We start from the raw sequence: 62,861 nt of genomic DNA on the forward strand, positions 1-62,861 counted from the left end.
CACGGCACGCCACACTTACATTTTTACATGTAACTGGGACTGTTGAGAGTTGGATGGTAACTAGTTATGTGTACTGCAGTAACAATTTGGGGACAAAAAATACTTTTATTAGTATTTTTGCTAGTTTGTTTTATTATGAAGGATCACTACTGTTGAGTAAAAAGTGAATAACTTCACTAAATGAAGAGCCAAAAATTCACCGGACAAACCTGCACTTTTATTAGTTCAATAAGTTTTAAATTGAAAGAAATCAATTTGGAAAAATTTACAAATATATCAATTTTCCAAATTGATATTTTAACATATAAACAACAAAAATTCCACATAACTTTATATTTGTTCTGTCTGATTATGTATTTTTAAAGTTATGTTTTCACCGACGCTTTTTTAATCTTAATTTATTGTTAATTTCTTCAACAGCTACAGCTGGGGTAAAGTTTTTGGCTCTCTACTCACCTCTGCTGTCGGTTCAGGCCGGGAAACAAACGTTTGCTTACAGAGCAGGAAGGATGAGGGAGGATTTTCCGGAAAGCATCAAGATGCTGGGAACCAGCAGCAACTATTATATGCCATCGATTTGGATTTACCAAAGGAAGAAGCTTTTTCTGTCCCATCATCGCAAATGTAGATATTTGGAGTTTGCTCAACTCTATTCCAGTTTGGTAAAATGAGCAAAACAGAGGTTATGAAAATTTACCTTAAAATACTAGATTCAGTAGCAGATTATTTCACTTATAAAATGGGAAAATGTTGTGCTATCAGTGAGATTAGCTACTGTGAAACTTCTACTTTTAAAAAAAATCAATGTTGAGGAATTATTGACTTAAAACTCGTATATTTTGCTGAAAAGTGACTTGTGAGTTTTGTTTTATTTAAAGTGTAATAAAATATTTGACCAAAACTACTTGGTGAGATTTTGAGTTTTTGCAGCGTTTCAGTACAACTTCTGGAGTTAAAGCTTCGCACCTGAAGCTTCATCTTCAACTCCATATACCAACAAAAGCACACAAACATTTTGAGTCGCTTTAAAAAATTGAGCAGATCCTTTAATTTACAAACATAACGCAGAACTGTACACGTATCTGTGGGCAGAGCCGTAAACAAACCGTGAGAGCCGTCATTAAAGCTCCCCAGGGACTGCAGCGCTTCGCCACACCCGTCTGCTTACCGTCACAGCCTTCATTACGCCGCAGACGTTCACGTCTCTGTTCAGCCCGAAAGGACGCAACGCGGCTTCATGCTGGAGGTACGGAAAGACGATCAGCAGCTTTCGCTGTTTGAAATGTTTCTAGTCGGTACAAATGGAGAAATCCAGATTTTTATGACGGCGGAGGTAAATAAAAAACATGGAAGAGGGTTTCCCCTCTTTAAGTTCATCGTACGTCCACTCCTGTGCGTGAGTCACTTCCTGTGACGGCGGGGAACGCCTTCTGCAGGACCTCGGCTCAGAACCGCAGAGTCCAAACCGAAATAAAAGAACCGCCTGCAGACGACAGAGAAACATTCAGCTGATAATGAGCATCGAGTGAAAACTCTGGGCAAAGGTGGCTGAGAAAGCGTCAAATTCATCACAGACTTTATTATTTATCAAAAAAAGAGAACGCATGTATAATGTCTTTCAAAATATTTTTTTATAGATGCTCCAAATGAAAATTATGAACTTATTACAAGTTTGTAACTTTTGAAATAGTCATTTCTGTCTTGGAAAATCCCAAATTTAAAGAAATAAAACAAAACTAGACAAAATCATCTTCAGTTGACTTTTTAGGAACACTGCATTTTTATTAAATGGCATTTTTTTTAAAAATCACAATTATTTCTGATAATAAGCCTAAAGGTGCTTTGAATAAATTAAAATCTCATTGAAAAGATCATTTGCTTCAGTAATTCGACACAAAATAGGAAAGAAATGGATTAATTTCACACAGAATTATATATTCCAAACATTTTTATGCTATTTACAAAACACAACAAATATAACATCAGAATAATTCTGGCTTGGTCTTTAATTTAATTTTGTAAAGAGCACTTAATACTGAAACTGGAAGATATTTTAAATAACCGTCAGCCCCCCAAAAGAAAAAATGACAAAAACCAAACAACTAAGTACAAACAAATAAAATAGACATAAAAACCACATTCAACTGAAAATGTAAATAAATTATAGCCTGTAAACAAACTTTCCTTTCAAAATATGATTATCAAAGTAGAAATTGGCTGAATTGTAATTTATCATCCTATCAATTGATTTAATTAATTTTTTGTGTGTGCTACTTTATCTGAGAATATTAATAGAAAATTGAGTGGAAGAAAAAAGTTTGGTAAAAAGCTGAGAATCAGCGACATTGATTACCGGGGCCTTTAGGAAGTTTAGGAAAATTCACTTCTGCAAAATTAGACGTTGCATTGATGCAGCAATTCACTAAAAAGGAGCACTGGCCATTTTTATAATGTGCTGTATTTATTTTGAGAAAATAAATGTTTGATTTTGGTTTAAGAGAAATAAATCTCGATACATTTCACCGCGCAGAATAAATATACAGAATAAGTTTTTTGTTACTGAACCAAATCAACTCGCTGGTTATATTAAAACGCACTCAGATGACCCCTGACCTCAAATTAAGTTCCCTCCTGAAGTGCCAACTTTTCACCACTAGAGGGCGGTCACAAACAAACAAACACACGCCGGCAGTTTCTCTGGATCCAGACTGGACGTCGCTGCATGTGAACGCGGCCGAACCGGAGAGGCTCGAGGCTGCTGTCGCTCCTGCCCAACAATAGACGAACCGAGCTGCAGATAAGATCTCTTCACACCCTCCACGGGCGAGGCTATTGTTGGAGAGAGGACGGCTTTTGTTTTGCCCTCTTCTTTCGGGAAAATAAAAATAGAGGACGTACTGGAAGTGAAGTCGATCACACGCCAGAAGGAAACAAAGAAAACAAAAGGAAAGCAAAATAAAGGAACTCAGAGCAAGACAACAAAAAAAACAACAAAAAAAAACAACGAGTTCTTCAGGAGAGGAGAGGGAGGGAGAAACACGCAGCAGAAACACGACAATAAAAATCAGCAACTGGATCATATTTATTGTGCTTAACTCTTAACCTGTTTGAATTCAAAGTCAGAAATTAAGATTTCTTTTTTTTTTCCTTTCGTGTGAAGGAGTTGGAAACATGACTGTGGTTTCCGGTAAGAGTCGACAGAGCCGCACTTCTCTAAATTACCTGCAGATATTAAATGAAGCTGCAGACAGGAGCCCATAATGCAATTCAGAAACACTCCGATTCGCACACAAATCACGTTAACTTACAAAAAACTATTTATCAGCGGCTGGACGAGTCCCACAACTCCCAAACTTTTAGGTCTTCACATGAAACAGCCTCAGTAAATAAAAGCTGGTCGCTCTGGAGAGACGTAATGACTCTCGATTGGTTTGGTTTAATTATATCAGCGAAATTTATGACTTGATTCGGTTTTATGACGTTTATTTAAAAACTATTTTTGGTTTGTCCTCCGCAGCAACACATTTAAGACCGGGCTGCACCCAAACGGACCGACTGTTTCGGAAAGTTGTAAAGATTAGTGAGGTCGTTTTAATTTTCTTCAATCTTTTTCCACATTTGCAGTGGATATAAAATTATTTACACCCGTTTTTGTTTTTCCATGCGAAAACAGACATGACTAAATGATTTCAGAACTTTTATTTTAGGGGGAAAAAACTTAAAAGTAAAAAACTTCTGTTGCTTAAAACACATTTAAACTAAAACTGACAGAAACTTTTCATAATTCGCTCCATTTTCAGCTATAGAAAACCGACCTCAAAGCATGATGCTGCCACCGCCATGCTTCAGTGTGGGTACCTTAGCTCACACTTTGTTTCCTCAGATTATATTTACCGACATGGATTAGGGAGATTTTTAATGTTTTCTTTGTACAATTGAGCAAGATTAAGAAAGTTGCTCTTTGTGAAACGACACCAAAAACTAAAGGGGAAGTCCCAGTTATTGATTAATGTTGAGTGGCAATAAGCAGTTAATCACACGATCAATTAAAATGAGCTCGATAATTTCCATTCTGATGATCAATGTTTTTTTGAGAAGAAATTTGGATTACAGAGATTATATAATTAATTTTATTCATGGTTTCGGTTTTAACTGGTTTTTATTTACGTTTAATTTTATCGTTTTTGTGTTTAATTTTGGATTCTTTGAATATCTTGTTCAGACGACAAACTGTCATTATTATGTCAATATCAATGCATTACTAGAAAAAGGTCTCAAAACAACAATATTATCGTTTATCGCAATAATTTCTGGGACTGAGAATTGGTTACGGTGACGGGCCTATGATGCATAACTCCTGATACGTTTGGACACTGAATGGTTTTGAATCTTTCTGCAGACCATGAATCTGCTGCAAGATCCGCCTGAGGAACTGTCAGGAAAAACCCTCCCAGTCGTTAGGGAGTACGCTCTTATGCAACCTTACTTAACTCAGGTCAGAAACCTTCCATTTTACAGCTACTTTATAACACAGCTATTATTCAGTAAAAGCTGTATCTGAAAGATTTATTTCCTCTGATATGTTCTCATCTGTCAGGATTCGTATAACAAAGTTTTACACTGATCCTGTGACACGAATCAAAGCTTCTGCAGTTTTCCAGAACTAAATCCACTCCTTACAGGCATTCAGTGTGTGCGTATTTGTTACGCTTCAGGGCAGAAAGATGATCTATTTTAAACTGTTTCCTTCTGGCAGCTGATGACTCAGATTTTTCTCTCTCTCTCTGTCCAGGTAGTGATAAGACACCACCCATTTACCGGCAGTTTCCAGCCTGAGAGACACTTCCTGTTCTCAGAAACTGAGCGGCTTTCTCTCGCCTTGCAGCTGACGGCTCGTCCTTCAGCTGGAGCGGCGGCAGAAATGCGGCTCGACCTCTCCGTTTACTCCTAATGACCCCGGCCAGGTCGCCTCGCAGAAGTACGACCAAAGTGTCAAATCATCGCCGTAACGCCGCGCTGACTCACTTTGCCTCACGGCGGCGGTGAATGAGCCGACCCGCTGTCCCCGCTCTCCCTGCGGTGGTTCTGGGAAGAGGAGGACGGGAATCGCCACAATGACTGCAGGAATTTCAAAGAACCCGCAGCTTGTTTTACTGTATGTGTGAGCGGGCAGCGCTGCACAAAATGTTGACGGGTGCATCCTGTTTATGCTGCAGAAATGGGCAATTTGAGGGGAGAAAAAGTGGAGGAAAAAAACGCTAGAATAAAAAAAGGAAAGCAAAATATTGATGCAAAGTTTAGTACCTTCAGTTACTAAACTAACTAAACTAACTTTTAGTTTAGTTTAGTAAATGAACTTTAGTTGCTAAACTAACTAAACTAACTCTTAGTTTAGTAACTAAATGAACTTTAGTTGCTAAACTAACTAAACTAACTTTTAGTTTAGTTTAGTAAATGAACTTTAGTTGCTAAAGCTCATGTAACTACCACATTCTGCATTCAAAAAGTGAATGCAGAATGAAATATTCCAAGCAATTAGCTATGGAGATTACATTACCCAGTTGGAATATTGTATATTCAGAAAGGTTTTTTTGTAGTTCCCTAACTTTATGTGTTGAGTTACAAATCTGAATTTTAGAAAAGTTCAAAGGTCAGAACAATTAGCAAAGGGCAAATCCACTTTAATAAATCTGTTTATAGCTCACACACTGAAATAAAAACACTTTAGGCTGCAGTTTGTTTGTTTGTGACTCTAAGCTGCGACTTTCTGACAGTAGAGCGTTTTGAACGCTCTTATTTTGAAAGAAACAACAACTTGAGTAGAAGCAGACTAATTGAGATCCCTGCTTGTCTTTATTTATGACACTTTGATTTTAGGAAAAAGCTGAATTTGTTGTTTCTACTGAACTAATTACATAATTTTAACATTTTCCATGTTTCTGTAACTCCACGGTTCCCCCTGCACTGTGCGCTGAGTCCAGAATGACTCGTCGTTCAGGTTTAGCAACGACTAGAATCAAGACTGCTGACTCGACAGTTGTCCAGCAGACTGCCAGTGACAACCTCAGGAGGAAGAATAAACCCGAAAAGATCACTGGTTTGGACACTGGCTGTTGCCGTTTGTTTGAAAATCGATATAGAGAAAGTTTAGTGGAAGGAAAATCTGTTATACTGGAAGGACAATTACAGTCAGGAGAACTCCAGTTTTTGAAGACTGTTGTCCTGCAGCTTTTAGATGTTCATCTACCTTAGCAAACCTAATCGAATCACATGGTTTTGATGTCAAGCTAATAAAATAATGTAGTTTATATGTTTTCCAGGCACACAGTATCATTTTATTGCACATTCAAGTAACTGTAACCTTCAGTTGTTCTAAAATTACTGTATATATATATATATTTATAAATATTATGACTTCGTAATTTAACTGGGCCTCTGTCTCTTTAAAAACTCTTGCTCTTTCTGAAACTCCTCCTTCAGGAAGTCATCACAACATGGCTCCTCTATTGACCTTTTAACAACATTTTTACCAGAGTTTCACTGGGAAGTATCTCATTTAATGAGCTCAGCAGAGGCACAGCTCCACCAGCTGTTTGCTACCTGCTGCTGGCTAGTCTGAAGGAGCTGAGTGGGGGACAGCTGCTCTGTGACACGATTGGAAACTGAGGAGGAGCTGCGTCTCGAAGGCGGAGCTAAGGCCACCCAGGCGGTTTGCACAGCTGAATGGTTGCCAAGGAGATTAAAGGATTTCTCAAACATGCATGAAAGAATGAAAGCGACACTCCAGGCATGTTTATGATGAAGGAATAACATGATGTAACGCTCAAAAGAGTGAATTACATAATACTACATAATACTTTCAGGTTTCATCGTGTGTAAAAAGTGTTTGCGTGTTTTGGTTTGAACCTTTTGGATCTCAGAAGAAGTTCTTGATGAGGGGAGTGACCAGCTTGACCCACAGCTTGACGTAGCGATTGGGCTGCTGGAACGTGGAGTCGGAAACCTCCATGGAGCGCCGGTACAGCGTCTCCTGCTCCTGCCGGGTCAGAACACAGGTGAGCCAGGTGAGCGCTGCGCCACACAGCGGTTCATCATCATTATCATCATCGTCGTGACAAGCAGACCTCCTGCAGCTGGCTCTGGAGGGCTTCGTTCTCCGTCACTATGGCGATCTGGGCCTCCAGGTCGCGGTGAACCGAGCGGTAACCGAAATTAGGGGAGCCAATTAGAGTGAGGCAAGGCCTGTCCTGCCCCCTGAGGTAATACCACAGACCTGTGAAGAAGATGGCGGGGCGGGAGGGGATCAGTAAAGTTTCGGAGAGCCGGATTCAGCAGACTGAAACCACAACTGAAAGGAAGCACAAGAAGAAATCCCCAGCGTTGATCCAAAACCTCAAAATATGAGGCAGAGAGTGAGTGAGTGTGGATCCTTGTCCTGAGGCTACAACAGAGTGAGTCTACAAGATTCCTGCCTCAACCTACATACCATCACAACCACAAGAAAAACAGCAGAGCCCATCATTCTTAATGGGCCGCTTCATATAGAGAACGGCTCATTTACGGCCCTTGCACAACACCAGAAATGAAGAAATCCCATTGTTTCTGGACTTTTCTGGCACCAAGCGAACCTGGAATCGTGCAACGCTGTTCGAGTAAAACGCCATTTCGCACAATTACCCCGAAGCTGTGACAACGTATCATTTAACTGCGCCCACACACCCGCAGTAATCATAAACGGTTACCTACTTCGTTTTAAAAGGCCGTGCTGCCAAGGAAAAATAAAAAGCAAAGAGAAAGGTGGAGGGCCTGACTAATGGATTCATACCAAAAAGAGCCTCAGCTGCTCTGCTGGTTCTCCAGGGAACCATTACAATACAGGAGAAACGGCAGAAAGGAGGTCGACTGTCGCTCCTGCTAACAGGAGCAGCTGACAGAAAACGAATGATAAAATATCACAGACAGAAAAAAAAAGAAACACTAAAAGAGGAGAAAAATGTACAAAAAACCTCCACACTACATAGAAATTAGCTATTCAAAAACTAAAACTTGTACTCAAGTAAGAGTATCACTACTTCAATATATTCTTACTTCAGTAAAAAAAAATCTACTTATTAAAACATCAGTCGTTCAAGATTTAAAAATTGCATAATCAGACAGACCAAAATATAAAATAATGTGGAAATTTAAGAAACAAAATTCATATAAATAACATAATTACAAAAACAACAAAATCAGGCAAAAGAGAAATGTTTCCCCAAATCTACTTCTTTTTATATGAAGTTTATAAAACTTTAACAAAAGCTGTTGGTGTGTCTGGTGAAGTTTTGCTTAAAACAAGTTTATTAATCACTCAGTGAGTAGAGTTTCCAGATATTTTACTCAAGTAAGAGTTAGAGATACTTTGTTACAAATTTACTCAAGTAAAACTAAAAAGTACAACTAAGTAAAAATACTTCATACATACAAAAATACTCCTCTGGCTAAAATAATCCAGTACTGCAGCAGAATAATCTCACACCTTTACTTTGAGTATATTATTTCAGAAATAAAATCCAAAATGAACATTTGGAGAGCATTTATCTCAAGGTTTATTTTCACATCTCTAACAATAAATGTAGAGCAACAAGATTTATGTAATGGTAACTTTGAGACTCTTGTTGAGATCCTTCTAAAATTAGGACCTACATAATTTATGAAAAATAAACTAAACTGATGAGATAACTTCTACTTACTTGAGAAAGTTTAATGCAACCTTCTCAAAATGTCTTGGTTCTCCAGCTCTGATGTGTGAATAAATTGTTGGTGTCATGCTGACATTAAAGTTTGCACAACAGCCTGTAAATAAGCTACTTATTGAAGCCAAAACTGGAATTAAAACAGATGTTAGTTATTTTCCCTTTGGGATTAATGGTCTTTTTTTAATATTAAAAACATTATTCTGGTAGTGGAGACAGAAACAATAATGTTTTGAAAACAAAACAATAGTCCGCTTCTTGAGCAGATCTCTGTTGGTGGTTTGGAGATTCCAGGCAAACTTCCAAACGTTGCAATAAAAAAATAATTCCTCAGTCAGGACTCCAACGCAGAACCAAGAGAACCACCAGTTCTTAAAAAAAAAAAAAATACAAAGAAAATATAAGTAAATAAATTTTGCTTCATACATGTAAAGAAAGCAAAAAGTAAATGAAAAAGCAAAGGACTTCAATAAAATGTGCGACCAAAGACGGAAAATCTGGACATATTTAATGCATTTTAAGGAATAAAATTGTTTGATTTTACTCCATTATAATTTAAGACTCAATGTGTAAAGAAAACCAGTGGAACAGCTATAAAAAGCCGAAAAGATAAAAGATTTAAAAAACTTTTCTTGTTTTTATATCCCTCCCTAATGGAGCCCTTTACTGGCTAAATATCTATTTATCTTATTTTGTTATCCTTGTTTTATGACACTATATCAGTTAACTGGACCTCTAATTATCTTTGAGTTGTTAAGCTTACTTGAAAAATCTGCTTTAGTGAAATTAAAAGTACTAACTAATGATACTGAGAGCAATATCAGGAGCTCAGATTGTAATATTTACTGTCTGTGGGGAGGTGCTGATAACACAAATTTCCTGGAGTTCTTAGACATTTACAAGCTTCTCCAACACACAAAACCATCCTGATGTTTGCACACAGTTCACTCACAGCCATAAAGGCCGTTTTAACCGTGGAGGGGAAGCTGCAGACAACCAGAAAACGTTTCCCTGACCAGATGAGATACAAACTGAACTTAATGTTCGAAGGAAAACCGACTTGCTGAAACACTTCATCCCCGAGGTGAAACACGGCAGTGGCATTATCAGGATGTGGGGATGCTGGTTTTGAGTAGGAACAGGGAAGATGGTAAGATTTGGTGCAAAGATGGATGGAGATAAATGCAGAGTAAAACTGGAAGAAAAGATGTTAGAGGCTAGAAAAGAGTCTAAACATGCAATTAGTTACGAGAATATAGTCGTAATATTGGAAGAACAAAAACAGTATTTTACCAGAAGAATGTCTAAATTACGAGAAAAAAGACGTTTTGATGAAAAAAGCTGCAAAAGTTGTCGAGATGTGACTTTTGTCTCTGTATTGTTCTTTTTTCAAAATAGACTCAATTGTTTGGTCAATTGTTTCAAAATCCTGCTGCTGAAAATAATTTGATGTTTACATGTTTACGGTTGAAGTCTTATCTGGAAAACCGATACCAAAGTTTAACTTCACAAGATGCTCAACATTCCTCATTTAAGTTTTCGTTATTTTTTGTGTTGGAGTTCTGATAAAATAATGATTACTTCATCCTCTTATATTTTGACTTTATTCTGGTAATAATGCTTTGTTCTCGCATTATTTTGACTTTATTGCAGTATGACTATCACTGTATTACTATGACTGCAGTATAGTAATAGTATGATTTTTTTCTTATATTTAAACAATGTAAAATCTTAGCTAAAAAGGAAAAAATAATACTTCACAAGCTTGTCAAACAAGATGGCTGACTGGATCACCCTAAACTACAAAAGCCCCACAAAAACCAGATTTTCCTAAAACTAAATCTTCAAAAACTAAAAAGCTCAATTAAACAATAAAAATTGTTCGGACCAAAGACTCTGTGAACGTCCCATTATCATGGATGCTCTCCATCCAATCTGATGGAGCTAAATATATTTCGAGGCCTTAGATTGACCTTTGAACCTCACCAACCTTTAGCGTGGAACGTCCACTGCGGCCGGTGGTACTCGTGCAGATGGACCCTCTCCTGCTGGCCCAGCTGACGCACTCGGTTGTAAAACTGCCTGGCGATGTGGATGTAAGCTGCAGGAATCGCCCCGGCGATGCCTTTGGCCCCGAAGAACCCGTTGACCTCTGGGGAGGCGGTCAGGATGCGGTAGCTGGCTCCGGTCTCCAGCACCAGACGCATGTAGGCCCGGGTCAGGTTGAAGTAACCCGATGTTAGAAACACAGTGGAGTCCGGGCCGGCGTCTGTCAGCAGCCGCTGGAACGCCGGGGAGACGCAGAAGGAGAAGATGGAGGACTTACAAACACGGCCGCTTTCATCTTCTCCCCCCGACATGCGAGGAGACCCAGCTGTGTAAACATAAACCAGAACAGAAGAGGCTCACCTGTGTGACCTGCTCGTCCGTCCGGATGCCCAGAGGTTTCATCTGGACCAGGGGGAACACCCAGGTGTCCTCCTCTTCCTCGCTCCTGGCCTCTTCCTCCCTGGAGAGGCGCAGCTGCTGCTGCTGTCTCACGCGGGCCGAGCTCATGACCTCCATGATGCGCTTCCTCGCCGCTGCCGAGAAGTCCTCCCGGTTTCCTGGTCGCCATGGAGACACAGATTGATGTGAAGAGGGAGAAGGGGTCGGAACAACCTCAGGGTCGCGGCGTTCTGGTCAAGGGTTTGTTACTTTTATGGCAGTGGGGAGTTGTGAGTAAAATATGTAGAGGAAATCTCCTACGAAAATGAAAATACAACACCTCGCAAAAGTATCAACACCTCCTGAACTTTTTCACAGTTTGCGCCATAGAAAATATATTTTATTGGGGTTTTGTGTGACAGAATAACAAAAAGTGCATTTGTGTTCAGCTGTTTTATATCCGTACGTAAAACACACTCCGTCCAACTGTCTTTGAAGCTCACTTAATTGGTAAGTAGAGTTCACTTGTTTGCATTTAAACAATGAATAAAAAAGCAGCTGTTCTGTTTCTGGTCTCAGAGGCTTGTTAGCATCATGAAGACCAAGGAATGCAGGTTTCTGAAGAGGTTTATAGTACGGTTAGCTTATAAAAGAAACTTTCCTAGCTTTGAACGTCTCTCAGAGGACTCTTCAGCCCATCGTCTGAAAATAGAAAGAGTGCAGTTCAATTGAAAATGCTCCAAAACGTTGCCTTCTACCTACAATGAAAGAGGCAAGGTAGGGAACACAACTAAGGCTGAGCAATTTGGACTTAAAATCTCATCACGATATTCTGAGGTAATATTGTAACAACAAGAACTATTTATTACTTCTTTTTAAGGCAACTGTATGGCTCTGACTGTGTGTCACAGCAATTAGAGCCCCACAACCACAAATGCTGCTCTTGAGAAACATTACTATTTGTAATCCGCTTCTTTAGGACACCAATCACATGAAGAAGTGTGAGTTGTGTCACAAACGCACACAGTAAGTGCAACTAAGAATATTTTCAAAAGTTATTGATATTTATTGAGCCACTTTTAATGAATAAACACTGCAAAAAGCAGCATAAATAGCAATAAGGACAGTTTTAGGAGTTAACGTTAACTGGAATTAAGTGGAATTTATAGTGACACTATCGTGATAAGATATGCATCACGATAAATGATAAACGATACGATAACAGGCCCCACAATAAACATGATGCAAAATTCTACATTAACCTGCAAAACCACCTGCGTGTGATGGAAAACCATCATACGTCAGGCTAAACACGCCATCAGTGAAATATGGTGGTGGCAGCATCATGAGGTGAGAGTTTGTGCTGGAGGTTCAGCAGGACAACAAAACAGTTGGAGATACAACCGAACAGCTTAGATATATTTTGCAAAGTTGATTGAGACATTTATTGTAGCTCCTATTATTATGAAGGTCTATTGTGTTTTGACTCATGGGGGGCTGAATACAAATGCATGCCACACTTTTCAGATTTTTTTTTTTTTGGAAACTATTTAAAAAAAAAAGGTTTATTTCCTTACATGTGGCCATTAAAATGACTGGAAGCTATAGTGTGAAGTCTTTTAAGTAATTTTTATATATACATTTGCAGCTTCTTTTTTTTGCAAGAACGCAGAAACTCTGAGTACTTCTCCATTTCATCTTTTTTTCCCCCGGAAGTGTGTTTGTTTTTTTGTATTTTTTACCTCAGCAGCAACCACTTTTCACCAAAAATTACATCTTTTCTGCTTTACTTTTACTGTACTGGAGCTACGTAATCATATATGAGCTATAAAATAATCTTTAGGGTTAAATAAAAATTAGGAAAACTTTAGAGACAAATTCTTTAATCATTTAAAACTGATCATATTGTGTAATTCTTTAATTTCTGCTGGATTTAAAACACATTTTTGCTGTTTCATTGTGCTGTATGTAGTCCTTGGGGGAAAAAAAGAAATCAGTAAAAGTCAGACCTCAAAAGAATACTCTGTTTATGGGAAAGCATAGAAGTGAAGCAGTTAGATGTGAGTCAGCTTATCATGTGTGATACTCCTCCAAAAGGTGAGTGTGAAGGCGTGTTTGGTAATTTGGTTTGAATGAGTAATCTTCTGTCTCCAAGCTGTCTGCTGCCGCTGTGCATCAGGACCCGTCATTGTTTCTAATTTATTGCAAATCTTCCAAGTCATCCAGTACAAATGGCTCTGGTGTGTGCGTGTTTATATCAGTTCCCACTACTGTCCATATCTTCTTCCAGCAACACTGTGACATCACATCTCTATTCCTGGTGTCCGTTTCTGCAGCCTAATCCTGCAGACATGATGTCATTCATCCTTTAAACTAACATCCTGGCAGGCTGTGCTCCAGTTACAGACACAAGCTATATGAATGTGTGTGTGTGCGTGTGTGTGAATAGAAATCTGACATTTTCACATCCGGCTGCGTGGCTAACAAACCGCAAGAGCTCTCTCTGTCCTCCTCGCTGACCAGCATCTCCTCGCCTGTCTAAGCTTTCAAGCTCCATTAGCCAAACCCGTCAGCCGCCGCAGCCGAGCGCCGAGTGTCACGCGTTGTCAAAACAGCGTGCGTCTGTGCGTGTCCGGTTTCTACCTTTGTAGGGGTGCACCATGCCGTCCTGCACGGTGACCGAGTTGTCCGGCTGCAGCTGCAGGGAGACGTCCCCCACGGCCTCCACCAGGTCGGAGAAGAAGTCTGCCACCTCCCTGCAGTTCTCCAGGAGCACGTAGCGGTCCTGCCTGTTGGTGAAGTACGAGTCGCTCAGGTTGGCCCTGAAAAACAGCCGAGAGACGAGCAAGATTCGTAAAGTTCTGTTTTACAGGACGTTTTGATGTATTTTTCTCATTTCATGCACAATCACAGCAAATAAACCAGATATGGGTCGGTTACCAGTAACAAAACTACTGATACTACAAAACTTTTCCACTGTTTATGGTTTAATCGGGGTTTGTTTACTTTTTCGACAATAAAATTCAAGCACAAAGTTGTTAAACTTTTCCAGCACCACAATTTGAAGATAAAAACAGTTTCAATTCACGATTCTACAAATCAATTTATAAGAATATTAATATATCCAGCTAGTCACCTCATCATTTAACTCGTGTGTGTTGAAACAGAGTCGTATCTAGAAGCTGCAGGACACCGGACTTCGAGGACTGGATTTGAACAACAGGTTCTGCAGCTGAAAACCGAGACCCAAAACAAGAGTCTTCCTCCACCGTGCTTCAGCTTGCACGAGGCGTTTCTCCTGGTAGTGCTGACCATCGTGGTCAAAAGTTCAAATTGTATTGTGTTGTTGCAAAAGACAAAAGTAAGTTTGCATGTAAGGTATGCACACGTTTTGTTGTTGTTTTTTTTTACGTAGAGCTTTCCCGACAATCCTTCCAAACAAGCCTGACGAGTTCATTCCTTTGCCTAACTGTTCTTTCATTAACTTCAACATTAAGCCATTGCGTAGGTTTGCCTTTCTGCTGCTGGTGTGAGCAACAACCTGAAAGTCATTATCCACATTCCTGCACTTTATTTAGCCCTGGAGGACGCCAAGGGCTCGTCCTTCCCAGAACAACAGCATTGTTGACACAATAAGACACGGTTACTGCAGTTAGACCTTTAGGTATAGAAATAGTCATGTCATGTGACATTTTATTTATTGCTAAATAAAATAACAATGGAGATTTAAAAAAAAAACACATTTATTTGGCTTTATGTGAAATTGTTTGATTCTTCTGATTTTAATTTCAACTTGAAGTAAATGAATCAACTCGTAAATGTATATTTAATATCTAAGTCAGAGCGGAGAGGAAACAAACTCAATAAGACCTGGAGTGTAAACTGTGACAGATAACTTCTCAACAAATAATAATTATCAGTTACAGTCACGAGTTTCGGTTAACATTTTCTCCGATTTACTTTAAGTCACGCTGTTATGACTTTTTCCCCTCATTGTTTCGCAAAAAGAAGGAACTTACTATGAAAATAAATAAAAAGGTGTTCTCTTTTTAATTTCAACAATATAATATTTTGGTAATTTTACCACTAACATACTGTATTACCACATGTTAGTGGTAATATCAATAGCACAGGGGGAAAAATAGGTAGAAACCTGCATTTCTTATTATATCTATATTTGAAAACATTAGTTAGTTCTTTATCATTTTTAGCGAAAGTTATAAAAGAGCCAAAGAGTCACTAGTGGCTCCAGAGATGCAGATTGGAAATCCCTAGTGTAGCCATAATGTACGGAAGCAAATTAGGAGAAAATGCAAAACAATTTATTAAAGCTGCTAAGCACAGTGGTAGAAGGGTCATGATATGGGAGGATTTGTTGCTGCAGGATCTTCTCACCTAATCAATGCCCCTCATATTTAATGTATGTTGGATGTTAGGATGAGTGCTGAACTGACTTGAAAAGTAAGTGATCCTTACTTTTGCTTTGTCAACATTACCAATGTATCAACTTTCAGATGCTTTATTTAAAGTTCAAACCAAAGTTTTTACTCTAAATATTATAGATGCTAAAAACATTTTCTAACAGCCAAAAACTGGACAAAAAAGAAGGCAGAAAAAAAAGTTGATGTCTTCTAGTGAAAAAACTAAACAAGTTAAGGAAATGAAGTTAAGTGTTGCTTCAGGAGCATGAAGTCTCGTTGAACCAGCAGATGTCTTGAAACAAATCTTTTAATATCAGTAACTGAAAATGGTTTGTTGACTCAGTTTAACCTGCAGTTTCGTGAAACCTATTGTTATTCCAGGAAAGAAATGAACCAAAGCCAAGACAGATTGCGCCCGATGTCTTAAGTGCTTAAATGTTCACTTTGGAGCCCGCTCAGCGTTCTCAGTTTTCAGGCGAAACCGAAATGTAACAATAATATTTTCAAACAATGAGATGAATTGATCCCAGTGGGAAGCCTCGATGTGAATTTAAAACTGACAACTTCAGAGCAGAGAGGAGTTTACGAGATGGGAGGGTGTGAAGGATGTCTAGCGCTGCTAAGACAAACCGATTACAGATAAGTTGCTGCTGTACGACGCTAATGACAAACGTTCGAGGCGGACGCATCCTGCTCTTCAAAAGGCACTGCAGGGAAAACTTCCTTCTCTAGCATGATGCATGGGTTTGTCTGTTTTGATCTGAAATGGAGTGAAAACCACAACACCACCGCGGTCCCCAGCTTTAGAGCACACCCATGATTTACATTTTCTCTGCAGATGACAGAACTGAAAACATTTCCAAGCAGTGGAAACACCTGCTCTGTGCTTCGAGTAAATATACACAATGATCATTCTTCGGTTTGATTTAAAAAGACATATACAGTATGTAATAACTTAGCGGCAGGAAATCTAAAAATACTGAAAGTTTGAAACAAATACATTACAATCTGCTTTCCATTTGCTTTCAAAGCAGATATTTAATTAAGACTCTACCATATGTGGACAATGACATACCATTTGTAATCTATCATCTATTTATGGCTTTAAACAAAAATTAGATTATTTTTTTAAACATATTTTAATGTTCAATGAATGTCTGGCTGCTCAGTGGCAACACATCCAAAGGACAGTGTGAGGACACTTTTACCAAAGATCCTTTGCACAGGAAAAGTGGGTAAACTTTTGATTATTGAGGCAATGTTTCAGGAACAAAAAGTCTCTAAGGTTAGAAAATATGTGGTTCACATTAAAGAAATTGAGTAGCCAAACTCCAAAAGTTTCTTCAGCATAAAAATCAGCTGTGACTTGATGTTTTTTTCCTGTCTGAGCCAAGTGAAGATTGAAGTACCAGTCTTTTTTTTTTTTTACAGCCAAACAACATGGCACTGTCAGAAAAATAACCGTAGATGGATATAGGCAGCGTCAAACCTTCACAAACTGACTATATGTCAAAATGTGAGACTTTTAGCTTCTTCCATTCACTGCTGCAGTACTGTATGCTATGTATGCTCAATACTTTGAAGCATCCTGGTGTTTAGTCAATCAGATAAATGGGAGTCCAACAATTAGGTCTACCAGAAATCTGCCCAAAGTTTCGTTTAAGACATTTAAATCCTCACTTTCTGATCTCAAACTGAAGTTGGAGACATTTGCATTTTCGAGGCCCTTGTCCAGCTTTCCAATCCTCTTGAATTAAACTCTACGTACCCGCTGATGATGACGCTGTCGTCAAACAGGTAAACTTTGATGTGCTGGACTCCAATGGTCTCGTTGAAGCGCTGCGGCACCAGGAGTCGCAGCAGGCCTCTCAGGTCTGGAGTGTGGTATAAAGATACTCGCATCTGAGAGGTGAAGCGCTGCAGCAGAGGCAGCAGCATGGTCCTGGAGTTAATCTGACCTGCACATGAAACACGGTGAGCACAGAGATCTGGGCCAAACAACAGCATAGAGGTCTGATGGAGACCGACCTCTTGATCCGCGAGTGTAGTCCAGTAGTACGGAGACTTTGAAGTCAGGAGAGCGACGGTTTTCTTTTGCATATTGGAGCGCTTCCTCCATGCAGTCAACCTTAGTGGGAGATAGATATGGAACATGTTTTTTAATAACCGAGCTAAAATGATGTGTAATTTATATAAATACATAAAAACTCGCCGTGCATTGCCAGTCAAAACATTTGGTTGAGCAACAAAAAACCCTCAGCATGTTAGTTTGTTTCAAACATGCAAAATGACTTCAGATCGAATTGTTCACCAGTGTCCAAGTTTGACATTTTTTATTTAATACCTCAAATTTAACAAACAAGCTTTACGTAAGATAGCCATTTCAAATGTTTTATTATTCATTTAAAAGCAAAGGACACTAAAGTCATGAACGTGCCTCAGAATTAGCTTTTTGTTGTTTGTAAATTTGCATCCCATCCCTGGTACCAGAAGCAAAAATAGAGAAGCAGCATTCAGTTTCCACAGTATGCGCCATGAATCTGGAACAAATTTCAAGATACCTGCAAAGATGTCAAAACACTGAGTTCCTTTAAATTAAGGCTAAAAATCCACCTGTCTAGCGCAGCATTTGATTAGCAGTAAGAGTAATATTTATTAATGTATTTGGTATATATTTGTTTGATGATTTTTATGATGACATTTGACAAAATGCTTATTTCATAACTGGTTACTGTATTATGCTTTGTTGCTGAAATGTGCTTTACAAATAAACGACACTTAAACTTGATTACATCTTATTCCAAAAAGCATAAACTCAAAATTGTTGAGTCTAATGTAGTTAGAACAGTAAGAGATAATTATTGTTAATAGTAGTAATAAATTCTTGACTTCTTATACATCATCCAAACAGAGCAAAGACTAGAAAAATAAACTCTTTAATAATTATTATTTTGAAAACTTAAAATAGAAGCTTTTTTCTTCTCTAATTACTGGCTGGGTTAAAAGAACATCTTCCTGGTCACGAGAATTACTCTCCACGTCGTGTGTAAAGTGTCTTAAAGAAACTTTGTATTTTGTTTCTGTAAGATAAGCATGCCTTGCTTTCAATTATCGGATTACTGTCATTTCTGGCCCCACCACTAAAGTAAATACACAGTTCAGGTGTGACTGTCGGGATCTGTTGTGTCCACTAAAGTAAATACACAGTTCAGGTGTGACTGTCAGGATCTGTAGTGTTCCTGTGTCCAGGTTTTACACTAAAACAACACCTGCAGTTTGCATTCTTCAGTCCTAACCACAGACTGGGCCTGAACCCTCACACTGGATTGAATTAAGTTTGTTTCATCCATTTTTAAAGCAAAACCCCAGACTTTAAAAAGCAGGGGAAAAAATGATACAGCCTCACTGCACCTTTCTGACTCACATTTCTAGTAATCCATCATCCTGTGGAGCTACAGAATTTAGCAGCTGATCTCAGTGCTTTTAGCTGTGATTGAGCATTTTGGCCTCTGCCTACGTCTCCATTACTGGTCATTTAAAAAAAAAACTAAAAACACGAAAAAACAGCTGAATATGAGCACCGGTCCAGACTGTGGTTTGCTTTGGTTTCGTGTTGTTATGCTAGGCTTTCCAAGCATGAAAAACAGCAAGCACTCACACGCCAGCGCTGCTCTCCAATACCCATAAACCCTTGCATTTTGGGGTCATTCCTAGTAGTTCTGGCCTGAACTTCGTGTTTCAATCTGAAGAAAACACACTGCGGTATTCTTGGAGGAGAAGTCTGACTCATATTTTCTGGCATCTCTGACCAGCCGTTTGGCTCACTCTCCTGCTGTTACAGCTTTGTTCTCACCTGCCCCGAACGAAAGAAGCATATTTAAGAAACAAAACGCTCTTCCTCACCAGTTCCTGCTCCAGCTGTCCCGTTCCCAGATACAAGGACGCCATCACCACCCGCCTTCGTGCGCTACTGATGCGGGCCTTAACGGAAAGGAGACGGAAACTATTAAGTGAACGAGGATGTGTCGTAAGAGACTTTTAAGATTCTGGAAAATGACAAGAAAAAATCTATTCCAAGAGAAGTTGATAAATCATTTATTTAACAAACCTCTCCTTCAACATAAATACAAATTTTGGCAGTTATACATCTCCTTATATCTGGACTTAAAAAAATATTCCCATCTATGGCTTGTGCTGTTTTCACTACATATGTAGGTTCAATTCCTAGAAGACAAATCTTATGATACAATATATATATATTGTATAAATATATATGCTTCTTATTCTGACATAACATTTGTTTACATAACCACTGCTAAGACAGTAGAAACCTTTAAGTGTTGTTAATGACCCAATGAGTTTTTATTATTGTATTTTATTATTGTGTCTTTATGGAAGGATTTTACTACATTGTTGGTTCTGTTTACTCCAAATGATTGTATGCGTTGTGTTTGTATTGCTTAACGATGTATTATTTTATTGCTCTTTTTATTGCTTGGTTTTGCTGAATCATTGTACATCGTCACTGAACAAATACCATAGCAGAAACCCAATAAACTTGAAATACATAAAACAAGATGAAGCTTACTGTTTTTATTTATTTATTATTTTCCTGTTAATGTGCAAACAGAGTAACATTTTGACTCTTTTGACTTCATAGTTTGCCATACAGAAAGCAGTAAAAGCAGTGTTAAGGTTGGTTGTGCAGAGCAGTGTTTTAAACAAACTGCACTCTAACATGCATCCATTTAATTATTCCAAGTTTTTGGTTTGCAAAAAATATTAAAATCTATTGGCTGCAAAAACAAGGTGAGTAAACTGAGGAATTATCAAGACAAAGACGGTCTGGCTGTCATAAAATAGCACCAGAGGATCGAGATGATTCGAGTATTTTAATTCAACACCATGTTCTGGTCCAAAATATAAACTTTTCATAAATAAAAGTCTAAAAATACAAATATGCATAAGCCCTGTTCAGAACTGAAAATCAAGGGCCCTTTGCAGCTGCAAGGAAATGACCGGAATTAGCAGAAAAAACAGAGCTAAAAATAAAAACTGAATGTTGTACTGACATTTTAAGAGCGTCACTGAAAAAGAAAAAAAAACAAAACACACAGCTCCAAATGAATCATCATGATACTTTGGCAGGTTCTCAATATTGAACAAAGGCCTGGTGTCAAACGCAACTTCATGTCTGGTATGTAGCGCAGAAAGTTGTGCAAATCCTAGAATTACAATATCTGGAATATAATCTTTAGATAAATAATCTTTAAGATAAATAATTCAAATATCTAAATGACTTTATTCTATAAACTACATTGTTTTTATTGTGTGTACGTTGCTAGTATTGATGAATGTTGTTGCTTTTGTTTGTTTTAAAACCTGCTTTGACCACAGGAATTTTTCTGACTTAAAAAAACAAGCTAGTGACGCTTTGCAAAAGTCCAATTTGGGAATCGTGCCAAAAGGTGCCATAAATATGACCAACTACGAGTCAGTCACATGAAACCCACCTATTATTAAATTATTCTTGGGAGTGGCTGTACTGTAAACTACACTCACCCACATTACTGGTAGGAGTGTAATTTTGGTAAAAGGAAAGGCGTTTTGCAACCCTTACCATTTGAATTTTAGCACAGCTCATTTGTCAGTTGAAACATGTCAAGGTTCTGTGATCATAATACTCACCGAAAAAAAACAGTGCATCACACCCTTAAGATAAAAATTATCCAGATAAATAATGTCAATGTTTCTCATAAACTGGATGAGATAAAACTGAGATGTGAAGATCAACTATAAAAACACTTAAAGAGTTATTAAATCGGTGCTATTTTTTGCATGATTGCACATGCACCGTTCTTTTTTTTCTTGCTAGACTCTCCAAGCAAATTCTGATAAATATGCAAGTACAGCCATTGAGTCCAGCAATTGCAAGAAGTTTGCAACCATTTTCATGTCAGGTGCTCAGTTTTACTCCAAATTAGTGGTTCTCAGACTTTTCAAACCAAATCCTAATTTAGATTAAGAAAACAAAAAATTCCACACACAGCCCTCATAATGACTGGGAAAAAAATGTGTTTAATTTTAGTTTAGTCTTTATATAGTCAGAAACAGAAGTAGGAAAAATTATATCTACAAAATTAAGTTGTGCCTCAAAAAATCTATTTTCTAAAAGCTCAAGATTTTATATTTCTACTGATTACATAACAATAAAGTTTGTGGTCTTCCTGTAAGCGTGTATGTTGCTATCACTATTGAAAAGGACTTTAACAGGATGGGTTACAGCATTTAATTTCCCACTGGGACTAATAAAGTATTTAATTTTTTGCCTGGGTTCTTTCTGCATGGTTTCTATAAAAGCAGCATGCATGAGTGGGTTTTCCCAGCTCAAACACATGACTATTAGATCATTGCTTTCTCTAAACTGGTATGAGTGTATCCATGCGTGGTTGTTTGTTTTGTGTTGTCCTGTGATGAACTGGTTATCTCTCCAGTTGTACCTACGCTTCTCACCCAGTGACCCCAGCAGATCTTTCTTTACATTCTTATTGTGGATTTCAGAAACCATTTAGCACGTTTTAAACATCCTTGTATCAGGGCATCAGCCTTGAATGGATCTGCCACCGCATCAGAATGTTTACATTTTCTCGTTTTGTTTTGTTTTTTGGGACAGATAAAGGATTGCAAAGTGTTGACGTTAGACAGATAACTAACAGAACTGACCTCTAATTGGAGATTTCTGAAATAGTTTTGACTTCCAAAGCCGTCTTAAAATGTGTTGTTATTAATCAAAGGCGACAGCAGACGTGAACAAACGACACAAACCTTCACTGCCTGGTAAAATTGGTCCGGTGACGTCAGGATCTGGATGTGGGCTCCCGGCACCCGGAAGGCGGGTACTTGTTCCGCCATCCATCGGAAGTGGCTGCAGAGGCCGTCTGAGCCCTGAGCTCCGGCTGACCCGGTGGGCCTGGAAACGTGGCGTGGCGCTGGCTCGGCTTGAGCAAGCAGTGGAGCCAGCAGCAACATGGCTGACCTACGGAAAATAAGCACACAGAAGTACAAGGATTTTGAATTGTTTTAATAATATATGGCAGCTCCTTTATGCACCGTCTCATCGGGTCGTTTTTTGAAGCAACAATTAACTCCCAGTGGGTTACCAGAAATATACGGAAGAGGATTAGGGCCCTAATCCTCTTCCGTAGAAATGGCACTGTCTCGCATACGTCAAAACAATCTAAAGCCAGTCAAAAAACAGACAGCCGGTAGCCTAATATCGCTTCTATTTAGTTGATTTCACTTTATAAAGGGTCATAGGATGCTGCGCGCTACACAGACAAAGATAGAAACCAAACTTATCACTTTATTGTACAATATTTAATGAGGAAAGATACGGCGGAGATGTTTAAGGGTTAAGGTTAGGGTTTGCAGCTTTCTACAAGGTAAGAAGATTTGCGTTCATATACTTTACAATTAAGTATAATTAGAAAGACATCAAACATTGCTTTATGGAGAAGCTACACGCCTAACCGTTAGTAACCATAGGGACAATACTGCGTCGTCATGTAGCCTAGCATGTATGGGAAAACAAAGTGGCTGGCATCTCGTCTTTTGTACGGTTTCGTGTCGCTCCGGGGAGGGAAAACGCTGCTGATGACACAGTGATATAAATCATGTGGTCTGAATTTAGGCAAAGTCCGTAATTTGATCAACGCATCAGGAAGGAGGAGGAATGGGTCGATTTCTAAGCTAGCTATCTCAAACCTTTGCAGATAACATTGTCTATGAGCTCCACCCAGATGTGTTACGTTCACAAACAAATTAGATTGACTCGAACAAGAAGAAGCCATGAATAAACTGGCAAAAACAAAAAGGAAAAACAAGTTGAGAAGCTCTGTTCAATACTCCCGCGCCTCACTTCCGATGTCCATCATGGCGCCCAGAACGATTTAGTGACGAATTTATCTTAATTACTGTGCAACACTGATTCAAAGCTTAAAATACACTCATTATCTTTTTCATTTATTCACAAGTGTGGGAGCCCAGTTCCAGAAGGACTAAGAGAAAATATATCGATGTGGAAAAAAGACAAGTAACACCTTCTGCATACATCCAGCTTTTCAGGGAGAGGAGTGTATACCTCTCACTGGTTCCCTCGTAGCATACATGCATTCCTGCTTGGCATTTGCAACTAAAACTTACTCAGGACAAACACTTAAGTTTTTAAACTGCAGAGAGACTTTCCAAATTTTAAACACTAACTCATAAAACAAAACAAAAAAAAACCTAATTACTTCTTCATGTCAGCCTAAAATGCACTGAATTATCTTGTTTTGACAGCAGTGGAAAAGTTATTAAATGAGAGTATATCCAGCTCATAGACGGGGTTATGTCACTGAGGCAGAAGATGTTGAGCCTTCTTTCAGTAAGCTGTAAAGATAAGGCGGTGTGATGAGGGAGATAAGAAGCTCACTTTGAAATCCGTCATCACTATCATAGGAAATATAGTCATTAACGTATAGTTGCCTTTGGCATCTTTTTCTGAGTACACGGCACGTTTCACAGAAGGGAAGTAACTTCCATTTATGCTGATGGCATCCAGTAACAGTTTTCAGCCTTAGGTGGTGTAATTCAGGAAATAAAACGAGCCATTTATTCTGGTATGTCACTATGCCACATTTCTGCTGATAAAAAGCATGCAAGTTAAAAAGAGCTCTCGTTATCAGCATGCAGGGCTGACCTGGTTATCTCAGGTGACATCTTTAAAGGATCTACATCCTAGTTCTGTTCAACAGATTTCATTGAATCCATTCAGCCAATTGGAAAGGCTGGTTTTATTTTTGGTTAGTTATATCTATGGATCGGCTAAACCGATTCCTCGAATGACTCGCAACAAAAAGAAAAAAAAAAGACCCTAGAGATAAGAGATACGATTTCTTACTTTCATTTTTTATTTATTATATCCAACTTCCTACTGTTAACACACCGTGGAACCAGATCTTTCACAGGGGACGGTAATTGTGGTTGGCCAAAAGAATAATGAGAGAAAGAAACAGGAGGAAATGAGCGGAAAACGCCGAATACATAACTAGTTTTGTTTTCTATCAAAAAAGAAATACGAGATCATCCTTTAAAAACACGTGTCAAGCTCAATACCCGAAGGCCAAATACGACCCGACGCAGCTTTTTATGTAGGCGGAGACATAAATAGAACCTTCAAGATAACAGATATGCGCTTAGTTATTAATTTTTCATCTATATGTTGCCAAATTACATCTGTCATTTGGCAACGATCGCTGAAATATTCGCATCAACAATAATCACTATTCTTTTCTCTCTTTTTTGCACTTATGCATAATTGTGAGTTTATTGCAATCTTTTTGTAAAAATTCTCAAAACCATTGGGTTTAAGTGACTGGTAACTCCCACCTGTAGGTGGCAGTATTTCTTACTTCTACTACACGGCTTCTTAAGCCTTGCTTGATGTCATGTTATCGTTTGTGATCGACATGGCGATGCAACAAAAACGTCACATTTGCCATCATGTATAAGAATTTATATATTTATTAATCAGCACCACATAATTGGTGATTTTGACTGCAAAGAAAAATTATAAAAACATTTGCAATAAGGAATGCATCAATGTGAAAACATGTAGAATACTATTTAATCTTAAGTACTTTTTGAATGCAGAGACAACTGTTTATTAATTTTTTAACAGTTCATTAGTGGATTTTATTAATGTACAACCAGAAGGGAGTTCTTCACTTTGCAAAATTTAATGTTCTTTTTAGCATTTGACCTGCTCATCACTAATCAGAGCTGATCATAGGGGAAATACAAATCACTAACCAACTGATTGGTGCATCTTCAATTTGCACTTACATCAACTTGTAACTACACCAAGTTCCCACAGTTTTATGCTGGTTAAAAACAAATAAACCTTTGATTGTGTACTGCTTGGATTCCTGTGTAAAGGCATCAAAGATATGAGGAAATTATGCTGAACTTCAACAACGAAACAAAGAAAAGGCAACTGGCGATGATGACGGCAAACCCACCTGCTTCCTTTTGGGAAACTTGAGCACGATCAAGGAAGCGAACGGCACAAAAATGTTGAACAGTCAGAACAAGTTATCTGAATCACCAGCAGTCGTCAATGCTCGTCAGTCATTCCAAGCATTTTTAGGTGAGAACCGAGACGTCCTGCTACCTTGTGATGCGTCAGGGCAGACTGCAGGAGACACGCTTTCCTAGATGTTAGACTTAGACTTAGACTGACTTTATTGTCATTTTGCATGCACAGGGTGTATACAGAACGAAATTTCGTTGCATACGGCTCAGGACAATGTTTTGAGCTTTCAATGTTGTGAGGTTACTCCAGAATAAAATAAAATACAGTATAAAATATGAATATAAATATAAATATGGAACATAAAGTGCAGGAATGACAGTAAAATATTTCACTTATATGTTTCACTTTTGTTCTCGTCATTTCTTAGAATATTTCCCTAAACGTTAAATCTTTTCTTTAATAGTTTAATGACTTGAGACATACATTTTTTCCCCAGGCATTTTTCTTACTGTTGAATCATAAACCTTAAATGAGGGAAGTGAGGTTTTTATGTGACCTCCTGGATGAGTCGTTAATGCACTTTTGGATTGATTTTGTCAGGTTAGCCACGCCTGAGGAAGTTCACCACCGTTTCCAGTGTTCTCCACTTGTTGATACTGGCTCTCAATGTGGCTCACTGGAATCCCAACTCCTGTAACCCTGCCCAGATGAATATATGTCAATGACTTTCTTTCTTCTCATTTGCTGTTTTTCTTTGAGTATGATGTGTTGCTTTTTACAATAGTCTACTTCACTCAGAACAAACAGCTTCAATAAAATTAATTTCTTGACTCAGGCTGTAATGAGGCATGAGTGTGGCTCATTACATTGAACTCAGCTTTCCAAAGAATAAGCAAAAGTCACCATAAATCCATTAATGAACAGTGGAAGGAATTATATTTTCACAATGCTCCAAACCCATTTGGTCAGTTTTTCCCCGTCTTAATAAAGAACTATTCATTTGAAAACTACATTCCGTTTTAACTGAGGGCGTCTGATATTAACATTTATTTAATGATCAGAAGCATTTAGGTGTGAAGAAATCTGAAACGAGGCAAACATTTTCACTGCACCAAGTTTTATCTATGTGTTCTTTGACACAACCTCAACATGCTAAGACTGATAAAAGAGGCACAATGGAAATTCCTGTCCTTAACCTCTAAAGATATAAGACATAAGCTCTAATCATGGCTGGGGCCTATATTTTTCCTAATCTTATCCCTCGGTTTTATTTTAGTGATTTAGTGAAGAAATAAGAAAAAATAAGGCTCAAATCCAAGATGTCCTTGGTACAGAGAGAAACAACTAAACCAATAGAGCTACTGGGCATCCCAAATCAGTTCTCATCATCTCCTGATCGACTACAATGCCAGAGAAAATATAGACATCGTATAAGTCAGTATCTTCGCAATGTTTCTATTCCCCAGAGTTTGCATATGACTGCTGTCTGGATCATAACATAAAACATATTTTGTCTACATACTGAGCCTTTTGTTTCTTTGACTGGAACTGTTTGTCATCATTTACTCACAGTTTCAAATGCACAAGACAAACATTTCTTTAAGATCCCAGAATGAAACCATTTCTAGACTGACTACAGTTATTTATGACAGCCGTCCACATTTTTTAAACTTCTGTTTTTGCCAAGGTTCTCTCGTTTATAGAGGCGAGCATAAAACAAAGAGTTTCTCCAAAAAGAAAGATAGTGGTTTTCTAGGCAGCTCTTCTGACTGATTGACAAGTATAAACAGGGTTAAGAGCTGGACCAATTATCCAAATACTGCAAGTCTTTCAGGCTGGCCTTTACGATTCACTTCTTTTTTTTTTTTTACCCCTCCAGGGGGTCTTTTGTGGGCTCTAGTGTCCCTTATATGATAGTAGACTGACAGGAAACGGGGAAGGAGAGGGGGGAAGACATGCGGCAAATGTCGTCGGGTCCAGGAGTCGAACCCGCGACGGCCGCGTCGAGGACTCAAGGCCTCCAAATACGGGTCGCGCTAACCACTATGCCACCACGGCACGCCCTACGATTCACTTTTAACACTGGACAAAACGGACGGTTCTTCACAAAAAAAGATGTTTCAAGATCACAAAATGTTCAGTCATACTGTCCCTGAGATGTAAAGTCCTTCAAATGAAATGCCAGAGAAAGTGCTAGACCAGATGTTTCTCCAGCTGGTTGGATAGAGTAGTGGGCTTTTACTCCTGGACTTCGTGTAGGTGCACACTGCTGGTCAGGTGACTGAAACACTGGACTTATACCTCACAAGAAAGAACAATATGACTGTTGGGAAATATTTCTGTTCACAAAAAAAATTACAAAGTCATGGACAGCCACCCATGATGCTTATTAAGCAACATCTTTTTAGCCATTTTTACTTATGGAACCACACATGGGCCAATTTCAACACTGATCATGCAATTTCCTACAATTCAAAGTTCTTTGAATGAGATTTTTAAGTTTTCTTCCACTGCTGTGAACTCCTGGTCAGCTGGCTGAAAGAATGCTTCTACTTTTCCCTCATTAATAAGAATGACAAATTCTTATTTTTTACTAATTTCTCAGGTTTTAAAGTGTGAGAACCAAGGACCTATCATGACCATTGTGAGGACTTCAACCCTGCTCTTTCTGTCCCAGTGAAGGACATCTAGGGACAGGAAGAACTCCAGTGACCCTGAAGGCGGGGTGTGGACTGCCATTTTGGCCGTTTGTTCAGATTTCCATTTTTGTAACTTTCCACATCCAGTACGAGATTGACTCACCAAACAAGACGAGCCTGAAAGAGCTCAAAGGAAGGGTAAAGCTGAATATAATTAGAGGGAATCTGCATTGCAGAATGCTGAAAAGCTGAAAAGTAACACTTTTAAGGTCAGAATGTAGTTCAAATTGTAAAAAAAGAAATGCACTTGCTCTTGATTCTTCTTTTGCTTCCCATTGTTGAATACAGGCAGGTTTTTCTCCGCTGCAGCATCTGCTGTGTAGAACGAGGACTGCAGTGCGTGCTGTTTGCCTGAAATGTGTATTTATATATAATATAAACACAGTTCGTTATGATTATTAGAACCTACTTATTATCTACTTATCTACTTATTTTAAAACTAGTTGATAAGCTATAAGTGGCACATCTGTGAAGGAGCTGACTGTAGGTTAGCAGATCTGTAGAGTAATAACTCGAGTAATTATCAAGCTAACCTCAGTTTGTTACACTGCTAGTTATCTTATCAACTTGAACAGAAAAAATGTAAAACCCTGAGCGTCCACTTTGTGAAACTACAACAACAAACACAGCTATCAACATCTACAACCTTCAAAAAAAAAACCTTGGTTGATATGAGTTACGACAACATTAAATTTCCTTGGATTAAGTTGAATTGAATCATTAGGTTAGTTTATTACTGTTCCATTAATAGATCTCAAAGGTTTTCATAGAACGGTTGAAATTATAATTCGACAAAAATACACACATTGCACTTTCCAGATATCTACAAAATTTTGTAAACCACATTTCATTTTCCTTTTCACTTCTCTGCGGTGGGCTAGATGTGTGTTGGTTTATCCCAGTAAAATGCATTTACGTTTTAAGTGGCAGTCTGCTTCAGCAGCTCTTTTTTTCTCCAGGTAAAATAAAACCGTAAATAAAGTGATTAACGATGGGTGGGTTGCAGCACCTCCCACTCCCCCGATTTGATTTTTCCAGTAAAAACAGACAATAAAACGTCCAAGATTAGGTTATTCGTGTTCTGTAAATAAACGACTCACTTCGAAGAAACCGTGGGTGTGTCATTCAGAGAATTCACTACACCTGCTAAACGTTCATTAATAGACCTGAACTGTCAATGGGATGGACTCTAAGGAGAGATCCGGTGCCTCATACCTGTGGTGCAGATGAAGGTGTGCGCTTTCTGTAACCTGACGGACGGTTGAATAACGGCTACTTCAGTTAACGACAGCTTTCTGTCAAGGTTATCTGCGGGTTTTAGGAGTCCGGAGAGAGGCGTTGCCGACGGCTTTTCTGGAGATTTTCCGGATGAACAAACGTAAGTTTAAAAAGAAACTATTGTCCAGCTGAATTTTTTTAAAGAGCCTCTTTAAAACAGCGGCGCTGAACTACACGCGTCCGATAATGAACCCATCACAGTTAGCAAGCGTTGCTAAACGGAAAGACGGTTCAGTCTGATAAACACGGTTTTATCCAAGCGTTTGGGTCTGAGGCAGTGAGCTGCGACTCTTACCCTCTCCTTCTGTCCTGGGCGCGGAAGAACCGGTCAGATATCCGGCTAAAAACCCCGGCGATGGCCGGGGAGTATACCGAGTGCACCAGCCTCCTCCAAGTCATGGGAGCTGCCATTGCTGCTGCGCCGAGTTATTTCCAAAACTTTATCGGTACCACAGTCGGTGAACAGAGACAGTGTTATCTAAAAAGGGTGTCCTTAACTTCATATAGAAGCACCTCTATGGAGGGCCAACACTGACATAATTCAGAATAGATTCTTATTAAATCTATTTGGTGTAGTGAATTCTCTGAATGTAACCAAGTATGCATGTAATTAATTGGCTTATTTATTTAATCGTCTTGTTTGTTTGTTCGTTCATTTATTGATGCATAAGGAAAAGTAAAAAGGACAGGCAGGAGTGAATAAATCAATGAATAGGCTAACTATTGCAATATTAATCAGATAAAGAACTCAGTTTGTCAAATGCTTACATCTATGTCTGTTTTGGTCCTCCGTACTTCTTACACCCACTTAAATCCAAAAATGATACAATAAATTACACATATCAAAAATTATTTGATTTAACATTCTATTCTAAAAGTTAGAATTAACTATTTTAAGCCTCCATAAACAAGTAAGAATCATTATTCAGATTCAGAAATTTCAAGTATTCATCACCAACTTTGGTCTCTATCAGAAGCTGCTGTTTGAATAAAACATAACTGTAGAAATAAAATGTTTATCTGTGCTTCATGATAGTTATATTTGTTAACCTGTTTTTGATCATATCTGCTGTTTTTGGAAGCATAAAATTCAGAGAAACATGTTGTTATTAGCTTCAGTTTCTAATAGTAGTTACTAAGAACCACAATGACTAATATGACCTTAAAAAGACTGGGATTATTTTAAGTTTGGCAGAAATCTACTTTGGTTTCTGCCTTGCTTAAACTAACTATTAGCTGGAAAGCTTATCTCTGTTTCACAAAAATTTGAAGAAGCTAAGACTAAGATATTGACTGCGTGTAGCTTCTGAACAGATACACACTCCAAAAAAATCTGAAAAATGAAAGTATGAATAGAAGTGAAATACACACACAGAAAAAAACACACATTCACACATACATTCCTGTGGCATTTCTTTAATCTCTGCCCTCCATGTGACCGGTTAAAGTGTGATGTTAGCTGCAAGTGGTGTGGCTCGTTGTCCTGTCCTTATGGCAATCAGCTTGTTGACAGATGGATGTATAGGTCATTTTATTAACTGGGGAGGTTTTACACACATTTTTTATTCTTGGGTCCATTTGAAACACCTGACTGTGTCCAACTTTTAATCATACAACTGCAGGTGAAATTTAAAAAAAAATAGGAGCTTTAGTTCCTCCACTTTGTGCAATTCACCAGTAACACTGAGACAAAAAGAATCCCACGGCATGATGCAACCACCACCATGCTTTCAGAATTGGTGCAATTATTATAACACAACACCCTTGTGTTTTCTTTTCTGACCATAAAACCTTTCTACAGAACGCAGTAGCTTGTCCAGTTTTAGTGGACTTTGAAACTGTTGATTTTGGAGAAGGTGCTGCTGTCTTGGTTAGATATGATGTCACTTCCTGTTGATGTAAAACTGGCTGCAGGGTCGAGCTCTGGTTGGTTCCTGAACATTCTAGCTAATTTCCTTCAATCTGAGGGAGATTTTCTTCTACATCTTGTTTGAATCAAAATAACGAGTAGAGTTGTTGGACCTGGTAATCTTGGATCTGCAGTTGGCGTTTCCTGTTATTTTGTGTATTGATTAATACAAGAAATAGTTCTAGTCACTCAAAGATATCACTCCTTTTTAATTTGGGAAGTTGAAGGCATGTGAAAATATAAATTGCTCTTTTTATCCTCCCATCAACTCTGACTAGTTCCCCTGTACTTGATGATTAATAGCACCCGTGGAGCATGATGCTGCCACTTTCCTGTAACTGTAGAGTTGTAGTTGGAATGATTTGCAGTTTTTTGTTCTTCTCCACACAAAGCATGTTGACCAAAGAGTTTGATTTTGTTTGCACTTTCTTGCACGTTTTACTTTCACATCAATATGTGCTATTTTCTGCTATTATGTTCCATAAAAAATGTTATATTGTGATTATAATACTAAAAAAACCTGGAAAAATGTGCTTTATATTTAATATGGAAAGAGCTTGATCAAGTATTTTCTCTAGTAGAAATAATTGATCATCTTGTTTTTATTTTTTAACAACTAGTTATGGGAGTTGTTGCTCTGCATGGAGAAGACTTTCCTTTTTGCTATCTTTATGGTGTCATCCAAACACAGCAGGCTTTAAAATGCAGGGCCTTTCCTTGTAAAAGTGCCAGACTCTACTGGTTGTTGCTCAAGAGCACTTACAGTAAGCCAGACACTTCCTGGCACAACACAACTGCCCGGAGGGACCTTATCCTTATCTTTATACATTTGCTGGCTTATGAGCCAGTAGGTTAGACGTGTTTTTTATGTTCAATGACAGTGCATTGATTTGCATTTGCATCTGATGCATTTGAAGCTGGATAATTTGAAAATATGTCAAAGTTTTAAGGTAAGGATTTAAAAAAAATGTATTTATTGAAATCCATTTTTGTTGGGGCACAGGTGACAGGGAAATATCTGATTAAGCTGAAGTACACAAACAGAAAACTGATCAAATCAAATGTTTGTTATTGCTCTGCAAAAACATGATTTTACTAAAACACATATTTTTAGAAATTTTATAATTTAAGTCGATGCTAAAATATTGGAAAATGTTTTTGACAGCTCAAGTTAATTAACGTTTTATTGAATCTTAAATGCAATACTGCCTCATGCACTGCAGAAAACCAAGTTTTAATATCAAAGATAACCTGACTAAATATATAAAGCAATTTTCAAATTATTATTTCAAATTTATATGGACAAAAACAACAAATCTTTGCATTAATGTAAAAACATGCAGGATTATTTTTTTATTTTTTTTTATATATGTTGAAATATCACTACTCTTCTATAAGTCAAATCTTATCCTGATAATAAAATATTCACAACAACAAAACCCGATTAGATAAATGGCCATCCCACCTTCTCAGTGAGTCACTGTTACGCTTTTGGAGTAATTTTGGTAACTCAGCCTCACCTGGGAAGGTTTACTACTGTTCCATGTTTTCTTCATTTGTGGACAATGGCTCTCACTGTCCTTTGCTGGAGTCCCAAAGCCTTTGGAATGGCTTTGGGACTTTTTTCCAGTCTGGTAGACATCAATAACCTTTATTTTCTGCATCTGTTCTTGCCTTACTTTAGATTGATGCTCTTTTTAGATCTTTTGACCTGTTTGGTGTGAAGTGGGACCAGTCAGGCCTGATTGTGGCTGTTGAAATTGAACTCTAGCTTTCCCCAAATTTGGCCAATCACAGTTGATTTATTATTCTTTACAAAGAGAATAATGAATCTAATCTAATTGGGGTTTTTGCATTTACAGTGGAGTGGTGGTTGGGATCCACAGCTGCACAGCTAACATCAGCAAATGCTTAAGACTCCCACTAAAAATGGTTATAACTGCCTATTGTAATAGTTCAAACACCAAATGTAACCTAATATGCATTCATATGCAAAGAGGAAACTGTGTTGGTCTGAATGTGTCTTGCATTCACGCTCTTCCTTATCTTCACTCGTGGCATTACAGTAAATTACCGCCGAGGAAAATAAATAAGGCTCCTGGATTGGCTTCTTTGCAAATGCCAGTGTTAAGTAAAATTTCCAAGCTGCATTTTGTTTTGAAGTATCTTAGATAAACTACAAAAATATATACAAATATGAAAATTTTACAAACGATCTTGAGTGGCCGGTGGTCCACTGTATTTAGATTATTTTTGTTTTATTATGGAAAAAAAATCAACAAACGGGTGTAGTTTTGTGAGTAGATTGAGGCATACTCCTACTTTGCGAAAATAGAATTAAAACAAACTTTCTTTCACTTCCTTTATGAATAAATAAAACTTTGTTCATTAACCATTTTGGGAGAGTAACTGTGAAGGGGCAGGAGTTGCAGATCTTTTTTATATGTTGTCTTATTTTTTTAAAATACAGATTTATATTTTTCCATATCCCCATAACACTCACTTACTGAAAATATTTCAACCATCTATCCTGTTTTTAGTGAGTAGATTGAAACAAAAAAGCCTTAAAACAAGTTTTTTTTTAAAATGTCCTTTATGAATAAATAAAATCATTACCCAACCACTTTGGGAGAGCCTCAGTGAAGGGATAGCAGTTGCAGACTTGTTTTTGCTTTTTAAAATTAAACTTTTCATATCCTCATAACCCTGGCTTGCTCAACAAAATATTTCAACCCTCTATCCTGTTTTTAAAAGCAATTACCCAGGGAGGGTGATTTTGTTTTATTGTGCCATGTGTGCAGCTTTTAACTTTTTCACCTTGTCGAGAAGGGAACCCAGTACCAGGAAACAAAGCGCCAAAGGTCACGCTGATTATTTATTGGCAATCTGCCCGGGCGCGAGCGCAGCCGCTTGTTCTGCCTGCGCAGCGGGAGCGAGCGCGAGCGCGCGCGTGCGTGCGTGTGTTTACTGGAAGAAGGTCTGAACGGAGGGGGGGGCGGAGCCTTCCTAAACATCGTCTTTTACTCGCACTGGAACAACCTCCGGTAACCTTCTAACACACACACACACACACACACACACACACACCAACTCACCCACTCTCTCGCACGGGATCTCTCCGACCGGCCGCATTCCTCCGCTCTCCCATCCAAACCCCACGCGTTTTTTTTGCGCGGGGGACACTTCTCTTTGGATTTTAATGCCTGAGTTAATAATTCAGCTGGCGCTACTTTCGGGTAGTTTGCGGGTCTTTTCCTTCGGCGACGAGCGGCTGCGGTGCGGACTTCGGCACATCGGCAAGGTAAGTTGTGAGAGGAGGCTCGAAAGTGGGGAAATAGTCCGCCGCTGAGCTCGTTTTAGGACAGCTGCTCTCATGTGGACCTCACAGCTGCTGGCTGGATTAAATTTAACCTCGTTTTCATCGGATTCTAGTTTAGGAATATGACGCCGAAGTTCGTTTCCGACTTGTTGTTCTCAGTAAAGGGCTATTTCGCTCTTTGTAGGGAGCCTGCACTACCATAAACCGGCTGTGGTTTCAATAAAGCAACGTGGAGTGGGTTTTTCTGCACCGAGCAGTGATTCATTAAAACAGACTGCTTGTACAATCTGATCTAAATTAGTTTGATATCTATGCTTTGCGACTGTGTGCTGTGAGCAATTGAAAACCAAAGTCAAAGTCCTTTGTTGTGCTTAAACTTATCGAATAAAGCAGATTCTTTTGTGTTATTAAATTCTCAAGATTGTTCCTTTTCTCCAGGGGCACCTCTAGAAAATCTAAGGGCCAAATGGGGGCCACCAATAATCTGGGCCCTGGCATTAATCTATATTTTTAGTTAGACATTCAGTAACATTTTAAGAAGATTTGCCTTTTTTTAGTGGTAAAAATGTCAGGTAATTTGCTTGGAATAGTCCCTCTACGTAGATCAAAAGTCGTGTTTGTTTATATAAAATTACATTTGCACTAATAAACTCAACAGAGAATATCCTGATGCTAATTTATGTAATATAAAAACATTTCAAAGAAGCATTGATAACAAGATAGAAAACATTACAAGTATCTTTTCAGTGCAGGCTAAGATCTGTTTTAAGTATATTTTTAATAATATAAATACTGAAAATGAATCCAAATATGTATTTTTTTTCTTCAGGTGTGCTTCCAGATATATAATATGCACATAGGACTGTTTAGAAGGTTGGCATCTTTTGTCATTACAGCACCTTCATCCCCCACTTGGTGGCGCCACCAGAGCCACCAACTATATTTGGATTTTACACCAAAACCAAAATCCAGTTACAGGTACTAAAATAACAAATAATATGCTGGGTATGTTTAGCTTATCGTCAGATATTCTCAGAATTTTGAGAATATCAAAATTATAACAGAGGGCCATTTCCCATTAGTGACATATGGTTTGGTGAATTCCTATATTAAGAAAAAAAGAACACTGAAGCACAAAAAATATATGTATCATAAAATAATCTAAATACATCAAAAATCAGCAGAACTCAAAGAAACTGGCCTGATCAGTGCACCAGTCAACTTTCTCTTGATTGGCAGCTCCAATGCTTAATGTTTTCAGCTATCCATAAATAATTCAAGATTTAAAAACAACTCCCAACTATTTCCAGCCTGTTAACACACCAACCAACACCATGTACTTTAAAAATGTCCTAAGTCAAATTTAGATAAAGGTCAGAATATATCTGTTTATTTTGTAATTTATTTTTCTTCTGAATTGTTGTTGTTTACCTGGCTCAAAATACCTGCAGCTCATTTTCTCTTTTGTATTGAAAAACAAACTTTTCTGCTCAGAATATTTGACCTTTTTGCAATTCTGCTTGCTAAAGAGTAAGAAATGTATTAAAAAGCTAATTTAGCTAATTAGTCCGAGTATTTGCTTGGATACAGCCTGCAGTCTTGTTAATTTAATAAGCATCATGATTGGGAAGCCAGTTGGTTTCCACAAATGTGTTTGTTCAGTGAAGGATAACTCAGTTCAGGTTTAAAAGTGCTTTAAAAAAAAAAAAAAAAAAGCGAAACAGCCCTTTTTATGAAGTGTCTTTTCAAATCGGAGGCCAACTTCCTGGCTCGGTTCTGCTCTCTGTACCGTTACGGCGCCTCCTGCTCAGCTCACCGTCTCTCTACCGATCACTGTCCGGTGGAGCGGGCGGTATTCTGCAGAGGATCCCAGCAAAGCAAGCCAGATTGGCTCCACTATTATTATTTTTTTTATCCCATTGAACCCAGAGGAAGCCCCCCTCCTCCTCTTCCGACAGCCGGGATAAAGAGTTATTCAGTGAAAGAAGAAAAGAGGGGGAAGGGAGGAGTAAAAAAAAAATTGTGCCGGACTCTTTCACTGTGACCCCGATTCAGAAATCCCTTGTTGCGGTGCGCCGATCGAAGACAATTGAAAGCAATCAGGATCCAGTTGCCGTCTGGCTGCACGCTGCAGCAGCGAGTACGCTGAGGATTCATTTAAACTAAATATAACCCGCTCCTGCTCCGTGCATTTGTCACAGCCGCCATAACTGCATTTTATGTGGGGTAAACTGAGAGCTCCAGTGTGGCAAAGTGCTCATTTGTTTATGTCACTGCTCATGAAGGAGTGTAAGTTTCCAGCGTGGCTCAGTGTTTGCTTGTCACCAGCCTATATTTAGATGGAAATGCCTAATCCCTGCTCCATCTTTCTCTGTCTTCCTCCAGCTGTGCTTAGGTGCCCTCTCCCAGCCCCTCTCTGGATGCATCAGACCCCTCCTCCCCGGGGCCCTGGACCCGGCTTGTGACTCCGCCAACCTCGCCCCGTTGCCCCTCCATCTCCGGTCACCCTGCTCCACATTTACCTCCACCTGTCCGTCCCGGGGCTCCTGCTCCGGGCCCCCTGCCCCTCGACCGGCGGGCAGAGGCAGGGGGCCATGGCGCCGCGGTAGCCAGGCCCCTCGCAATGAGCAGTGTGACCCCTTCGGAGAGCAGCAGGATTCAGGGGTCAGACTTAGCCCCACTTCACTACAAGCCCTTCAGCTCGCATGAACACTACCAGCAGGTCAGTTAAGCCGGGTTGTTCTTCTGGGTTCCTGCTCTCTGGAAGCGTCTGAAGTTTGATTTTAGATATTTTCTAGATCTAGAATAAGTTGGGGGGGGAAAGGTTTTTATTTCATTAAATTCACCTCACTGCAAAAACAAAATATCTTACCAAGTGGTCTATTTCTAGTGCTATTTCTTTGGTCTATTTCTTTTTTGGTCTATTTCTAGTGCAAATATCTTACTTCACTTGAAACAAAACAAACTTACAAGTAACTTTCAGAGCTTGTTTTAAGTTAATCATTCTTGAACATTGATTACTTCAGCTTCAGCTGATAGTTTTTCACTTATAACATTGGAAAAATGTTTAAGTTAAAAGATCTCTCAGTAGAACTATTTTAGTAGGAATGCACCAATCCACGTTTTCAAATACCAATATCTGAGGTTTAGAAACTAAAAATCAAACCAAGTATTTCTGTCTAGTTTCTTATCTAGTATCTTAGTTCACTTCATATGAGGCAAAACTAACTTACAACTAACATTTCAGCAAGATATGGGAGCTTGTTCTAAGTCAAAAATTCTTGAATATTGATTAAAAAGTTCTACTGCTAGTTTTTTCACTTCTAATGTTGGAAAAAATGTTTAAGTTAAGAGTTTCATTAGGGATGCACCAATTCACTGTTTTCACATCCGATACCGATATCTGACATTTATTATCGGCTGATTCCAATGCAGAAAAAAAATGAATTGACTTAAAACGTTTATTTTTTTTAAACGCAGACATGACATTTGATAACGCTACACCAGTCCATCCTACACCTAAATACACCATTATCTTCACAAACTTGGTCAAACATGTAAAAACAACACAACATTGTCACCGATAACCAATCTAGAAATTTTTTCAATATGATACGGATACAAATAATAATATCAGATTGGTGCATTTCTACTTTGTATCAATATTGAGGGATTATTGACTTAGGCAAATTCTTACATCTTGCTGAAAAGTTACTTGTATGTTAGTTTTGTCTGATTTGCTGAGATATTTGCACCAAAAACTAGATCAAAAATACTTGGTCGGATTTTGTTTTTGTGGTACTTGTCTTCATCTTTTCATGCACCCATTCAATAACTTAAGCCATCCGTCCATCCATCTGTTTATCAATCAAGTTTAATTGATTCACACGTCTATTTATTAATCCATTCATCTGTTTGTCTTATCATTTATTCATTTGTCCGTTTATCCATCTATTTCCATCTATCGTTTCTGTTTGCCCAGGGATCAAGTTTCTACATTAATTTTTTTTTTCAGTCAAGCCCTTCGTTTGTCCATCATCTTGTTTTATCAGTCTGTTTGTTCATTTATTCTTCCATTTATCTCTTCTTCAATCCATCCATTTTTTCCATCAGTGTTTGTCCTGCTATCAGGTTTCACAATAACATTTTAACACTGCAAAAACACAAAATCTTGCCAAGTACTTTTGTTCTAGTTTCTAGTGCAAATTAGGGCTGAAACAATTAATCAAATTCATTTTGACTAATGAATTAACTATTGAAATGATTGTCAACTAGATTAATAATTGATTAGTGGAGTAAATACACTGTTTGCTACAAGAACATATACAGACTAGTAAATAAGCCAAAACTGTACAAACTATAAATATATTTTGTATTTCAGACAAAATAAAAACTTGCTCGTTAAGTTTGATCTGCTCAAAAATCTTCAAGTGGTGATAATCTTCTATGAGGCAACTTTTGCTATAAAGGTTTATTTAATTTATTATTAAAAAATATTCAGTCATACTTTGTTAAAATGTAAACATTTTATCGTGTTTTTCAGTTTCAGAGACATCATTTGCTACAAATGATTAAGGAATGCCATGTTGTTGCATTTTAGGTAGTAAAATGTTTTTCTTTTGTAAAAAGACAATTAAATTTGTGTTTATTTGCATCTTTTAATCCGTTTCTGATATTTTAAAAAGACTTATATGCACAATTTTCCAAGTTAATTGATTAGTCGTCAGAAAAATCGATAGAATAATCTAAAATGATTGGTAGCTGCAGCCGTAGTGCAAATATCTTGGCTCACATGAAAAAAACAAAACTAACTTACAAATAAGTTTTCAGTTGCTTGTTTTAAGCCAATAATTCCTTAACATTGAAGGGAAAAAGTACTAGTTCTACTTATAAGTTGCACTTTTTCATCAATATTTAGCAATTATTGACTGAAAACAAGATCCTAAGTTACTTGTAAATTAATTTTGTCTTATTTCAAGTGTACTAAGATATTTGCAGAAGAAACTAAACCAAAATTACTTGATATTTTGTGGTTTTGCAGTGAAGTTGAACAGAATCGACGTGAGAAGATGTGTACCATGATCATCTTTTAATCTGTTTCAGGTTATGGATGCTCATCGTAAGCTTCTGGAGAGCGGCTTCTACTTTGGGCCCATTGGGGGTTTGGAGGCCAAAGCCTTGCTGAGCAAAGAAGAACCTGGCACTTTCCTCATCCGCGACTCGTCGGACCGCCGCTACTTCTTCACCCTGTCTGTGCAGACGGTTTATGGAACCAGGAACCTCCGCATCCACAGCGAGGAAGGCGGCTTCTTCCTCGAGAACGACTACCAAAACAAAGAGAAGGTGCCGCGGTTCGACTGCGTGCTGAAGCTCATCACGTTCTACATGGGCAGAGGGAGGGACGTGCAACTGACCATGGATGGGGCGAGCGAAGGAAGTATGGAAACCATTTACCTGATGGACAGCCGCGGGATTAAAACCCCGCTGGAGCTGCTGAAGCCCCTCAAGATCAGCCCCTCGTCTCTGAAGCACATATGCAGGAGAGCGCTGAACCGAACGGGCCAAGGAGAGATGCAGCAACTCCCGCAGGCGCTCAGAGACTTCATGGAGAAGTACGACGCATCTATCTGACTGATGAGGAACAGCACAGAACGCTTCTCAGAGCTGATCAGACTGAAATGAGGTCACTGCGACCAGAATCAGCCGATCTCAGCACTTTTGATTCCTAATAAATCGCTGTTGGGCTCTGTCTACCTTAACCCCCAGATGCTGGAGTCGGGTTCGGGTAACCGGCGATTACCTCGTCTAACCTGCCTTAGGAGAACCTGACCACTACCGTTTGGGGTGGCAGATGAAGCCAGAGGTCAAAGGTCAGCGTTTCCTATGACTGACTCAGACGCAGAGCAGAGCCTCGTAGAAGATTGTAAACGATGGCGGGATCACGCCGCCGATGTTGGTGGGTTTTAACGCTCTTAAAGAAAGAACATCCTCATTTTTCCAACACTTTGGATCACAGGACAGAGAGACGGGGAGGGAGCAACAGAAAAAAGGCAAAGTCCAAACGAGAGAAGAGAGAGAGGGAGAGGGAGAGATCCCGGCATACAGTATTTGTTTGTCTGAGTGTGTGCGTTGTGGTTGTGCACATATTTCCATTCCCTTTTCCCGCAAATGTTGCCACATAGAGGGGAGTGGGCTGGCCATGCACGCTAGCTCAACACACACTCTTGCAGGTACAGGCCCACATGCCGGTTTTGTCTGCGTAGGACACAAAAAAAATTCATTTCTTCTTCTGCTGTTTGTTTCTTATTCCTCCTCCATTACCCTTCCCTCCATTTTTTTTCTTTTTTTTGATGCATGTGTGCTCTGACAGCGCCAGAAAACAGACCGCAGTCGCCGAGACAAAAGCTTGTTATTGACACAAAGGCTCTTGTGAGGGACCAAACAAAAGAAGAAGAAATTATTTTTATCCAGACTGCAAAGATGTAAAGATTTGCTGGAGACTGGCGGTAATAATCCCGGGGATGGGGAAGGAAGAAGGGTGGGAAGACAGAGGAGGGGGGCAGAAGAGCGGGAAATGGGATTAGGGAAGGGGAAACTGAAGGAGGAGGAGACATACTGGTATACAGCTTGATAAAAACACTGATTAGATTGATGATGCAGTCCTACAGGATGTAGCTTGTGTAAATAAGACGGCTCCATCTTAGTCTCAAATCAGTTCTTTTAGAGTATTTTATCTAGAAATGCAACAAACTAACTTGTACTGGCTGATACCAATATATCCAATTTGTTTGAGAGCCTGACCTTCCAATTTTTAGGTCTGTAAGACAAACACTTTTATGTAAATGTTTTAATTCTGTAGCTAAAGGCTGCATGATGGAGGAAGTAGTAACAAACCCAAAGAAAAATTAGGCAATCATGAGATTTCTTTTGTTTTTTATGAAACTCAAAATAAACTCCATCAAAGGCGTGATGTTTGTGGATATGCTTACACACTAAAAATTTTATTTTTGACGCATTTAAAACATACCGTATTTTTCGGACTATAAGACGCTACTTTTCTCCCACCATGCCGCTTTGAACCATGGGGCTTGTAGTCCGGTGCGGCTTTTCTGTGGATTTTTCTTCAAATTTATTCAAACTCATACCCCCTAATCATGGAAACCACAGTAAGAAGTTCATATGATGCAGCTTTTAAGTTGAAGGCTATCGATCTGGCAGTACAGATCGATAGCCGCTGCACGTAAACTCGGCGTGAACGAGTCCATGGTTCGGCGTTGGAGACGCAGGGCTGCGTCCTTAATAGCAGATTTTTTAAGGACGCAGCTCTCCTGAGAGCGGCGGAGATACCAGCGGCTTATAGCCCGTTATATGTACGTTTCCATTTTTTTTTTAAAAATACTTTGTGGGTGCGGCTTATAGTCTGGAAAATACGGTACTTAAAAAACTGAGATGCACCTATTGATCAGCTGGAGGTCGGAATTGGCTGAGTTTGATTCTGATTCTATTCAATTCCAGTTTTTAAAAAAATGTCAGTGATGACTTTAATTAAAACTCAGAAGTGCATCAAAGTGCATGCTTATATATTTTATTTTTGTAGGCAGATGGACATATGCATTTTGTGTGTAACATTTTTATTAACTTATTTCCTTTTAAGCCTTTTGTGTTGGTTGCCTGCCCGCTCTCTCTCTTTCTCTATCTCCTGGTCTTCCTGCGCCATTCATGAAAGAGTTAAGAGGAAACATGCTGTTTTTTGAACTGTTTATAACCTTTTTTTTCTTTGCCTCTGGAGAACATCAAGGGAACTACATACTTCCCTTAGGAGATTCTTTTAAAAATGCCTTTTGTAAAACTAACTGCAAGACTCAGATTTGACCCACATTATTATCTTTTTGTTGTGTTTTTCTCGTGCTCATACTCACCTGTAATCCATATTGGAATGGTAACCTCGTCTTTTCTTTTTACATCATGAAACAGTGTGAGTTTATGTAGCCCCAGTGATGCACACCTTTTGTATTTAATGGTCAGATCTGGGTCTTACTGTCTTGCATCAAACACCAAGTTCTTACATGTTGTGCTGCAGCAGTAGACCGAGTGTATGTGAATCATTTGTCTTTTATAAAGACTCACTTGCAAAAGGCTGGCCACTAGTCTGGCAAAATACAAGCTGTAATATCTGCAATGTCAAAAGCATTACATAATAAATGAAAAGGAAACGTTGCACATATTTATATTTCTAAAATATTTCAATAATTTATATTAAAGAGCACTATTTTTACAAAAGCCAATGCCGTGTGCCCTGTGTGTTACTTCCTCACTGCCTGCTTCTCCTTTTCTCCCCCTTGAGTCAATATTGACTGGATATGCTTTAACTTACTGTAATGTGTTGCAAAGTAGTCTGTATTCCAGCAATTCCTGGCTTCACAACAAGATTATTTACTGTCAGATGGGATTTCAAAGCTGGACGAAGGCGTGTTTATACACTCTGAGAGATCGCTTCGAGCAACAGGGAAGGACGGCTGCACCATCAGAGGGCTTGAAATTACCGCAATCTTCACTTCTCGTATGTGTCAGTGGAGCATTGTGGGTAAATTCCATGCGAATCAGAGAGTGTGTTTGGGAAAGCTGAGTGCCACGCTGTGACAAAGGGATTCCCAGAAGCACGGAGACGGGCAAACCTTTGACACAGCAGTTAGTGTGCAAAAAGCTGACTTTGGGCTGGACTTGACTGGAAAAGGAATGCAGTGGGATTTTATACATCCTGCCTTTGGCGGCTAAGAGGGAGAGAGAGAGAGGGGATGGCGTCCTATAGGGAGTGTGTGAGGTCAGAAAGGTGAGCGCATCCACGTGGATGAGATTTATGACTGGCTGTGGTTTCACTCTCAAGCCAATGCTGAATCTGTGTGTGTTTGTGTGTTAAGTGAGATTACTGTTGGTAAAATTAAGCAGGAGGTGAGTTCCTTCATTTCCCAGCTCCCCACCTCCACCACATCTTCTCACACAAACACACACACACACACACGGTTCCCATTCCCTGCATACCTTGTGCTCCGTCTGAGGCCGGCTTCCAGGAAAGAGGCACTTTAATTGAGTTGAGTTTTTACGGCTTGCCTGGTGTTGGTGTGTGCGTCCGAGAAGGAGTGAATGAGTTGTCTCTGCGTAAGGGGGTGTTTGTGTGAGATAAATGACAGCACTGATGAGAAAAGGACTTATTTCTGCAATTTAGAAACATCTGGGAAATGTGAAGTAATCAGCTTGCTGCCGAGCAACAGAACACAAAACTTATTTCGCTTAGTCCTACGGGGAAAAGCACACCTTTTACAAATTCAAACTTTATTCTCAAGAACATTATTTAAAAAAAAAAAGACAAGTAAAAAAAAATTGAAATCTAAACTCGGGTCTATCACTAAACTATTAAACAAGAAGCCAAAATGAAAAAAGGTTTGTGACAAACTAAATACAAAAAGTTAATTACTTTTGGTAATTCTATGTAGAAAGTGGCATACAGGTTAATTTTACAACTAGTAAAAATTAATTAAAGTGGGGTTCAAATTAATATTTGTCAAAAATAACTACCGCTATACTGCTGATTTGGAAGGGAAGGAGTTAAAACCGCTCCACGGGAAACTAAATTAGAGAAAAAAACATGACAGCAACTACATTTTCTGCTAGTTGGCAGCAAAATTAATAATCGTAAAGGACCTGGAGGAACTGAAATATGGGGGACGGTCTGTGAGGATTAAACCTGCAGCTCACTGCGCGGGAACTGATTCAATCTAACCTTTATTAAAATAACGGTCCTTTACAAGTTGGACATTTAATGCGAGACTCGTACTGGAACAAAAATTAGACAAAAAGTGAATTATATATAGCCACATCTAATTCACAACTAGTTAATTTAAACTCATGCATCTAAAGTTAAAGTCTTTAAATGTCTCAAATTCATTTAAAAAAGCAAACTGACCTTTAATATGTTAATCGCAGATCATAAATTTTGTCTTTGCGGACTATTTAATCTCTTTTCTGTCAGGCAAAAGTTTGAGTCGCACTCAGACATTTACATTGTTTCCTGTGACTCAAGACTGCCGAAGTCATAGACATAACAATTAAATGATAAATACATTTATTATATCTTTGGTTGAGGCTACCGCTAACTCACTGCCAGCAAACCCTTGCTAGCTAGTTAGCTAGCTAGTTAGCTAGCTTGAGGCTAGCTAGCTAGTTAGCTAGCTCGCCTCTTTCCGTCTATCATGGGTAAATGCAAATTTATTGGCGGTTGGTTGGACAAATTTCATACATTTCTGTGGAGCTATTGGTTTTCAGTTAAACAGTCTTAAATTTGAGTTGATGAAACCAGCAGAAACCCTGGATACATTTGAAAGTATTTTAAAAACAATACCTTCATCACATCTGATTGGTGGATCATCTTCCTCTTCAGATCAGGAATGATTTGCTGGCCCAGCAAGCAGAGTGACGTCAACTACCTTTAATAGGGTGCAGGGTTCTGGTGGAAAGTGAAATCCCCAGCACCATGTAGCATGTGAAGTAAATAATTACCTGGTAGACAGCTGGTCTGACTTTGGGCTTCATAAAACTCATTGGACCAACTTCAACAGATGACATAACTCCCCAAATCACCAATAACTGGGGAGTCGTCTCAGCCCCACAAGGTTATGGTTATCCCTGTTTCTTGTGCACCTTTTTCTACCACAGGTTTTCCTTCCTCTAAACCTTCCAGTGGTGTGCTTGAAAAGAATTCTGTGAACTGCGAACATATTTAACAATGACCTTTTGTGTCAATGAATTTTGGATTTCCATTAACTGTAACCAATAATCATTAAAATTATAAGAAAGAAATGCTTGAAATATTTCACTATTTGTGCGCAATTAGTCTACTTTTAAGTTTTACTTTTCTGATTTGAGTCACTGAAATAGTAGAATGTTCCTATAATCTTCTAATTGGTTGAGTTGTTCCTGTAGAACTTGTTCTGTTTCCAAAGGATATAAGAGGAAGTGTGCCAACAGAAAAAATGCACTTCCATAACAATGTGACCACTTCTGTGTGGCAACACAATGTCAGGAAGGAAAGACATCAGCAATGAATCTCTTATAAAGTTATATATATATTAAGAGTAAATTACATTTAGATAGCTCCTAAATCTGTCCTAACATTTTTAACAATACGTCCATTTTAAAAGTTGCATTGGAATTCTAGATTCTGGAACAATGTCTTCTGATTGATGAGATGATTGACCTTAATCGACATTTCCATGGTTGGAGAAAACAAAACTCCTCATATCAGCACAAACACCTCACGCTAACTGTCAAACACGGTGGTGAAACAGTAATAATTTGGGCTTGGCTAAAGGTGATCTATGCTTCCTTGAACATGTTAGGATAGGTCTACAGGCTATATAAAGCATGTTCATAACATTTTTTGCCCAAAATTATTCTTAGATAGAGGCTTTAGTCTAGTCAGTTCTGCCTATTTTGTCTGAATGTTTTAGGGTCTCTGTCACTTTAAATCCAAGTAAGCTGCTGCTGGTTGTGCTTCCCAACTCAATGTTTACACTCACATGTAAAAATGGCTGCGAACTGATGCGATATTATACAACCATACGTCTTTGAAAAGCAGAAGTGGAGCCTCCTGCACAATCAACAATAATGTAGCAAGTGGTTTATGAATTTCAACAATGAAACACTTATCTTTTCCAGCAACCATTATAAAGCACGGTAAAACCAGCTGACCAAACATGCTGGAACTCAGCTCAGGTTGCTAGATAACAGGCTGGGCTTCGCTGGGGTTGCTAGGTAACGGGGCAGTGCCCATTGAATATGACTCAACAATCAGGAGGTTTTTGAAATGTCTCGTTTTCCAGTCACCAAAAAATGTTGACTTATTGCCAAAAAATTATCTGAGTGGTTTTTTTAAACACTTTGGCCGTTTTTATTTGCAATTTCAACCCAAATGGAAGTATAAAGATGTGCAAAATGTGAATTTTACATAATACGTCCCCTTTAACAACCTCTGTACCTGGGAACCTTGCAGTCATTGAGTCACTTCAAATGCCTTTGTGCACCAAAGTATTAAGAGATCAGCTTTCGGACACCAGAAGCTTGACCTAAATTTGGGTCCTCAATGGGAAAACGATCAAAGTCACAACAGCAACTCTCCAACGGCGAAGCGCCGATAAAGAAAATAAAGGGAGTTTCAATGTCCTGGCAGCAGAAGCTTGGCCTAACTGGGTCATGCAAGCAATGAAGCAATGCTATGTAAAGAAAAATAGGCCAAAATTCCTCCACAGCAAAGTGAGAGACTGATAAAGTCATACAGAAAATGACGTGATGGCTGCTAAAAGTGGTTCTCCAAGGCTTTCAAAGATGATGTGTAATTAGTTTTTCCATTTGAGCTTCATCTTTGTTTAATAAATAATGACTCTGTAGTCTATAGTATGTTTTGACACACTGGACTTTGGATTTAAATAGGGGAGTAGTGAGTGTACACCTCGGAGACTATAATGCCTGTTTTTGTAGCTTATCTGATTGGAGGTCATTACAACAATTCAGTTCGACAGTTCCCATTTTTCTTTGACTCCTCGTATGTGTGTGTGTGTATCTCTGTGTGTCTGTTAGAGACACTATTTGTTTATGAGAGGGAAAACTAAGCTGGCACTTGCTGACAAAAGTGACGTTGGTCAAAAGACAAACAGAACTCAGTGAGCCCTCTTCCCAAAAATCCAACCAGAATAATCCAGTTTTACACACAAACACATTGTCTAAATAAGCCAGCTCAGCTTGCTGTGACTCATTTTATGTTCCCCATAGTTGCCTGGTGAGTAGAGCTGGACTATTTTGCCTGTATCCTTCACTCCTCTTGTGGATCTCACACGCTCACACAAAGTCTTTCCACTATGATTCATTTTTTCGGGTTGTGACTTGCTGTGTCCAACTCAACAGTTGTCAACAGCGCCTGAGCCAAGCACAACACCCGGCTCTCAGACAACTCAGTTTTTTGGACCTTTTCCTTTCCCCAACGATCATACATTCGCGGCAGTGGTTTGGACATCGCCCTTTTCTTTGCTACAGCTGCATGTTTCACAGCAGCTCAAGAAAAAAGGGAGCAGTTTGGGCAACGGGAATGGCGCTGGACTACTCCCGTACTTGCAGCCTGATTAAAATCTAAGCTTAACCAACAGCTCCTGGTGTGCTTTCTTAAATTACTGAACTCCTGCCAAAGTCAGCCACGTCAAGTCTTGAAGGTGGAAATTTTTTTCAAGATGTTAGGAAAATGCCTCGCAACTGGCAATCTGTTCCGGCCTTCCAGGAAGGGCCTCCGGGTTGCTCATTATTCCTTCCAGGAAGGCTTATTCGTTTCCCGATCGACGCTTACAGGAGAGATGCTTGGTTGGCCCATCAGCTGGAGTATTGTCACAGCCGCTTCTGATAAAGCCAGACCAGCTTCCAGGAAACCAGAGAATTACCCTGCAGCATTCCATCATTCCTTCGCCATCAGTGCATGCAGCAGACAGAAACAGCAGGAACGCGAGGCAGCAGAAGGAGTATGAAGGGGACATGGATCAATAAGAACCATATGGGAAGCACACAGACAGGCGAATGCACTTAAATACCATCTGTGTGCATCCAGGCCTGTAAAGACAAAGACTCTGATACGCTCATTTTGAAACGCAAACACAGTCAATGCCTAATTCATTTTCTTTATTTTTTTTTAAAGTGGAGCATTCCACAGCTACATTTTACAATGTTGTGACTAACTTGATGTGAATTGAAATAATTAGTAAGTTGGGTTTCCCATTATCGCCTGAAATGCCACACACAAGGATGTGACAAATACGTGCTCACGGTGTGATTAAGGCAAAGCAGGAGGAAATGCAGTGATGTGACTATCGCTGTAGTCATAAAGGGACGTGTTATAACAATTATATTCAACGATGATTGAGGCCCAAAGTGTGCAAAGAAAATATCCACCATGCCATTACGCAGCAGCAGCCTCCTGTACTGTGTTGCTAGAAGGCGGGATTTATTCCTGTTTTATATGCTAAATTCTGAACTTACATTCTTAATTAGGGATGGCCTACATGTACATTTTATCATGATATTTTGAGGTACTAGTGTGATAATGCTAAACAATTATGATAACAAAACATATTACTTCTTCAAAAGGTACCTGAATGGTAACTGAAGGCATGAAAAAGCATTCAAAGCACCAAAAATACTGCTCTTGAAAGGCTTTAACAAGAGGCCAGCTATTTAAAGGGGCAGTATTAAGTATTTTTCAGACATATAGTGTAATTTTATAGCCCAATCAAGTAACTAAGTTAATTTGAGTTGTTATAAAAATGCTGTATATACATGGGCGTAGGTTTGGGTATGGACGGTTGTGACATGTCACGACCAATATTCAAGGGATATAAAATAGTCCCGACCAATTTTTGCCATATTAATTACAAAAAAAGAAACATATGTATTCTTTAACAAAAACAAAATTAATAAACGAAAATCTACATTGATTAGTTCAGTAAGTCCCACCAAAACTTAGACCAAACCTACGCCCTTGATTAAAAGCACAATAGGAAACTTGATCAATCGTAAAATGTTCGATACCATTTTGACCTCAAGCGACGCGAATGTCGGGTTCTTTAGGTTCTGATGGGTCCGCAGTGTTTCCTGATCCATTCTGATATCATACAGCACTGTGCCACGATGGACACAGTTTTTTATTCCTGCAAGAGTTTTTGCTTCTAAGGACATGGTGGAGTATCAGGTGGACATTTCCAAAAGACGCGGGTTCATAGTAGCTCTTTGCCGCTGCGTAGTGTCCGTCTCTAGGCAACCGTGACAGCAGCGTCTGTCCTGCGGGTCCTATTTACGTCCCACCACTACAATTTAACTGAGCTTAATATTTCCTGTGTTTTATTTTGGCCATTATTGTTTTATTTAGTGTTGATATGTGTGTGTGATAGGCGTGTGCGTCGAACATTTATAAAAATGCGGAACAAATCCGTATTTTTTGTTCAACATTTAACAGCCAAATACGATTCCATATTTTAGGGCACGGGTGGCAACCCCATGCCCTCATGCTAACATTAGCCTTGTATCTAAAATACAAGGCATTTTACATAATTTCATATGTATTAACTATGTTTATCATTAAGTCACTGTAAATTAACATGCTGGTGCCACACATGCTAACGACAGCATTTAAGCTAACCTTGGCATTTTGGATAATTTTAATTTATACACCAATATTAGCATACTGAATGATATCAGTAGCATGTGTGATGTCACCAGCACGTTTGCTTACATTGATTTAGTCCATTCAGTATGGTAAATATTGCTAATAAATATTAAATTATGTAAAATGCTTATTTAGGTACAAGGCTAATGTTAGCAGGATGGCTATCATTAGCATATTGAGTCACTAGCATGTCGATATTACTTGCATCACTTAAGTTAAACTTAGGATTTTGTATAATTTTAATTTATACACTAATGTCTGCATACTGAATGGAGTAATTTTGTGTTAACATGCTAGTGATAACCTATGTCCTACTGGTAGTATCTACTGGCTAGTGACTCAATATGCTAATGATAACCATCATGCTAACATTAGCCTTGTACCTAAAATAATTATTTTACATAATTAATATTTATTAGCAATATTTATCATACTGAATGGATTAAGTCAATGTAAATTAACACGCTGGTGACATCATAGGTGCTACTGACGTCACTTAAGCTAAATTTAGCATTTTGAATAATTTTTATACACTAATGTTAGCATACTGAATGGAGTAATTTTGTGTTAGTTAACATGCTAGCGATTACCCTCGTCCATATGGTAGTATCAACATGCTAGTGACTCAATGTACTAATTATAGCCCTCATGCTAACATTAGCCTTGTACTTAAAATAAGCATTTTTGCTCATTTTTTGTTTATTAGCTATGTTTATCATACTGAATAGATTAAGTCTTGTTAAAAACAAAGGTTATACAAACAATTTAAAAATGACCTAACTACTAGTTAACAAATAATTATAAAATTACCTAACTAACTACTAGTTAACAAACAAAAATTTTAAAATGACCTAACTAACTACTAGTTAACAAACAAACAATTTTAAAATGACCTAACTAACTACTAGTTAACAAACAATTTTAAAATGACCTAACTAACTATTGAACAATTTTAAAATGACCTAACTAACTATTGAACAAACAATTTTAAAATGACCTAACAAACTACTAGTTAACAAACAAACAATTTTAAAATGACCTAACTAACTATTGAGCAAACAATTTAAAAATGACCTAACAAACTACTAGTTAACAAACAAACAATTGTAAAATGACCTAACTAACTATTGAACAATTTTAAAATGACCTAACTAACTACTAGTTAACAAACAATTTTAAAATTACCTAACTATTGAACAATTTTAAAATGACCTAACTGACTATTGAACAAACAATTGTAAAATGACCTAAGTAATTACTAACAATTTTAAAATGAACTACTAAAAAACAATTTTAAAATGACCTAACTAACTACTAGTTAACAAACAAACAATTTTAAAATGACCTAACTACTAAAAAACAATTATATAAAGACCTAAGTACTAATCAAATTAAATGACCCAACTGGAGGAATGAACGGCTCCACAAGTGTGACTTCATCCCACCTGGGCTCCAGTTCTAATTCCTCTTCCTGCAGGGTCTCTGGATGAACCCAGACCTCCCTGGGCGTGATTTTAAACCTTTTCTCCAGTTCTAATTCCTGTGAGTCTTGTGAGGTTGACAGGATCTCTGGTTCAAAGTTTTCTAGATATATGATGTCTGACACATCATCTGGATCAATGAAGGCCTTCGCAGGTGAGATTTCATCCCACCTGGGCTCCAGTTCTAATTCCTCTTCCTGGGGGCGTTTGGTTGACAAACTCTCTGTAGGAATCAAGCCTGCCATGGCCGTGGTGTGAGAGGTTTTGGGTTTTTCTGGTAGATTCACTGGAGTAACCTTAGATGAATGTTTCCGAGCGAACCTAGTGAAAAAACCCGTGATCCTCCCTTTCAGACGTTCAAACATAGATTTTGGCTCAGCTGGGCGGACAACGGCTTTCTTGGATTCCTCTGCATGCAATCTGACAAAAAGATCCTTTATCATCACTTTGGTTTCGTCAACCATGCCACTGATTGCTTGTTCAACGTGCTTGCTTGAATTGTCGTCAGAGTCAAAGCTGGAATTGACTCTTTCCACCACATATTTGACAATGAGCTTGTTTAAATTGTCAGTGTGTTCTGTTCGGACATCTCCGCTGACCTTTACGACTCTTGCGAAGGCTTCAGGCACCTTGTTGCCAACTATTACTTCTATGGCTTCAGTGGTGCAATTGTCCTTTGGAAGAGTATCCAGAGCATTAGCTACAAAGAGCTCCAAGATATTTTCCAAAATCCTGACCAGAACGGAAGTGGTGGTGCGAGTGGGGTTTCCTGTTGCCAGACGCATCCACTCAATCCAGGTCAAACGGATGAAAAGTGGATGGATTATACCCCTCAGGGTGTTGACCGCGATGGTCTGGGTTGGAGAACTCATTCCACTTGGCATAATCGCTGTAGACTTCACTGGTTTGGGGATAAGCTTAAAGTTTTCTGCTAAAATAGCAAGAACAACAAGTACTGATCCGGGTTCTGCGACCAACGAGTGCAAAATGAGGGTTAGAGAAGAAGAAAGTGCAACTAAAGACCCTGACGTTTATGACGTCTGTTCACACGTCATAGGCATCAAACCCACCGAATTCTATGTTCTCACGTAATAAGTCACGTTACCTAGACTTATGTTAAAAGCTGTGTCCGAAGTCAGGGTCTGCATCCGGGTCCTTCGAAGACCGCGAATATCGACGACCGGAAGAGAGAAGCTATGAATTCGGACAGGTTTAGCCTTTAGCTAGCTGCCTAGCCTCCGCCTCAGCGTAATTTATGTTGCCTAGCAACCGTGACAGCGAAGAAATAAAAAAAAAAAACGGTGCCGAAGTTTGTTTTTTAGCCATTTGTACTCCTGATTTGTGTATTATTCTTCACATTTTGTAGAAAAGGCTGTTCCATAGTAAAAAAAAAAAAAAAAGAAATCAGTTAGTTTTATTTTAAAATGTTCAAACACATACAAGAAATTAATAAAAGCAAATTTACAAATGTATACTCTCCAGATCTAAGACATGTTACAGTTAAATTAAACTATTATGTTTGAAGGCTTAACTTGCTCAGAAATAAATTAAATACTTTAATAAACTGAAAAATGTCGACGTTTAACTTCCCGTCATTGGGGAAAACTAGCGGGAGATTTTAAAGCGACGTGCCGGGAGTTAGCCGTTCTCTCCCGGTAAACCGAACCGGAACCTAGACCAGGTGACGGAGGCGAGGGGAGCTGGCTGTTAATGCAGCGGGAGAGGACGTCTCCGAAACTGTCGGAGCAATTGCAATTAGGTGATGCATTGATGAACCCATGGGCGTAGGTTTGGGAATGGACGGTCGTGACATGTCATGACCAATATTCAAGGGATATAAAATAGTCCCGACCAATTTTTGCCATAAAAATAAATTTTAAAAACCATGTATTTTTTAACAAAAACAAAACAAATAAACAAAAATCTACATTGATTAGTTTAATATTTCAATATACTACGCAGTGGTAGCATTCATTTTAAATGCTGGTGAGTTGGTGAGTAAGTTGTAAGGTCCCACCAAAACTTAGACCAAACCTACGCCCTTGTGTAGATATCAAATATGATTTCAAAGAAGTTTGACTTCTTGAAATTGGTCCTCTGTCTCTTCACAAACTCTTGCTCTTTCTGAAACTCCTATTACAAAAATAGTCCCAATATCGCTTCTCTCTTAACCCTTTAGCAACGTTTTTATTAGCATTGCACTGAGAAGTAGTTCTTTTAATGATGCGATGCAGCAGATGCGCAGTTGTTTGCTAATTGCTGCTGGCTAGTCTGCAGGAGCTGAGTGGGAGAGTCTCCCAGAAGGAGCTGCGTCTCGAAGGTGACGCTTTTTCCACCCTGGAGTTTTGCAGGGTTGATTGGTTGCCACGGGAGACGGGGGATGAGCAGCATCAAATGGAGGGTGATTGACAGCACAAAGATCCGCCTCCTAGCTCTGATTGGTTGTGTCTAGATAACACTGAGAGTGCTGGGATAAGCTCGATTTTTTTCTATAGATTACCTGTTTTATACCATACTGTCACAATATAGTGACTGTTCCAACAAATATGTAAAAAAAAAAACAAACAATTTTTTTAAAGTCACTTACTGCACAAGTTTAAAAATATGACGCATTGTTTTCCCTCTGAGTTTTCTTTCTTGTAACTCCTGGACCGCAGCTGCACAAACGTAGCAGCAGAAAAGCTCGAATGCCAAATGACTTACTGTAACAGCGAGGAGTCAGACCCAACCCTCCAACACTCTCAGGTGTCACTGTGTGTCCCCACAGCAACCAGCCAACAAGGCTGCACAGTATTTGAATTTGACACTGCAACGGACACACACACAAACCCACACACACACACATGAGTTCAAGCACTACCATATGCACATGCATATGTGGTGAGTAAAGGGGGTTTTGAGTCATGAATGAATGGCAGAATCCCATCTTTTTAGAACAAGCTGCAAAGCTAGAATGAAGAAATTCTCTCTTAGTAAAAGTAAGTAAGAAAATACTACATTTTTTCATTTATTATGACTTTTATTTTCCATTTCTGTTCTTAGAGAAAAGCGAAGTTTCTTGTTTGGATGCAGAAGCTGACAGTGATTCCGAATTTTTCCTCTTACAAAATGTTTCTCTTGCTTTTTACTAGGATGAAGAAAAACAAAAACAAGTAATTTGATAAAAATCAAAGATTTGGTGTTTACTGCACAAGCTGTCTGAATAAGCAATATAATAAAATGCAGAAGTTGAGGTTGAGAAATTTCCTCTGCTTTACGAACAAGGAAATCTTACTTCTTGTGACACTTTCTATGATTGTTCCTGACCAAAAATCGGAAATGTAAATTTTTTTGTCATCTATTGCAGCAACAAACTGTGGTAATAGCTAAAAATTACTGGAAGTAAAATATATTTAAAAAAACTTCAAGTTTCCTAATAGTCTGAATGTAGAGAGAAAAGAGGAAGAGAAACCTAATTCCAGAAAAATGAAGCCAAAAAACATGTAAAGGCAGCATGAAAAGGGGAAGAGAGAAAGCATCTGCATATTAGGTGCATGGTCCTTGTGTATTTGGATTGTAGTTTTTATTTGCGTTTTTTTGACCATTTCCTCTTCGTTTCTACAGGTCTTGCCATAATAATTAATTCCTTGGTGTTTAGTTTCTTGGTTTAATTTTTTGTTCTGTTGTTTGTACATTTGGATTTAGTTCTCGTAGATCAGTATTGGGTTTCTAGTTCTTTTCATGTCTTAGCTCAGCTCCTTTCATATTAATTAGCCTCTTTCCCTCAGTTTCCCTGCTTGCATTCCCAACCAGATTTTAAGTTTTAGAGCATAGAAATATCAAATTAATTCCAGTAATTAAGAAAGATTCTGTTTTCTGCTGACCCAAGTTTATTTTTCCTGATTGAAATGTGATTTTAAAACCCAATCACGTACCAAACTGTTATTTTTGTGTACCCCTACACCCCTCTTATTCTGTATATGCAAACACAAACTCCCACTAAGCCACACTGAATCGTGGAGTTCCACAGGGTTCTGTGTTTGGACCAATAGTATAAGGAATCCCACTGCCTAGTCAAAATTAGTGAGTTTGGTTTAGCTGGTCAATGTAAATCAAAATTATGAAACTTACCTTTGCTGAAACTATAAAATCAAATAACTAATAATTTAAAGCATGTACCAGATATGTTGAAGCTTGGATGTCCTAATAGTTTTGTTTCAAAATTCAAGACTGTGATTGTTAACTTTGAAACTTAACATTATCTCCGTTTACTGACCATTTTAGATTTTTTTTCTGTGTAAAATAATGCTATAAATTAAAAGCAAAAACACCTATTTGTCTTCTTGTTGCCTCCTAGCACATGGTTTATAGCTATCAAAGTCCTTAACAGTAAAACTGAAAGCATTAACTGACAGTGGACTTCAAAGTGGGTTCATAGTTCATACATTTTATTTTCTTCATCAATAGCCTACACTGGTTTCAACAGTGAAAAACAAAAGTCATTACTCAACACTTTGCCTTTTCCGAGGCTGCAGCTGCAGGATGCTAGCACTCTATTAAAAACCACCAATGAGTCACCACCAAAACATCTTTCTGGGAGTGATTTTGTCTTTTCCCCCGCTACATCTTATATACTTTCAATGTAATTCAAAGACACTGAATGTGAGCAGCCACACATTTCTACCGACAGATGTCAGGGTTTTCTGTTTTGCCTTAGCAGGAATCCAGTTGGATGTAACAAGCCCTGTGAATGAAGTCTGTTTCCTTACTGCCTCGCTGCAGTCTGCATACAAAACACATTTTTCATTTTAAAATACTGTTAAAGTCTCAAATTTCTGACTCGGTCTTTCAGTCAGCCAAATAATTATCCAAATAATTCTGCATATGTTTAAAAATATTTGTCCAGTCTTTGATGGGGTTTTGTCCAGTCAAAATCCAGACTTTCCCAAACTGCAGACAAACAATGGAAGTAAATGAATTCTCTACTTTGCATGTTTAATTTCAATTAATTCAAGCTTTATTCATACAGATCTACCTCATGTGTATTTATTAAGACATCTGTTCGTCTGTTTTTTTTTCCTAACACAAAGGATCACATTTGTTCCTGGAAGAAGGAAACAGGGGGTCTGCAGAGTGTGTGCCTGTGTGTGTGGGCGTGTGTGTGTGTGTGTGTGTGTGTGCGCACAAAGCAGCATCTAAATGCAAGAACCAATCAGAGACCTGAACAGACACAGAGCCCCCCAAGTGCTGCTGGTTTATAGGGCCCAGCTTCAGAGAAGTCACATGACTTCCCATCGAGCGGCTGGACTGAGAGGGGAGGAAGAAGATGGCGAAGTGAGGAAAGAGGATGAAGAAAAGGAGAGAAAAGAGGGTCAAGAGGGTGACGATGCTGTGAGGTGTGAATTGAAGGTCTGGTGTGAATGGATTTAGAAAAAACAGACACAAACGACAGTTCTCGGAAGTGAAATTGTACTGGCTGATTGACGCCAGCCAAATTAACAAAATGAGAAATAAAAGACGGAGAGGCAAAGTCAATAAAGTGGAAAAATTAAGGATGAGATGAATCAACATAGACAACTGAGAATGGCTGCAAGATACTGTGCTGTACAGTTAGCATCTGATGGTTTGGACTGAGAAGGAAGTTCCACTTCTTTCTACTACTCCCTCATCCTCAATTAAGTCAAATCAAAGTGCATCCCAAAACTTCTGAAATACAACCAAAAGTCAATAACATCCCGTGGTCAGTCAGTACTTAGTCTCCATGGTTACTGTAGGCACAAGCTTGTGGATGGAAATTGGTGACCAAAGATTCCTACAAATTTCTAAATTCATCAATTCTTTCACCCCAATCGACACCTTTAGTAGTCTGCAATAATGTCTGGAAGCTAACTAGAGTGCACAAGCTAGTTAGCACTTAGTTGCCATGGATACTTTGGATGGAGACGAGTGGAGCGACATTGCTGACCAACAAGACGCACTGAGTTTTGAAGCTGGGGTTTCTTAAAGAAAATTTTCTGTTGTGAAAAAAGTTGACAGAAAAATAATTACTCCTCAAGATACGTGATTACAATGATTGAACGAGTGAATGAGTTGGAGGGAAGCTTTATGTCCTGTTGAACCAACATTTTATACAGCTAGCCCATAATAAGCTCAGCAGTATCTGATTTGGAGGCTGGTTCTATGCCATAGACAGCAGACAGGAGAGAATATATTTCATAGTTTCACATACAAACTCTATAGAAGGGATGAAAGTGTTAATGGCTACTTTTTTGTCTACTATTGAACAGATTACGATAGGACTGGGCAATAAATCAATAACACTATATAAGGATAGACATGTGATCAATATTAATAGATAATATGTCTGGTAAAATATTCAATACTCAATATATGGAATATTTACTGAAATCCAATCCAGAACCGCACAGCACTCTGGGAGATGTAGGTATAGGAAAAACTTTAGCTGATCAACTTCTCAAAGGCAGCTAAGCAAGGTTGGTGGAATGAACTAACTCACTCACTCATTGGTTACCTAGCAACTCACTCACTCATTGGTTACCTAGCAACAACCTGTTGAACAGCTTGAGCAGAAGCAGTTTCAGTGGTTTAGCCATCATAACTGCCAAAAAGTAAAAACATCAGCGTGGAACAGAAACTGTGAATAAAATAGGAAATGTTACACCACCAGTTTAGCCATATCTCAGATATTTAAAACAAAACAACTAATCAATAACTATTGATTATATGAGATGCTTATATGGTGATTTGTTTTTCAGCCATGTTGTCCAGCCCTAGATTATAAAAATAGTTACTCATGTCTGTGCTGAATGTCTCTCTCTCTTTAGGACATTTCAACTTTTTAATAAACGGTATGTACCCACACATTCACTTTGAAAACTTTTAACTAAACTTAAATAGTGGGGCTCTTTGGCTAACCAAACAGAGACTGGAAGTATAGCAGACAGAAAAAAGATGAAGGATTTACTTCTGCTACAAATATCATCCATGCAGAAAATGTGGGGAAGACACTTTATTTGTTTTTGTTTTTACCCATCACTTTTTGTTGGCAGCCATTTTCTTCACTCTGAAACAATTGTATTAATAATAAAAGAAAGAGGACTGAAGAAAACACAGCTCCTGCTTTCACTCAAGTAGAGTCAACGGCTAGCCCATTAAGATGATTCCAGGTGTTGTTTGTGAGCATAAAGTTCATCAGGTAAGAAAATGTTTTTTTTACAGTGTTTTTAGTTTTCTACGTAACATCTGCTGATAATATGAAATCAACCTCTCTCTCCGAACGATCCTCTTGCATGTTTACCCAATATAATTAGCTACAGCTGTGACTCATTTTTTCACTAAGCCAAATGAGGAAAGAGAACATTTAACTGCAGCTGGAGTCTGGCTATGCATCAGCATTTCAACTTCCTATTAAACAACCATGTTAGCTTAAAATTGTTTTTTAGGGCCAACTAACTTTTTGTGGAAGGCAAGTAATCTGCAGAGTGAGACATATTTAAAGCTTGAGTGGCATGACAGATGGAGTCCTCAGGACATAGTTTACATTACTATAAAGTTATTAAACTCAAACCACTAGAACAAACTCAATTTGTAGAAAACATTACACTTGAACAACGGATAAGTGGTTTGGTCGCATGAAGTAATGTGATTCTTGGGAATTATTACTCAAAGCCAAAACAGAAATTACGTCTCTCTGTTAGTAGGGATGTGTTTTTGTTTTACCTCTGTGCAGTGGTGGGCACATGTCTGCTAATTCGCTAATAGCAAGCAAATTTTTCATGTAGCGCTTTAGCGTTTTTGCTGACTTTGAAAACGTTCAGCACATCTAGCTAACCCCATGATTAATTTTTCTGGGTAAATTCTAAAATCCTAATTTACTTGGATGTTTTGTAAGCTTTCAGTTGAATAAAGCTTGACATTTATGTAAAAGTTTTGTTAATCAACTGTTGAGAATTCTTCAAGTAGTTAAACAGTTACATTTACGCCCTTAGTTTGAAGTGGAGAAGACTCTTTACAGTTTACAGTTCCTCGCCTCAAGTTCTCTTTTTTCTTTTACATATGAATTTCTTTTGAGAACCTTCTTGCTGATACTCTTTACATTCTCCGCCTATGCAGTTTGGAGCAAATGACATCTATTCTGCACCCAGATTGAATGGTGCTGTAGTTCTACAGAAAACAGTTTAAGATATTCTGATGTCCTGCATGCATTATGACCAAAGTCCTACCGTGGTCAATTAGACAAAATCACCAATAGTTAGAAATACTCTATAACTGTAAAGCTGAAACTATGAGTGAAAGGTCTGTTCTAAAACGTCACTTCTTGAAGTGCAACCACATACCGTTCAACACTAAACTCAAGCCTGTGGACGGTAATGTTAAACATCTTATTGACACATTGATCAATCTAGTTGAAGTCAGTGTGTGAGATCCTGCATATTGTGACACTGATTCAATACCTATGCTGACACCAACACTGATAACAGTACGTTTTTTTATCTTAGTTTGATATATCATCAAATTTCTGACTTTCAGGTGTTTGGAAAAAGTTTAGAGGTGTCTGCAAAATACTTTAGTAGTGTATTAACATGATTTGTGTGATTTTTTTTCTACATAAACAAACTGGAAAAAATGATCATTTGAGAGCAAATTGGAACTATATTTGAGGTAGAGTTGAGAAATTACAACAAATACTAGGGTACTGGTTTGTCTGGTCTCCAAGTCACAACATTTCGCCAAACTGTCTTCTTCTCACTGGATAGATGATCACTTTATGAACCTTAATCTAAGCTGGTGGTCCAAATCACCACTTCTGATTTGGACGGACATAGCTTGTTGTTCTTTTCTTTTTTTTTTTCTTTTTTTACATTGTTTTACATATTTCTCCTTTTCAATATTGGAAATTAGTTAAGACAGTTGTGAGCCACATGTCTGAACACAAGGTAGCATCAGCCATGTATTCCAGAACAACGATAAAAGACAGATAATGCATTATGTCACTGAATGTACTTGCAGAAAATAACCACACAAGTGTGCAAAGTCAAACACATCCAGAAGGCTCATGATAAATGAAGGGGGGTGAAATGTGAAACAGATGTCACCCTTTTTGTTGCGAGCACTGATGTCGACACCTTTCAGCTAAACAGACGAGAGTTTTTGAGTGTTTTTTTTTTTTTTTTAAAAACTCATTTGAGGGAAGGCTTCCCATAAACACCTGTTTCGTTCCAGTTAATATCTCTTGTCATGGTGAAAAAATGATGGCCTCAGGGAAAAAGGAGAGAGAAAAGAAGGTGAGGAGGAGAGAGTGTCACCTCCATACCCCTCTGTCTGCGAAAGGGAAGAGCTCGTGTGGGATGAACACATTCGTTTATTCATTCTGCTCATCTATTTTCAGCCCAGTGGGTTTATGGTTATTGGAAAGGCGTTGCCATCTCGCTCCTTCCCAGAAGGAGTCAATATTTCTCCCTCTCCTTCATTTCTCCCTCCGTGCTCGCTTTTTTTTTTTTTTTTCTCTAATTCAATATTTTCTCCAAAACACCACTCTCCCTTTTGAGCGCGTACGATGGGGGAAATGTTGGAAGGAAGGCGTCTGAAAGAAACAACGCAAAAAAAAAAAAAAAAAAGCGAGGTCACAGAGTGCAACCTCAGCACCAGTCATGTAAAAACTTTACTTGGGACAATTGTCTCCCATCTTTTTCCTCATCTTATCACACTTCCATCGCTGCTCTGCCCTGCGTACTGATGCATCTTTATCTCTCCCTTGTTCACAGCTCTTGTGGCCCTCTTGAGACCAACTGTGGCCAATTTACAATAGCTGATGTTTGCTAATGACTCTTAATGACGACTTGTTATGGATCATAAAACCTGGCTCTCCTTCTGCCAATATCAACTTTAACTACAGTGTGGGGCAGCCCTGATAACACACACTGGGACTTTTATCGGGTGATGGAAATCGGCTTGGACAGCGAGAGCATGCATGCGAGTGGGAAATGTGTGCAAGGAAGGGAGGAAGGCAGGGCGATCGTGCCTGTAATGTGAATGCAGCTGTAGCATTAGTATGGACAAACGAAGGGTGTCAGGGGGAGAGGAAGGGTTGTTTTGTATCAACCCTCCCTCACTGCCTATCTCTCCCTCTCTACATAGTGGCAGCATTCCCACAAGAGATTTAGGGAGGAAGGGGCTTTATTTCCCAGAAAAAAATACAGAATCATGCCAGAAATAAGCAGTTTGGTTTGGACCTCAGCTCATAGCTTCATCATGCCATGTTTGTGTTAAACTGGGGGTTTGAAATGTGGTGGTTGTGGGATCAGTCAGAAACAGCTTTGCAGGTTGACACAAGGATAAAAGTGTGACCCCCCTGCAGATTTACGGGACAGAAATGTGTGTGTGTGTGTTTATATTACTTGAGTGGATTTACATGCTCTGAAATATACAGATTTAAATTGAAAGTGTACTCCACAAAAGTGATGTTTTACAAAAATGCATTCCTTTCAGCTATTGCTATTTACTTAACGTATCATGTATTTTCCAGGCACATTGTGACATTTTTTAGCAACATCAAGTTGTTATGAAAATGCTATGAATCAAACATGAATTTAAAAAATTTTGACTTTGCAATTTGGCCTCTGTCTCTTTAAGAAGCTCCTGCTCTTTCTGACACTTCAGTATGTCACCACAACAATGCTTCTCCATTAAGCCGTTTACAGCCATTCTTATAAGTGTTGCACTAACAAGTAGTTTCTATTATTAGAGTAGTTCCACCAGGTGTGTGCTAACTGATGATGCTGATAGTCTGAAGGATATATTATGTAAAAATTTAATTTTACATTATACACCCCCTTTACAATATTAATAATAAAAGTAGTAATTAGTTTGTGTTTTTTATCCATTTCCTGCCATGCATATCTTTGTTAATTTTATTTTGTTTCAATTACTTTTCAAATCTAGCCTTATAAACAGAATATTTATCGTTAATTTGTATTTCATACATATCAATTTGGTTAATTCAATTTTCTACATTTATCTGGCTTCAGATAAATGAATTAAAATGTTTATGACTATTTACAGTTAAATAATGGCTGAATATCACAGTTTTTGGTGTGAGACTTTGACTGTAATTCATAAACAATTCTTAAAAAAAACAATTTTTATTTCAATAAATACCTCTAATTTTTCTAATGAAGTTTATGTCACCACATGCTTAATCATCACCTGTGTTTTAAAGAATAAATATTTAGTGTAGAGTAATCCAGTTCTAATTTGTTTGTTTT

General features: G+C 38.5%; 2 protein-coding genes across 5 annotated transcripts; one reads left to right on the plus strand and one right to left on the minus strand.

Annotated features, from left to right (window-relative positions):
* Window positions 1-1,024: 1,024 nt before the first annotated feature.
* Window positions 1,025-30,111, minus strand: pgs1 (phosphatidylglycerophosphate synthase 1). 3 transcript variants are annotated; one of them, XM_005794622.2, is made up of 11 exons: window positions 29,931-30,111; window positions 22,409-22,619; window positions 19,487-19,564; window positions 17,612-17,711; window positions 17,352-17,541; window positions 13,806-13,984; window positions 11,145-11,341; window positions 10,726-11,017; window positions 7,125-7,273; window positions 6,907-7,036; window positions 1,025-1,483 (listed from the first exon to the last, which is right to left on the minus strand). In XM_005794622.2, exons 1-10 carry the CDS (start codon window positions 30,044-30,046, stop codon window positions 6,917-6,919), a joined length of 1,632 nt encoding a protein of 543 aa, XP_005794679.1. In that variant the 5' UTR covers window positions 30,047-30,111; the 3' UTR covers window positions 1,025-1,483; window positions 6,907-6,916. The 3 variants fall into 3 exon arrangements, with proteins under 3 accessions (XP_005794679.1, XP_023196911.1, XP_023196912.1); XM_023341143.1 differs by lacking the exon at window positions 1,025-1,483 and adding an exon at window positions 1,691-5,085; XM_023341144.1 differs by lacking the exons at window positions 1,025-1,483; window positions 6,907-7,036; window positions 7,125-7,273 and adding an exon at window positions 8,222-9,106.
* LOC102232586 (suppressor of cytokine signaling 3) lies at window positions 29,558-43,148 on the plus strand. Of its 2 annotated transcripts, none has more exons than XM_023341156.1 (3): window positions 29,558-29,735; window positions 37,249-37,585; window positions 39,967-43,148. In XM_023341156.1, the coding sequence occupies exons 2-3, from the start codon at window positions 37,487-37,489 to the stop codon at window positions 40,492-40,494; spliced, it is 627 nt and encodes a 208-aa protein (XP_023196924.1). In that variant the 5' UTR covers window positions 29,558-29,735; window positions 37,249-37,486; the 3' UTR covers window positions 40,495-43,148. The 2 variants fall into 2 exon arrangements, with proteins under 2 accessions (XP_023196924.1, XP_005794680.1); XM_005794623.2 differs by lacking the exon at window positions 29,558-29,735 and adding an exon at window positions 34,589-34,845.
* Window positions 43,149-62,861: the final 19,713 nt, after the last annotated feature.

Source organism: Xiphophorus maculatus, chromosome 10 (genome assembly GCF_002775205.1).
Source record: "Xiphophorus maculatus strain JP 163 A chromosome 10, X_maculatus-5.0-male, whole genome shotgun sequence".
NCBI lineage: Eukaryota > Metazoa > Chordata > Actinopteri > Cyprinodontiformes > Poeciliidae > Xiphophorus > Xiphophorus maculatus.

Excerpts from the sequence above, each read along its gene's own strand:
- LOC102232586 (XM_023341156.1), top strand. The coding sequence starts at position 37,487 with ATGAGCAGTGTGACCCCTTCGGAGAGCAGCAGGATTCAGGGGTCAGAC. Across the intron at positions 37,586-39,966 it reads CGCATGAACACTACCAGCAG|GTTATGGATGCTCATCGTAA; the intron begins GTCAGTTAAGCC and ends AATCTGTTTCAG.
- pgs1 (XM_005794622.2), bottom strand. The coding sequence starts at position 30,046 with ATGGCAGCTCCCATGACTTGGAGGAGGCTGGTGCACTCGGTATACTCC. Across the intron at positions 17,712-19,486 it reads GACAGCTGGAGCAGGAACTG|GTTGACTGCATGGAGGAAGC; the intron begins GTGAGGAAGAGC and ends TCTCCCACTAAG. Across the intron at positions 7,274-10,725 it reads GTGGACGTTCCACGCTAAAG|GTCTGTGGTATTACCTCAGG; the intron begins GTTGGTGAGGTT and ends TCTTCTTCACAG.